Raw genomic sequence first — 71,790 nt, 5'->3', positions numbered from 1 at the left:
GTTTGTAAGTAGTTCTTGTTCTCATTTTTTCCCTCCCTTTTTCTGTTCATCCCTATTAAAGGAAAAAAAAAAGGGGGGGAGGGGGGAGGTGAGGGAAAGAAAAATGTTTACATTCGCCTTTAAATTCTGCACCTGCAGTGTTTGTGTGGGTGCCAGCCCATCCTCCACACCACATTCATAGGATCTCTACAGCACGAAGTGCCCGAACCCAACCTAAAGGGATGCTCTGCCCCACGACTCCATCGCCCAGCAAGGTGCTCCCGTCAGGACATGATGCTCACACAGGATCTCCGTCTTGGTTCTCCTACTGCTTTTGAGCACTCCAAAAGTTTGTCTCTGTGGCAAAGGCACAAAGGCAGGGCTCCGACAGAAAAGAGGGTGTAGTGGGTAGCAGCCAAATTACCAGAAACTGTCTTTTCAGGGAAAAGAATGAAAGGAATAAAGGAATAAAATAAAGGAATAAAATGGGCTCCTACACTATATAAGCAAGGCTGCTGACCACCTCTTAATTATCCCTTTCAGTGAATTCTGGGGTTAATTACACATTTAACAAGAGCAATGCAAGACTCCAAATATTTTTCACCCTCATGAAATTCTTGCATCAAAGTGTTGCTCCTGAAGAATTAGGTGGCAACTTAAAGAATTTTACTGCTGATGGAAACAGTCCCTTCTCATCAAAATGCATTAGCCATGCAGCAATAAAGGTCTTTGGGCAGCTGGCCTTTGGTGTTTTTAACAGGCTGGCAGTCAGCTTTGAGCTCAAGTTGGTATTTGTAAAGTTCTGGAAACAAGAGGAGGCACTGCTGTTTATCATTGTGGGTCTCTGGTCTCCCCACTAGCTGCCTTTCTTCTGTGTCCCTTGCCACTGCTGCTAAGGTACAGAGCAAGCTAGCCTCCTCACTCAGAAGTATGTCCCTGCTTGCTGGCTTCAAAAGTGAGAAAGAAAAAATGTGATTTATTTACAGTACTGACTGAAAGCCAGAGGCTCAACCCCTGCTACAACCTGTTGGATTTTTATCTTGAAATTCAGGTGTGGCTGGTCCCCTCTGGAGCAGAAGGACAACAGGAGACACAGAGAAAAAAACAGATCCTCAAAAAGCAGCAGCACTGCTCCACGCTGCTGGCATTTTTGGGGAGAGTGCATGCCCTGTCCCCTGTCTTTAATAATTCATCACCAGGTACGTCTGAGCCAACTGACAGGCAATAGGCACAGCTTCAGAGGGCAAACCCAGGCGGTATTCTGTTACCTCTGCAAGCCCCAGCCCTGGGACTGAACACTATTTTTTACCTACATATTTACCTGCAGTGGCCAGGATTCACATGTACAAGATTTCCTATAGCACTTCATTGTCTCTTGTGTTTTGGGGGTATGGCAAAAAGGCATGCGGCAGGAAGCATCTGGCAAGAGCATGTTAGAGCTCACAAAACCCTGCCTGGTACCAGTGCCCAAAGGAAACTGTTTTTCTCTGGCATTTGTGGAATCAGACAAGTCTACCCTTGGCATCTGCCCCTTCTGCAGTGTTTCAGCTGTGAAATGGAGGATTTCCTGCAGCACGAGAAGAAAAGTGCTCCGCTTTTCATCTCCTGTGACTGGGGAGATGGTATTTATTATGCACGGGGTCATTCTTTATTTGGGGTGAGGGATGAGGGTCTGAATTTTTAATTTCTTCATCTATTTTTGATCCCTTATGGACTAAAAGGGGTCTGCCTTGATCATTTTCCCATTACCTCCAGTGAGCCTGCAGTCTCCCAGGAGATGCCCTACCTCCCACTGGGGCTTACTGCACCCCTAAGGGGGCAAAGGCCATAAATCTTCATCATGCTTGTAATGGGTACACTCAAAAAAGCCACCTTTTTCCTGAAAAAATCGATTTCGCTTCCACAAGGACATATTATTCACAAACATCTTTTGCAGTATTGGGTGGGAATATGGATATAACCAAGTCCATTCCAGGTTTTCCTTTGACTGGACAGGAGTACAAGCTTCAGCATTGTCACACATTCCTATATTGGGATTCGGAAGGAAAACCAAGGGGTAAATACCCGACATGTGGCAAGGATTATAGGTGCAAGAGACTGGGTGCTGACAGCAGTTTCTAGTGGATGCCATGACAAAGTTGAATCATGTAATATGTGCTTCCACAGCACCTGGTGAAGCAGAAGTGTTAAGGACCTTGTAAGATCAAGCCCTAAAGGAGTATCACTATTCACGGACCCCAGATCACTTATTCAGCTGGGCTGTGAGCACCAGCACGATGCTCTCTATATATCACGACCAAGCCTCTGCACTCCCTGATGAAAACTTCTGGCCTTAATGCTGTGGATTATGCTAGTGTGGCTGCTAACACGATGGGACCAGCCAGGACTGCATGTATGTGTTGGGGATGAGGGCTGCAGGAAAGATTTAAAAAGAAGAAATGCACTTTGTAACTTGAAAAGCTGTTGTTACGTTGACATGGTCCCACTGCTAGTGGTGCTCTGCAGTCTGAATATATTCCTCCACAAACAGATTTTAGGGCAGAAGGAGATGCCTGAGTGAAATGTACGGCATAATAACGCTCCACACAAAGGAAAAGGGTGAACTGGAAGGGAAGGGGAGAAGGGAACCTGACACATTCAAGTTGTGTCACGAACAAGCTTGGGAATGACTGAAACAAAAGCAGGAACATTGCTCACCTGCCTGCAGTCTGAAGGATGCCGTGCTGTACACATGTCCAAGACCAGCTGCTGGCTTGCCAGCTTTGGTGCAAATCCTCTGATGCCTTTAAAGGCCAAAAAATTGTGATTTTTATACGTTTGCCAAAAACGAATATCTGATATGAAATTATTGTTGTGCACTTGACGTTTTAAATGTATTATCCGATTAAAAAGCAGTAACATCTGCTCTCCTGCACTAAACTTCCTGTAAGTAAAGATGCACAAGCCCTGGAGATTCAGCATTACGTGAAATAGATTCATTTAATATAATTGAACATAATTGTGCATGTAATGTTTTAACGTAATATTATTCAGCAGATGTGCAAATAATAGCTAGGTTACTTGCCATCAGCCATATGCTGGTGACACGATGGCGGAAGCACCATAATACTCATCAAGACAAGTTCATTAGTCTGAGCGACTGGACCAGGGCATTGGAACTGAGATGTGGTGGTGCCCTGGGGACACTAACGTGTGCTTTGAGGAAACACCAACACCAGATACCAGGTAGTAAAATTTCTTGCCCTCTGTTGGTAAGAGAGCCTGAGCATTAGTTTTAAATATGCAGCTAATATTTTCACTGAAGTAGATGTTTAAGATGAGGAACCCAAGATGAGTTTATTACGTAAAATAGGAGCAATAAAGTCAATGCTTTTTTGTCTGATGACTGATAACCTACTTAGACACAAAATTCAGCTTTCATTTTTCAAAATTTTGGTCCAAAGCATAATTCAGACATGCTTCTATTTTAAAGAAACTTCCTGTATTTAGGACTCTGAAAAATAAATAAATAAATAAATAAAATAAAATAAAATAAAATAAAATAAAATAAAATAAAATAAAATACAGCATTCCTGTTTAGTTTTAGGGAGAGGAGAAGAGAAGGGAGGGGAGGGGAGGGGAAGGGAGAGGAGGGGAGGGGAGGGGAGGGGAGGGGAGGGGAGGGGAAGGGGAAGGGGAAGGGGAAGGGGAAGGGAAGGGGAAGGGGAAGGGGAAGGGGAAGGGGAAGGGGAAGGGGAAGGGGAAGGGGAAGGGGAAGGGGAAGGGGAAGGGGAAGGGGAAGGGGAAGGGGAAGGGGAAGGGGAAGGGGAAGGGGAAGGGGAAGGGGAAGGGGAAGGGGAAGGGGAAGGGGAAGGGGAAGGGGAAGGGGAAGGGGAAGGGGAAGGGGAAGGGGAAGGGGAAGGGGAAGGAAAGGGATACTCCCAACATTTGACCTAGCTTATTCTGATCCTCTTTGGCCAAACATAAAGAAATTAAGTATTCCTGTATATTCAGAAACAAATAAAATTAGGCCCATGGTCTTTCAGTAGAAATTGGGTGCTGCTGCATTTTTAAGTGTCTAAATAGCTTTAAAGCTGGCCTCCTAACAGTCTAGTGTTTAAACTCTGATCTTGCAATTCTGAGCTCACTAAGATATTTATTCTCGTAGATTATGCTTCTCTAAGGACTGGGCTTCCTCCTTTTGTCCTGTTTAAAGAGGAGACACCCCGGACTTAACAGCAAGTGACATAAAAATGTGAAATCAAGCTGTGTATTTGTATGGTGGACTGTCTAAAATACTTTATACAATAAAGGAAAATATTGACTGCTGTTAGGGAGGGACTACACATGGTGTGTGTTTGAGCTGATATGCCAAGAGCAGCAGTACCCACCATCAGATTTCCATGGCTGCTAAGCCTATCATTTGTGAGAGTGTGGAAAGGTTTAAAAGTGATACTTGAAAATGGCCAGGTGGGTAACAGAGTAATAAGGGGCTGGGGGGGGGGGGGGGGGGAGGTCAGGGGAGGATCGGCACAGGCACAACACAACAAAACTAGCAAAATTTTTCCTTACAGACACTTAATGAAGTTGTGCTGACTAGTTGCTCTTGCTCAGGAATTTCTAAAGGTCTGGAGAGTGAGCTGAGAGGTAAGGATTGCTGGGTGTTCACAACAGGAATAGAATATCCTCTACAATGAAATGCCATCCTCAGCACGATCACGATATTAATTATTATAACAAGTACTTGTAAGCCGAAGTCACTCTCACTATGGCTGAAAAAAAAAAAAAAAAACTAATCCCAGGAAATGTCAGTTCATTTAGAGCTGCTGCCCAAACCCAGACATCTGCAGAAGAGCACTTCTTCAGCAACTCGATTCTCTTCATCCAGTTAAAGATCATTGCTTTGCCACTTCTGAGGGCTTATGAAGGTCTTGCTTTTTTAAGTTGTGATGTGTTCAGAGAGGTCCATCAAGCCAATATCAATGAGTGTGATATGGGAACGTGACAGCTGCACTACGAAATGCCTTTGCTCCCCTTCTTTCATCTGATTATTCTGCTAAGAATGATTTAAGCCTGAATTTGAAATAATGCAAGCTTTTGGAGCAGGGATTGATTTGAACTTGGTGTTAACAGTGGGTTCAAATGCTTACTAGGATGCAGCAAAGGATTTGTGTGTGTGCATCAAATACTTCAGCACCGAGTGCTGTAGTCAGTGGATTTGCATATGTTTTTCAAATGAAATAATACAGCTTGAGACCAGAAGGATTCATTACGTTTATCTAGTTTAATCTCACGATTATCATCAGCCATGAAATACTGCCCAGACATTTTTAGCATCAAGGAGTCAGTTTAAACTGTAGATGGATATCAATTCTATCTCCTAAATCTTCTCTCATTATTTTAATAGTGGGAAAGAAAAGATGAGCCCAGTGATCTTTTAGTGCTAAATTTAAAACAGTTCTATCATTCAATTTCCTTTTCCATAGCAGATATTATCTGAGACATGTCTGAACACTCAATCTGGATCTGTATGTTCCTCGTTGTGGGGGTATTCATGGACAGGGTATCTGCCCCAGGGATTCTGTAAAATCAGATACCTGTCTCTCAAATGGGCTCACATTTGCAAAAACTGGAATTACAGAGGGACCCTGCAGACCAGCACACGGTGTGAGCCCTCACTGCCACTGTTCTGCTTCCTGGGCAGGAAGAGAAGACTTTATCACACCTATCTCTGGTCTGAACCCAGGATCAGTGCTGGAGAACAAGACACTGGTCATTTCGTTGAATTTGCCCTGTCATAGACCCTGGGCAGGTTGTCATGCCTGGAGAACATGGGATTATCTCGTTCTTGGAAAAGTCCTGCAACAACATGCTGCAACAATCTTCCCTGCCAGAACTTTACCCACTGCTAGACTTGTCTTCTTTCTGAGCCTACTGGTGGTTGCATGTTTACAGATGCCAAATTTTTTCCATTGTATTCAACAGGTCACAGCTTTTCCAGGCAGCCAATATGTGAGACTTCCAGTCCTTTGCTTTTGTAAAAATGACCCAATTTATCTTAATGTCGTAAGTCCAATAATGCATATAGAACCTGTTTTATACACAGGGGTCTATCTCCTTTAGCTCTTTAAATACTGTTCACAGCACCAGAGTAGATGCTTCTTTGACCCTAAGGTCTTCTGTTCCCTCGCACAGACTGGATTGAGCCATCTTTGCAAGTCTCCTATATATCCTCTGAGTTTCTACCCTGACTACCCATTTGAGCAGGCAAATGAGTAATTCTCATTTAATTTCCAAGCATTTGATTTTCACTTACCCATAAGATGGTAATTGTTGGCAGTACAGGTCTTGTTAAGCACATAAACCTTAATGCATCACATCCTATATCATTTTTTTTTACATTAGCATAAAAGTTGAAATTAAAAAGCACTCGTGATTAGGAATTGATTGTATGTAATCTTGTTCTCACTGCATATTTATGTATAATCACGGAGGGATGGGCATACAGATAAATGCACTAGGCTGCTTGCTGATGAGAAAGTGTTAAACATGCCTCTTTCCCCATGAAATATCTCTGTTGTTAGTTCAGAGCGACTGTTCTGTTTTATCCTGAAAAGCACCTATGCTGGGGGACTGGTAAAGTTATGAGACTTTCTGTGCATCCATTGTAGTACCTGGGGATTCTTGTGTTTGGAAGGCACAATATAAATGTAAGATATTATTATTATTACTTCTGCTAATAATAATAATTCAACCCCAGAATAATGTTTATGGTCAAGTTATTATAATCCCCTAAACAAATGGGTTTATGCAGCAGTAGAACTGCTGACACAAGCCTCCTGTAACAAGACAATGCCAGGAAGCATTACTATAATTCAAGCAAGGGCCAGTCAAAATGATGCAGCCATTGTGTTGATGTGTTGTATATGGTTGTGAGTATTGGTGCCAGAAGTGTCATAAACCACTCCCTGGAAATAATAACCTTGACAGATAATGGAAGTGAATCAGCATTTTCTCCTTAATCAAAATGTTTTGAAAGCCTGACCATACAGTCCCAATATTCAGTAAGTAATATCTTCAGCTCCCTCCCCCTCAAAAGAAAAGTTTTGGTGATGTAATGTCCTCTATTTAATAAAGTTGGCAAGCTTTATTTTCTTGCACTTTCTGAAGTTTCTCATGCAATATCTCTTAGCTGAGAGAAAATTATGCAGGGAGTAGCAGTTTCCTCTTACCAGCCCTGACTGCTGCATGACTGCAGTGCTGGAAAGCTGGTCTGGAGCTGAAGTCCCAAGGTGCAAGTGCAGCTGGGACTCGAAGCAGGCTCCCCACCTTAGCTCATTTCATTTCGGGGGGCTCGTGGGAGCAGGGGGTGGTTCAATGTACATGCGAGTTACACATGCCCGCTGGCTGACAGAAGAAAGGACTTGATTTGGCAATGCTATGAAAGCTTTTAAGCTCTCTCAAAAAAGTGCAACGCATCCAAACAACAGATAATAGATATCCTCAGTTAAAGTTCAATGATTAGAAAGTGGAGCGTGTTATTATCTGGCAATTAAACACAGTGGCTGGAAGTTTTGGAAATAGATGTCTTGAGTGAAAATCCATCCCATTTCTCCCTAGATCAAAACTTGGCCTTGCCTGCATAGACAAAGCTATATGCATTACACTTCCTGGCCTCCTCACAGTCTTAATTTAGTTGTTTTTCTTCGGTATTTTTTTTGGCTTACAAAAAATCATGTTTCATAAGTAAGGCCATTCTGGAAAATAATTATAACCCAGTTTTCATTCCATCATCTCAATAAGCTTTAGGTTTTTGCTTTAGATTTTTGCTTTGTCTGGAAATGTTCATTTGTCTCTTCGTTTTCAAAACCAAGAATGCCTCACAGGGTTAAAGGTACACATCCATACATTTACCAAAATTTTGGAAACAAACAGAAATAAGTTCTTCTTCTATTAAGTTCTTTAGCAATGTGAACTTTCCTGACAATTTATGCAGAAGTCTTTCATTAAAAAGACAAATTATTTTTACTTTTAGCATATATTTCTTCCCTTTTTTTCACAACAACCCTACCAAGTATATTTTTATATAGTATATCCTAAGCCTCCCTAGTGTTGTGAAGTTATACTGGTTTCTGTACACAGGCAAAAAAATAATAATAAAATAAAAAATAATGCTTTAATTAGAGCTGGGGAACACACAATTAATTTAGCCTCTAGCATGTATTAGCATTTGCCACAACAGCTAGTTTTCAAAATGCAATGTCTAGCTGAGAGGCAGTAGCAGCTTTCCGTAGACAGAACAACTCTGGACTTTCAGACTCAGAAGTCATTCTTGGTTTTAGTACAAGGGCACTGTACAGGTCAATTAATAAGATAGAAATTTCCTATTATCATATCTCCACCATTACGAAGTGAAAGAAAAGGAATAGTTATTTGAGCCAGCAACATTCAGAATATTCCAGGTCTGTCACATAGAGCATGCGTTTTAAAGAGCTGTGGCATGAGTCACTGGTACAGAGAAGACAGTTGTACCAATGAAGGCTGCAAGATTATTGCTTCTTGGCTGGGATGTCCTGTCTAAAAAGATGCATGATATGAGGCTTTCCCTGCAGAATTTATGAGAAGGTCTTTCATCAGAAATTTGAAGTTTGTAGTTAGAAAAGTTTACATAGTAGGTGGCTGACAAGGAATACTTCATCAATACACACAAAGGAGAGTTCTAGATTTAAATATTATCAGGCCACTTCATAATAAATACAATCCCCAAAAATAACGCTTAAAAACTGAGATGGTGGGAAAAGCCAAAACTGAATTGTGTGTATTTTTATTCTCATTGGTAGTCTGCATGTGAGCAAGAGGCAGCTGTGCTGCAACTTCATGTACCAGTTACAGAAAGAGTAGGACTAGCACCCACTGGGACACAGGACGTGGGAAAGATTTGCAAGTGAGTTTTGTAGAGCCTTACAAACCTAGGGTGTGCGTATACGTGCAGATGCACGTGTAGGACTAACTCATTGCACTGACTTCAAGACAAGTTAAAATGAGATTAAAGACTTAAGACTGAGAAAATGGTGTGATCACAGGTTTTCGCATCTTTGCTTTTATTCAGAGCTTTTATTGCCAGATAATGTAGCAAAGTAAAGAGGCTCATTTGTTAGAACAATAAGAGATGTAGTTGTTTTTTTCTTTTAAATCTTACACACAAACCACCACCAATAAAACTTACCTGCCCTTACTTTCCAAACAGAATATGGATTGGTTATTTGTGCCTACACTTCAAATTTCTCCTCCCACAATCTTTTTTTAATGGAAGTGAAGGTAGAAAAACTGCCAAATAAGCTGTGTTGTCCTCCCCTTAGTTTGCTGTAAGTGCAAAGCCATTATAGTTTTCCTGTTATCTCAGCAATATGTTGCCTTTCTGTTCCTTGTAAAAGCTGTGAATTTGACTTACACTGTGGGAGAGAAGGAAGTAAAAGGGGTGCTTTTTACAGTGTATATTTTCTGTATAGGAAGGCCAAACTGCTGTGATAACATATGAACTAGTCAAGTGCTCCCTTGGTCTATGCCCATTGCAAAGTGAAAATCTAAGCTGCAGTTCTCTCCCGATTCCCTGCGGAAGGTGATAGCCTTCTGGAAGTTCTGGCTTCAGATAGCAGGAGGGTTCATGAAGCTCAGATTAGATACATTTGCCTTGCTGTTCAAATTGACATGACCTGCTCCAATTTCAGCTTGAGATTTTGCTATGGGGACGCTAATTATTTTCAGAATATTGTCTAACAGCACCTAATATTGAGATGGAGGCTGTCTGAAGTTTGTTCATCCTTTAACTGCTATGGCATTTTTGTCTACAGTCCTGAAAAATAGTGAGTGAGGTCAGCATGGACTACTGAAAGAAAGAGAGGGAGAATTCAGGTTGTTTGTGTAACGATTCATTTTCTAAAATGAGTGTAAGTGTTGCTTCAGTGGTCATCTTGATAGCCCAATGGCAAATTGTCCCAGTCAGCCTGCATAGTAGGTGTCTGGAAACCTCTGTATAAAGGTTTCCAACCACCAACAGATTATATTCTGCCCTGCCAGGGGGTTGGATTTACTGGTCTAACCTTTTTGCTCACGAACTTGCCTGACCCTGTGCTAAGGACTATATGGTTAATGTTCTCTGACATCATGTGTTTTCATTAAATCCCAAACCAGTCTCCCTAAAGTCCCTTCTATATATATGGTGCAAGAACAACTTGCAGGATACATCATCTCGGAGGAGGAGAGAGGGGGCAAAGGGGGCTGGAGGGGAATGCAGATAACTGTGGTCTATTAAGCCGATATGTATCACAGTCATGACAGCAAATCTGCTTTTGCACTTTCTGTACGTTTTGGGGATGCTTATTCTTTGGTTGCAACAGGACAGACACAGGTCAGTAGTTTTTAGGAAGTCCTGCCTTTATAAATGATCATCCCTATAGCAATCTCCTGTGCTTAAATAGAACAACTCGTAGCCAGTGGGAGATTTATAACACACTCTAGGCCAAACAGTGACCCATGAAGGATGCTCTTTCTTGCTTTAATTTGGCATCCAACCAAGCTGGGTCTGCACTGTTACAGAGAAATCTGCAACCCAGTCTTTGCGTGTGTGCTTGAATGTGTGTGAGCACATGCTGAGCTAATTGCTAGGGCTAAGCATTGCTTGAGACTGAAATATCTGTGTCTGTGATGATACATGAGTGTCTGAAACATGTCAGATCCCTAATCAAATGTCTTTTGCCTTGGGGGCTGCTGGTAACTGCTCTACAGCATTACTCATTCTGGCAGGTAGCTTTGCAGAAGCTCACAGATGCAGAAGACTGAAAAATTAGGAGATGAAGAAACACCTCTTTTATCTTAAGATATAGTACCAGGACCCCCACGGTTCTAACGTACTTTGGACTAGCTTTCAGCAAATACCCCTACAAGAAAGCTAGACCCTCGGCTGTTGAAAGTCAGGTAATTTTGACTTATTCACAAATGCAGATATGGTGGTTTAAATCAAGAGATCAACAGGCCCTTGCCAGTATAAGGATTGCCTTTCCACCAGGGCATGATGCTGTGCTTGTTATGATGAAAGGCAATACTTCTTTATGCAGAAAGAGGTCTCTTTATGTTCTGAAAAGTAAAATATGCCTTAACACTGCAAGCAGTGTTTATGGGAAAAAAAATAAATATAAAAATAAATAAATAACCAAAGTAAAAACACAGGTTTTATATATTTGCCCTTGAAGAATTTTTTTTTTTAGCCTGTGTTATACACCATGCTTTTATGCTGCAGCTTAATATACATATGAGAAATTTCAGGGCTGTTGAGCATGCAGATTTTCCTAGGGGATGAGCACAAGGTTATTTAGCACAGGTGTTTCTGTAATTGTACAACACTCCCTATTCATATGCCCACAAGCTCCTATTCCCTAGTGAACAATACTGTTGTCTAGCATTAGAGCACCAGGTTCTAATAAAAAACACAAATAATATTGCTTTACAGTGACCCCTTCTGTGAGTCATCCTTCACTTCATGAATGCATGCATCTCAGAGAGTAGGTGCTTTTGTGGTAACTATTATTCATTTAAGCAAGTACATATGCAGAGTTTTCCTTCAGATGTGGTTTGAGACAATAACATACTGCACAAACTAGGCTAGATGTATGGTGTGACACATGACAAAAGACAGAGAAAACCACTGAATCCTATGTTGCAGATTATTACTGAAATGGCCTGGTTGCTCCCCATATCTGGCCACAACAACCTATATCGGGCATATCTCCACTCACATGAATAAACTCATGTTCAAGATGCTAGAGGAAGCTGGAGATCACAGCTGTTTAATTACCTTCATTGTTGCCACATTGATTCCATTTTAGAGAAGCTGTGTGCCCCAGTGCTTGCAGTATATACATCTACACTGTTTGCAAATCTGACACTTGAATGTGTAAATGAGCATGCAGGGGGTAGCTTGTCTGATTTCCCCCACCGAAACTCTTGTATACCTCTCTGTATTTTCACTTGTACACCTGCTAAATCTGTTAACTACTATAGCCCAGAGTCTGCAGCAAAAGAAACACAAAAATTACTGGTTTATGTTAGTATGGCTTTTATTTTATTTTACAAAATCGCATGTTTGTAGTGATCATTGTTTTAAAGGCTGTGATAAGACAATACAAATTATTCTGTTTTTCTTTTTTTTTCCTCTTTAACTTAAGCCAAGCACATGCAAATTCATGAGGCATCAGCAGGAGCTGGCTGTGCTCAGCATTTCTGATAATCAGCCCAAGAAGCTAGAGCTACAGTAACTGAGCTGGTCAGTGCTCTGGTACTCGCTGCTGCTTGGTACATATTTTTATAGAATAGTATCATCTATTACTCATGTCAAATTAAAAAAATAAATAAATAAATTAAAATAAAACAAAACAAAAAACCAAGAGAGATGTGTTCATTTCTCTTCAGTTCTTTTATATCATTCCTATGTTGCTTGGATTCAGTTGCCTGGGTAAACACCAGGTACTGTAATGAAAAGATTAGTTCTCCCTTGTTCCGCTGCAGAGCGTCCCTCCTGATTTTGGATCCCAGCAGCCCTACTTAATTACTAATTAGTGTTCCTTTCCATTTCTTCCCATGTCAGTTGTGTCTGATGCTGAGGATTGCTTAGCAAGTTGACTTAGCACCTTTGCTAATTGCCCAATAGTGCTGTGCTTTGGTTTATTTGTTATTTTTCCAGGGCTTTTAAAACACACTAACTTCAGTAACCCTTTCAGATGCACTGCTTCTATTATTGATAGTGTTCTTGGCAGCAAGAGAAAGAAGTGTGCATCCTTCATTTTGTGGTATATTTTTTACTGTGCACTGAAGGAGGGGTGATACTGACTGAGGTTACAAGATTTAAAGGCAGAGTTGAAAGGGCAAAGTTATACAAAGGGGCAGGGGTTGGCAGTGGAGGGTAGAAAACAGTTGGGAGTGTGATTTGGGAAAACAGAATCAAAGATTACCTACCTCTAAGAAAATTTGCTGTTTGGCTCCCTAGTGATACTGGGAATTTCCTAATCTAACTGCAGCTCTCCTAAGGCAGTAGAATTTTAAAAACATACTGTCTAGGTCACGGTTCCCCAAGGCCCTCCCAATGTATGCCTGAGATCTTGCATGTAGAGGGATAGGCCTGGTTTAAAACAATCTGGCTTGCTAGTCATGACATCTACCTGAATGCGTTCCTCTCGTTACCACCATCTAACTGCAACCACCAAAGGGGGGTGAGCTGGGGGAAGAATGGAGGGGGAGTGGAGGAGAGGGGGAGTTGTAACTGCTAGTAAATATTGGAAAGAATAAAAATGTAAGAGCAAATTTAAAGATCTAGATCTGAAATAGTATAGAAAGGTATGGGAAAGCATGATAAGACAATATAAATTGTTCATGTTGCTAGCCTGCTGTTGCTGTTGTTATGTTACCTCTTATACATATGCCCTTCATGATGATCATTGATGCTTTTCTGGGATCCATGAACTCGCAGTTGTTGCCACAACTTGGAGCCCTCACTTGTATTCTGCACTATTTCTTTTCAGTTAGCAAAAGGAGCTCTGAGGAGAAGGAATTCTGAAGCTAAGAACAGAGGTAAGTGAGGAGAAATTATAGAAGAAAACTTGACACATTTTTGCATAAGAAAAAATAATCCTGTTTCTCAGTTCTCTGCACACAAAGCAGTTGCTGCTTTGCCATTTCACTTCTCACTTCCCAGCCCACTGCTGGCCTGTGGGTCCCTTCTCTTTGAAATAAGATGCCAAAGGGGCAGAGAGCAGCAGAGCTGCTGCCCTTCTTGGGAGAGAGCTAGCAGCCCAGTGCTGCTGAGCCACATGCCACAGCATCCCCCAAGCTGGCGTCCCTCCCTCTGAGCTACAACCTTACCTGCACAGGCTTTGTACTGTGCCGGCTTGCTCTCCTTATGTTTTCTGATGGTTGGTTTTTGGAGCTTTCCTCCAGACAAAACCCTGCTGTAAGAAAAAGTGAGAGCACTTCATTGCAGTCAGCGATGCTCTCAGTCAGAAAAGTGGCAGCCTCCATAGGGTACAGAGCATTGCATCTTCCCCAAGATGATGCTAGCAGCTTTTGAAGAGGGATTACGAAAGACCACACTAGTGAGCAGGGCTGAACTGGGGAGGAAGGAAAAAAAATGTGCTCATAATGGACTGAAATTTAGTGAGCAGTTTGCAAGGAGAGGAAAGGTAGAAAAAAAAAAAAAGGGAAGTTGAAAATTGTCACAGGAACACAAAGGACAGAAATCTATGTTCAGAAACAAAATGATAGTCTGGAAAATGGAAAAAGTTTTAACAGAAGGTTTTGTAATGTCAGGGGATGTTACGTTTGAAAGCAATTTTTCTGAACCGATCAGAACTCTTTGAATTTGCAGAGCTGTCACCTTCGGAAGAGCTCAATTCACTGCAATTAAATGTCCTGAAGAATAGAGTCATACTTAAAGTCAATTGAATTTCTGAAGAGCAATGCTGAAATGAGGAGCCCAGCGTCTGTCAGCAAGTACAGAATGAAATGAATGGGACCTGAAGATGTTGTATGACAAGACAGTGAATTTGTGAAAGTAACTAAAACAGAAAGCCTCTGCTGAAAAGGCCTGTGTAAGACGATGCTCTGCCTTCTAATCAGAGAAAAAGTCTTTCATATGATTATTTGAATCAAAGACCTGTTCTGTTAAGCATGCCTTTATCAACATGCCCGCCAGAAATACCGGCCTGCAGCATGTGAGCTCTGGGCAAGCACAAAAAGGGAAGGCAGGGCGGCACTTCAGGGCAGCCTGCCCTCAGGCCCAGCCGGTGTGGGCAGGCCCAGCACACCCGCTGCTGGCGTCCTTCCTTGGCTTAGGTGTAGGACCTCAAAGTCCTACCAAGTTGGACATAGAAAAAATAAAAAATAAATGAATTCACCACATGCTGAGCGGTGCCAAGCACACAGAGCGGGCCGTTCCCCTGTGCCTGTGAATGCCTGCAGGCTGGCTGGGGAGCTGGCAGCGGTGTGCCGGGGCGGGCTGCACCCCGCCGATGGCTCCTTTCTGGGGACGTGGGGAGCCAGGACTGGGACCTGTTAGGCCAAGCAGTGGGTGGGCAGCAGACATCCCAACCAGCCTTTGAGCTGGGAGAGGATCACCACACCACATCCCGAGCTGGGCAGCCTTGTGGGGCCGCCATGTCCCCAGCCGGGCAGCAGGCAGGCAGACAGGCTGCGACACCGGCCCTGTGGTCTCTGCCTGTGCATTTCCTAATCTAGTCCTCCCACATGTGTTTCCACCACAGGACTTTTGCTTCGGAGCGTAGAGGCTTCAGCTCTGCCCATCTGCCAGTGTATCGGCTCGGTGCAGCAAGCATGAACTTTACATTTGTGCTTTTGGGAATGTGACCGAGAGTTAGCAGCAAGCGCTGCTCTGAGGGGACTTGCTGGCTGGGCTGTGAAAATGTGTGTTTATGTGAGCTGAGATGCACAGTGCAAGAAAAATCAGAGGTGCCCTTTTGAAATGGCAGCCCCCCAGAGGTGCGTGATATTCCTACTCATAATTATCGGGGTGGTGGTGTAGGAGGGGTGTCATTTTTCCAAGCCCACAGTAAATTTCATACGTATTTTTTTTCACAATTATTCTGCCACATGCAAAGTCAGTTTCTCCATTTACCCAAACACCAGCCATCCATTTCTAGTTACTTGGGTGATAAGCACAATGGTGTCATCTGACAATGTAGAACAACATTTTTACCTTCCAAAACTAATGGGTTTGACCAAGGTCTGTTTGAACAATGTTTTATGGATTCAGTTGGCTCTGAGTTACTTTTCCAGCAGGCTGTATCAGTCAGGCTGACCAGAACGTCTTCTGCAGTCCTGTCCTGGACTTGTGGCTCAGGAGTGAGACACTGAAGTGGTAGTGCAGATTTCTCAAGTCTGTTTAAAGCCGTCTCTCAGGTTTGGCATACGTAACTTCAAATAGGCAGTTCAAAGAATGCCAGTGTGAATGAAAGGTGGGAGAGTGGATTCCTAATGCTTAGCATGCTCCAGAAACACAACCTGTCCATCTCAGTATTTTGGCAGGTTCTGTTACATTTGACAAACTTTAGACTTGAAGGAGTGATCCAGAGGGACATCAGCCTGAAGTCAAGCAGTGCAACAACACTGTTTTTGTTTGTTTGTTTTTGTGGGTTTGTTGCAAGTTTTTTGTTTTGTTTTGTTTTGTTTTTTCACAGTCTTGAAGGGCCACTGTGATTCAACAAAACTAGTACCTGTTAAAATGAGCTCTGTCTCCACTGATGTCTTCCCACATCAGCTACCAACACCTGCTTCGGTAAGACAACACCTGCCTAAATGCCTGTCTCATCACTTGGATCGTTAGCCTCCTTTCTGATGTTATTAGCATTGTTACAGCTCTGACTTCTAAAGGTGATCAACTGAGACTTGTTCACCTTTCAACAGGCATAAAAACACTTTCAGTAGAATCTCTGGATGCAAGGCATTAGGTAAATCATGTAATTGTTTCATTTTAGTGGTTAAAGAAATGTGCCTACTTATGCTGGAAAGCTTTTAAAATTCTTTGGTTTTGAGTAGAACAGAAACTGGAGCAGAGTACAATCTGGGAAGAACACTTAATGGGACACTTCTACCCCATCTCCCCCTTACATTTGTGTCTACACACCAACTGGTCTCAGACCACCTGAAAAGTTAGATTTATGTTCACACAATCTGCTGTGTAATGGCAAGATTTGCTGTACATATACGCTTACTCCATTTACTCCAGTTTATTGATGAAAATAAAAATTTGTCCTTGAGACACAGACAGGAACTCTGTTATATGATGCAAAAGAAGCAATCTTACAGTCCTGACCACAGATATGTAAATATCTCAGCCTGCTGGAAATAATTTGCTTTTTGCTCTTTACATCTTCTTTGCTTTTTGATCTTCCTTTTTTTCTTTTTTGTCTGACTAAGATTAAATCATGGAAAGTAACACAAAGAATCAACTCCATCTAATTCATCCTTCCATATATACAAGATTGTCTTACACCATATGATGTTTTCCCAGAATAAGCATGATAAAACATTCACCTCTTTAGTACCCAGCTGTTTTTCCTTTGAAGTGCCGTTGTGGACATCTGCAAGGCAAGAACAGCAGTAATCAGGACAGTGACAGTCAGTCTCTCCCCATAGCTGGGTTTACTTTTCACACGGCCATTGTCATGAGACCACACCTCTCTTTCTAGAGTATAGCCCTACAATTTCTCTGGCTTCAGTCACTATTGCTTCTTGATAATCCTTTGCCTATTTTTTCTCTTAGAAGTTCACCTCATTTCATATAGTGATATTTTATATCAAATTCCTATTACACTTTACCATAACTTATATATTTACATCCTTCCATTTTTAAAAAAAATTATATCCACTTTTCTTTCTCTCTCTCTCTTTCTCTCTTTTTCTTTCTTTCTTTCTTTCTTTCTTTCTTTCTTTCTTTCCTTCTTTCTTTCTTTCTTTCTTTCTTTCTTTCTTTCTTTCTTTCTTTCTTTCTTTCTTTCTTTCTTTTTCTTTCTTTCTCTCATGTCAGAGATTTAGTTTCCTTAATTATTTCTAATTTGTGGACATGAGGGCAATTCCAGGACATCCCAATCCAAGCCCTACAGTAGGGCACTATATTAGTCCAAATCTAAATTGCTATCCATGTCATTTAGGGAACATGCTGTCCTAAAACATTGCAGCAATGTTTCTGAGCAACCTGACCTAACTTGGAAGCTAGTCGTGAGTGAGAGGCTGGACTAGAGATCTCCCCAGGTCCCATCCAAACTAAGTATCTGTCATATTACAGTATGGGCAGTCAGAGAAAACAACTAACTGAAGAGAATGTGTCTAAAGCATAAAAACAGCTTTGAACAACACAAATAATATATTTATACACAGCTTTCAGAGTCCCTTGGGAGGTGGGGGGATTGCATGTAAGCTATGAGGTTGTGTAGATCAAGCACAGATCATTTACTAAACAAATAATGTTTAAAGCATGTCATCATCATGCTTGTTTGGTTTTTTGTTGTTTTTTTTGTTTGTTTGTTTGTTTTCCCGCAGTTTTGAAGCAATGCTGTGACTGTGAGATAGATGAAATACAATGTTGGAAACTCTTGAAACCAATTATGGTAGATGATTGTAACACTGCATCCTCAGATATGCCTAATTTGTTCTTATTGCTGTAACTAATGAGGTAGATAAGAAAGCAATGTCTGTATGTGCATGTGAACATGTGTTTTTATTTAGTAGCAATAGCAGAAATAATGATATTATGTAGTAAAATAAAAATACCTAATAAAAAAAATGATGTCATGAAGAACACAAAACTATGAAACACCTCCTTCCTAGGTAGCAGGAAGAGTCCAGGAAAAGGTAAGTGCAAAACTCTAAGCAACAAGAGGATTCATGTAGGAATAAAATATCTGGTAAATGCTGGTGGTCCCCTCTGTCCCACCAGCTGCAGCAGCCCAGCACCAGCCTATTTTTTGTTTTATTTTTAAACATAGTCCGGGATAACCCTAAGTGGTTGCAGAAATTTAATGCGGTCCAAATCCTCCAGCTACATATTTTCTCTCCCTTCCTTACACTGTATTTCCCATTGATGCCCTTGCAAAGTGAGCTGGTTTAGTGAGATGACCCACTGGAAAATCTTTCATGTTGTAAACATAAAAGCTGGTAATTTTAGGTGGATTTACTTTCCATCATGTCAGATCTGTGTCAGTTGAACATATATCAATGTGTTTTCTAGACCCAGAACAACAGGAGTGACAGCAGTGCATGGAGACCTAGACCTGCCCTTTCGAGAAGATGCAGTTTCTCCATCACAATGTGAGACAGGGCTCTTGGTGGAAAATGGGTTAGCACACAGCTGGGAATTAGACCATAAGTACTTCATGATGATACCATGAGTGTTTGGTTTCCATCCCATGACGGATATTTGCCAGACTTTTTTTTTAAAGCAGATTTCCTCCTTTTCTGTCATTCAGCCATTCCAGTTATTTCTGTACTGCTGTCGTACTAATCGAGGCTTGCCTCCACTAAGGTGTTGGGATACTCATATTATTTAGATGTTCCCTAAACACCTTCTGGAACTGGCACAAGCACTGAACCCATGCCAAGTAACTCTGTTCCACTGGTCTTTCCCCAGAAAGTTTCTTACGTCTTGTTTTTCCACACCTGTCTTGTCTGTGTCTATCGATCAGCTGGATTCGTCCTTAACTACCACTCCCGAAGAGATTCTGTTCTCCTCTCCTTTTTAGAGCAACGTCTTCAGAGGCAGACAGTATCTACAAAGGACAGAATTGCATCCTTGATTGCATGTGGCATGTCTTAACACCTCTACTTTCCTGCCAATTGGCAGATGAGGCAGGTAAAACCACTGATACAGAGTAAGAGGCTGGTATCTTCACTCATCTGCACCAACCTCTTGTTTTACCTTTTGTGAAAGGAGAACACAGGGAATTTACTTCCATTCTCACATGCTCCCACTGCTTTCCCTCTGTCCTTTCTGCCCACACTTGCAAGACCACAATGCACCATACAGATGTCAGCTGAGAAGACAGATTTGTCAGTCAGCATAACACATCAGGTTTTATGGGCTGTACTCCATTTCACATTGGTAGAAAACATGGAAAAACTAGGTTATTTATACTTCTTTATTCTCCACCAAGAGACTCACTTGCTGGGCTTGCTGGGATGAATAAACTGGCTTTTAGTAGCTCTTTTCACTATGAACCTTCTGGTCTACTGCAAGCTTCGTCTTCTTTGTATGCACAGGTTCAGGTCCTGAGTGCGAATGGTCACTTACGTGCCTCATAAAAACTTGCCTAGAATTTTTCATCTCAAGTTTTATCTGGGATACATTAAGGAAAGCTTTGCATGAGTAAGGCTCATTTTTACAAGTCCTCCATGCTTTATTAAAGTGCTTCTTTGTTGAAATAACAGAGCACTGTGGAAGGAAAAAGAAAAAAAAATTACAGCCTTGATTTAACCATAAAGACCATAGATAACAGGCATTGCCTAAAACTACCCATGCACATCTGATGGCTTACACAGATAATTACAGGGTACTCTGGCAGAGCAAGTACTCATTCTTTACCTCTGAATTCCTCAGCTAGGAATTATCTAGAACAGAAATGAGTTACCAGTGTACCTTAGGTGAGCAGATGCTTGGCTGTTCTTTGACAAGGAGCTCCTGACAGTTTTAAGTATAGGGCTGGCTGAGTTCTTTAATAACCTCTGAAATGTGCATGATCCCATCTGAATTTCAGGTATATAGCATAACATAAAGTACAGAAATGACTGAACTGTGAGCAAAAAGGTTTTTTGTTTTGTTTTGGGAACTTCTTTCATTACCACCTTTGTAATAAGCCTGAAAATCCAGCTAGAGGCACCCTAGTTAGCTGATGGGAGAAGAGACATCAAGTGCTCGAGTACTTTAGTACTCGAGTTTTTACTAATTTTGAATGAGTTCCTCTCTGCAGCTATCCCCAGGAAGCTCAGAAATAGCATTATGTTTGCCATGAAGGATGTAACAACACCATGTTGCCATTGAAAAAGGTGACTCCAGGTATTCTCTTATTCACTAATATGCACAGAAGATGAATAAAATCTGTTAAAGCAGTGACTCATTTCTGAGAATAGAAAGAAAGCATAAACATGACAAAAGAGTTATTTCATAGAGCACATCTGTATGTTTTCTCTTTAGGTACGGTCTTTGGTGGTAGAAGGAAAAGTTATTGCTTGCTTTTACTAACATAAAGTCTTCAGTGAAAATGGAAAATAAATCTTTTTCTGCCCACGGGCAGGAAGAGTTACCCTATCTGTGGAAGTTTCTTGCAGAGTATTTGCTGATGGGGTGAAATTTTTCTACAACAAAGAAAACATCAAAGCATCATCTAAAATATACATGAAATTGTATGAGAAGAGATACAAAGCATTAACGCATTTGAATTCCATGCAAGGACATAAGGTGCTCTCTTTGCATCTGTGCCGTTTGTGTCATTGCCCACAGAAAAAAAAGGTTAGACTGTCAGTTCGGGAAATGGGGGGACCTGAAGGTCTCGTCTCCATATGTAGGTTCTGCACTTTTGCTGGCTGATCCAACACAGCTCATTTAATATTTCTGTCTCTCAGCTCCTGGCTCTGAAGTGAGGTGACACTTCACAGGCAACACTCTTGGCAGAGTTGGTATAAAGGCACTTACAATTTAGAGATCCTCAAATATTCTGCTGATTAGACTACTCAAATGACAAAAAAATTAGTGCAGGGCAGAAGGTCTCCTTTCAAAAAAATCCTAAGCCTATTCAGGACCTAATCAGATATCAGTAGCACTTTCTTTTAAGCTGCCAGAATGGTATGCTGCTGCCTAAGGATGCGACGTACCGCTGCATGGGCCCGACTTCATTTGGGTGTCCCAGACAGGGTCAGAGGTCTGTTCTGACTGCCGAGTGACCGGAGGTGTGCACCTACACACAGCAATGCTCCTTGTGCTCCTCACTATTCCCAAGGTGGGAGCCGAGCATAACAGCCAGAATATGATTGGGTTATTTCAATTATTGGAAACCTGGTGGCAAAAAAAAAAATCTCAAAAAGAGCCAAACGCATCGGCAAATAAATTTATCCTTATTATTCAGATAAATGGGCATTAAAATGACTTGTTCTGTATACACTATATATAAACATAAGTGCATGCACAAAGACATTTACATAAGTATGTTACGAATGAAAAATACACAGTAAATTATAGGTGAACTCTGACAAAGAATAGCTAATGCATCATAATGAAAGAACATTTCTTGTAATCTAGACGTTTTGTTGTATTTAACATTACTCTTCTTTATGGCAACTGCACACACAAAATCTAAGAGAGGACAGAAATGCTAAATCAGGTTCAGTCTACAGAACTGGCCAACTTTGCAAAAGACAGTGTTGCAAGGGGAAGGGAAGGGAAGGGAAGGGAAGGGAAGGGAAGGGAAGGGAAGGGAAGGGAAGGGAAGGGAAGGGAAGGGAAGGGAAGGGAAGGGAAGGGAAGGGAAGGGAAGGGAAGGGAAGGGAAGGGAAGGGAAGGGAAGGGAAGGGAAGGGAAGGGAAGGGAAGGGAAGGGAAGGGAGGGAAGGGAAGGGAAGGGAAGGGAAGGGAAGGGAAGGGAAGGGAAGGGAAGGGAAGGGAAGGGAAGGGAAGGGAAGGGAAGGGAAGGGACAAAAGAAAGAGCTTTTTTTTATATAGTTACAGTTATTATGATGCAGCTACGTTATAGTGCATATTTTGAAATAAATAGGATCTTTTTCTTTAGCAAGGCATATAGAGTATCAAGTGATATGCTTGCTTCCTGGACACGTTTGGAACTATTTACTTGTGCTTTTTATGTATGTTCATTTTGGATGTGTCATTTTGGCCTCGGGTTATGGTCAGGACATGGTGGTCTGAAGAAGGAAAGTGGTTTGCAGTCCACAGCTGCAGTAGCCTAGAGGGCTACCGGAGAATCATGGACCTTTCAGTGCTGTAAAGATGGTTTGCTGTCAGCTGTGCTCTGAAATTCAATCAGCCTCTCCCTTGCTAGACTTCTAGGGCCCTTTGGAGATAATTTCGAATTAGATTTTAAGGTAAGTAAGGGCCCACATAGTATAATTTCCTGACTAACACAGATCACAGCTCTTCACCTGGTAATTTCTGTACCAGACTCATAACCCTTGTTTGTGCTGCAGTATCTCTCTGGGAGAGGCAATCTTGATTTCAAAATGTCAAAAGATACGCAATTATTTGCTGAGCACTACCAGGAGTATGATATGAATTGTGAAATGAACCCTGTTTGTTTTTTTTTAAGTGGGGAACTTGGCATATCTTAGCATCAGCTGAACATATTGTAACGGCCTATTTCTGCATCTGAAAAGTCCAAGGGAAACAACTGGATTGATCAAGCTAGCGCACGAGAATTGGAAAAAACAGACTGTGCACAAGATGCTGTTTTTCACTGCCAGTTCCAAGGTCCTAGAAATGGCTGCGTGTGTAAACACGGCTGCTTGCCGTAGATCACTCCTGTGTAATGAGGCAAGCAGCACATGGTGCTGTACAAATTTAAAACGTGCCAAGATGAAGGCACCAGCACCGGCACACAAACACAAAGCTAGTCATGCAGAAGATTACCAAACAATACTAACTGGAAACTTAAATACGAACCCTTTTTATTTAAAATAATAATAATTCCTGGTTTTTGTTTAGTTCGTTGTTGCCATTTGTTACTTTATGAACACAAATTTATCTTAACTGCGGTGAATGCTGATGACAGAGGAAAATCCAAAGGGATTATATATGGACTCTCCATACATGGACCACTCTAAAACCATACCACATGCAGAACAAGGCAACTCCCATCACAGGTAAAATTAGCGAAATTGTTAATAATAGTGCAGTCAAAACAGGCAATTTTTTGACAAACTCCAGATGAAGCATCCACATCAGGGGACTTTCATGTTCTTCAAACAATCCAGGAGGGTGCTAAACAAGCAACCGACATGGCTGTAATTTTTATTTTTTTTTTCCCCTGAGGGACAGGCAGCTTGCATCACAGAATTTGAGCCTGTCTTATCAGATGGAGAAATGAAATGAAGAAAACTTCACTACCACGCTTCCTCCTTCCAAACGCTCATGCTGATGTTCTCTCCTTCCAAATTCACTTGTCCTTCTAAAACCTCCCTTTGCCTATTTCTGCCATTCTATTATTTCAAACTGGAACTGTTTTAGTCCAAACTTCCCATTCCCCTGCCTCTAGCCAAGGAAAAGCCTCTCTTGAACATGCTTGTCCTGCAGCTAGAGCCCATCAGACTTCACTTGCTGTGTTTCATACCTTTGCCCCATTCAGGTGGGAAGAGCCCACAGCGAAGAACCAAAGAGCCCTGGGCCACCAATGCCTAAGGCTGCTCATTCCCTAAGACTGAAATGTCGTAAAACTCTCCACATTTTCTCAAGTGTTCAAGGAGGAATGAACTGTTTGGTAGTGGTGGACTTTCTATCACCAGAATTTAAATCGAGTCCTAAAGTTTTTTTCCCTCCAGGTATGCTCTGTTCAGTGGAAAAATAATTCATGGGTCTGAGCACATAATCCCTGAGGGAATTCCTGAATGCCTTTATGGCATTTTATTTGACTACAGATTTTTAAAGAGCTGGGTTTGTGACAAAGTCAATGATTTCAGATAGCTATGGTGACTTAAAGGAAACTAAACATTCAAAGCAGAGTGTTTCCACAGAAACCCTGCTTAATAAGGTACATCACTTGAAGGATCTTCATTTTCACTATCAAAATCTTGCAGAAATATTTGTTGCATAGGTTCAAAAGGTGTTTCAAAGGTTAAGTTTCAAGTTTGGCTCTGTTTTTTTACGGGGTAGGTGAATAATGTCCATAAATTCTCCAACTGATTTGCAGGCTAGAATCATGTACGTGTGCATATACAAAAGGCTGCAAGATTGCTGCAGGTTTCATGACTTAGCTTTTCTATCGTTTTATAATTTCTAAGCTCTGTACAAATATTTTCTAAACATTAAACAATTACTCCATATCCTGAAAGGGTTGTATGTTGTTTGTTCTGGGGGGTTATTTTGTGTTTTTTGTTTGTTTGTTTGTTTTTTCCACGTTGAATTTTTAACACACTCTCTCTCACACACACACACTTATTCCTCTTAAAATCAGTAGCATAAGTGACTGGACATTTCAGAGCTATTTCATGACTGAGCATTGTGCATTAGCAAGATGGAGAAAAGCATTTTATTAACAAAAGCAGGATTTTTATTACTCCCTAGGCATCGGCTTAAGATGTTTGTACTTCCTTGGTGCAGATTTTGTGAAGGCGATATAGCTTTCAACAGTGACCCCTTCTGGTAAGCACGGGTAGCTTGTTCATGCTGAGCACGCTGTACTGAAACTGTCATTTCTGATATGAAGTATGTTGCTTATAAAAATTATTACTTTTCAGTCGTGACCTGAGGAGTGTAAGTGGAAAAGGGATTCTGCCATAAAGGCCCAGCTTCCTTCCTGACCTTGCTTTATTAAGACATCTCCGAGAACTCGAGCTTTTAAACACTGAATGTCATTTAACGAAGATCAATGCCCCTTAGCAGAGCTGCATTACTTAGAGAATATGAATCGATGTGCCGTCCTGTGCTAAGTATAGAAAAGACTAGAAGTAGGGGTCTTTGGCAATAAGATCTGCCAAACAACTCATTTTCTTTCTGAAGCTGAAATACTGAAATCTCCCATTCCCACAAATTCATTCCTCCCATCCTCAGTTTCGCTTCTTTCTTTCTGAGTTGAGAACCCTGATGTCATTTAAAAGTTTAATGGGTCCTTTCAAGACATTTGATTGTAGTGATCTGTGTTGTAGAGCTTTCATTCTCTACTCTGCTCTGAGCTGTTCTTCATTAATTCAACATGTAAGGACTGGTGTTTTTTTAGCAGAGAGGTTATAATCCCAGCATTGCAATGAAGTTCCAAATAAACATAATATACAACATAGCCAGAAATTAAAGTCCTGCGTAGATTCATTGTTGCCATAGCTTTCATTTTTGCAGACTGCTAACTTGTCTTCTAGGCATGCCACCATTTCATTTCACTTGATAAGCCTTTAAAATTTGTGCCTTATCAGATGAAAAATACATTGTTTCTTCTGCAGTGGCATGAGACATTCTGTCACATTTCTTTGAAAAGTGACAACATTTCTTCATTAGCACAGCTTTGCTTCCTCGGTGCTGTTCTAGCATTTCGTTCCACTTTTTGCTTGTTTGGGTGTTTTGCTGGTAGGGGTGGAGGGCCTGATCTAATTAGATGTGGTTCCACTGGGAACACTTTATAGTTTGTAATATTGTGGTGCCTCTTTTCCTTTTACACACTGGAATACACTTGTAAAAACATGACACTTAGCAGGAGCTGGGGTGTATTTAGTCCACTCCCTTGCTCTGATGCTGAAGCAACACCACCACAGTCACTGCCCCAGATTACACAGCCTCCTTGGGTGGTTCGTTCCAGGGCTTGGATAACATCAGAAATTACTCCTGATGTCCAAGCACATTGTCCCTTACCACTGCTTAATGCTGTCCCTGTCCTGCCCTTCATGGATGCAGAGGAGGTATTTCCACCGCGAGGCCTACACTCAAGGGGCTTTGGCTCACTCACCTCAGCTCACTGTGGTCTTCCTGCAGTCACTCCCACCATGTCCCAAACTCAATTTCTGGGGTAAGGCTGTGTGAGACTCCCTTCTGTGCCTTAGCAAACTTTGTGAAGTGACTATTACAGCCGCACGGATGGGAGATGAGAGAGCCTGGCAGCCTCGTGCGCCATGGACACAGCAGGCACCCCTCCGGTGGGATGTCTGGAGCCATGGGCTTCTTTCAGGTCATGTGGGTTTGTCATTACAGAAAGAGCTGTGATGATCCTCCCCACATGAAGGATTAATGTTTGTTACTGTCCTTGAACTCTGATCCTTTCATATTTCTGTCTCTGCCTCTTCCGAGTTGCTACAGCAAGCCGGGGAGACACTGGAAATTTTCCTTTTTGTCTCCCATTGTGGATGCCAGACCCTGTCTCTGGGGTCTAGACGGTTTTTCTCCTGTGACAGCTGCAATCAAAGGCTTCAAGCACAGCCAGGTGTTATCAGTTGGATGTGAAAGGTATCACAGCTTTGCTGGGGGTCAGGATGTTTATGGAAGTAGTGAGCACGTGACAGGTGGAGGGCTTTTAACTGAGGCCATGGAGGAGGAATAAAATGGGAAACATCACATACAACCCTGAGCAGAAGTGGCTACCATGGCTCAGACTGAGATGGGGCAGGAGGGCTGGGAAAGCTGCAACTCTGAAAGAACAGCCTGAAATGGAGCTCTTTGAGACAAGTGATGGGACAGGATGGGAAAGGAAGAACTCTAGGTACTCCTCTCCCAAACATACCAGACAAACTCTGTAAACTGACTGGACCCCATTAAGAACAACTGAAGTCAGTGGGGAAAAAAATCCTCTTTTTTTTTTGGAGTTTTACTGGTGTTGAGATGGTTGCTCATAAACTACATGCAGTTATAAAGAGGGTGTTGATAGGGGTATGTTCCCCCTTTCTCAGTTACAGTAGGATTTGCTTTTCTCTGGGCTCCTTGAGGACTTAGTCCATCTACTGGAAAATAGGAAGGGTAGGATCTCCTGACACTACCTTTAAGAACATCCAGTTGCTGCCAAAGGCTGTTACGTAGCTTACTTGTGCATGATAGACCTTCATGGTCACTTTGCCCTCCACTGAAGTTTATTCCACAACAAAAGGCACATGGGATAGGCAATGTGTGAAATACTGGGGAATCCTCCTGAAGTATATTCATCTGAATGTTATTATGTCATGTACCTCTGCTACAACTTTCCCAAATTGTAGAGCTTGCTGAATTTTGAAATGTATCCTAGTGCTCTTTGGAGCATTAGGGAAAATACTTATAGTATCTCCCGAGCACCAAGAGTTTTGTTCTAACATGTGCTTTGTTTGCTTTGAGGTCCACTAGCTGCTCTGTTTAGGATCTCATTCTTTTTTCTCTGTTCTACTTCAAAAAGACAGTAAAATAAAATTAAAAAAAAAAAGTAAAAAGCAAAAAAATAAGTGTCAGAATAAGTTTGAAACAGTCAAAAAAACAGACTGGATGTTATTTTAATTGTAAAGTCTTTTATGGGTTTTATTGCTAAATATATGAAGATTCCTTATTCTGTTTGCTTGTCGTAGCAGTTGCATTAGACTTTGGAACATAAGAACTTTTAATGGAAAATCTCTAGAGAACAACCATGACCAGAACATTTTGTACTGCTGTATTCTCACAAGTGAAATGCAAAAAGGGGTGAACCCAACTGTGGGAATTTGGCCCCAGAGTTAGCTTTCAAAGTCTTTTTCTTCAGGGTCTTTGACAGAGAATAGTTTTTTATCAAAAACAAACAAACAAAAATCCTATGTAAAGTAATAGCATGTATCATTAACACCGTACAGATTTTTATCAATGTTACATTTCAGTGTCCCAATCCTGCAGTATGATATAGGTACCCAGATGTCTACAACAACATTTGTCAGCTTAAGGTGAACTATAAACCAGAAAAAAGTGTTTCTTAAGAGAACTGACCCTGAAACTTTCAATGTCGCGTGCCATGAATGCTCAGCCAAATCAGAGGTGAAACACAGATAACATGGTAAAATTGCATTTTACCAGCACTCTGTCTCTCTTCCTTGTGCAAAAAGAGCACTGAAATTGTTATGCAGTGAGCGGGTTTATAAGTGTTTCTGCTTAAAAGAACACCTCCAAGGGATGCTCAGGTTTCAAACACTACAAGTTATGATCTGTTCTCCTTTCTTTTGAGTTTTGCCTCTGACTGTTTTCAGATGCGTTATACTTCTGGCTCTTTGATTCTTTTTATGCATCAGCCCACAGTGGAACATGGTGAGCCTGTCAAGAATATGTCTAGCTGACTGACCAGTCACTATCAGGCAGCAATTTCACCAATGAATCTGTTTAATCAAGTTATCTGAGGCGAAGAAGATACTTGGGGAGCCTTGCAGGAAAGGCAGAGAGATTTGTTATAGCTTCTCATGCTATTCTTAAGTTCGTAAGAGCAGAGTAACTCAGGTCAAGGAGGGAAATCAGTGAACAAGAAGTAAGTCACTGAAGTGCTTTGCTGTATCAGGTTTGAAGTGTGTACTCAGATGCAATGGGAATTGTGCATCATCTCAGTCAGGGCAGCATGGAAATCTTTCTGAAGTTTATCACATTCTTATCTGATACCCTGAACAAGGGTCGTCTGCTGATTTAAAGCTTAAGGCCTTGGTCTGCAAGCTGCTATCTTCCCTACACATCCCCATACACATCCTTTATAGACATTTAAAGGGTTTGTTGTCTTTATTTTTGCCTTTTTTTTTTTTTAATCTGGTACTCATTTCTTCACCTTCCCTGAATATTACAGTCATCAGTGCTGTTGCAAGATGGCATCTTTCTTTCTTACACCCCTCAAGCAGACAGCCTTTAGAGTCTCTCCAGCCAGAAGAGCTCTGTCTCCCCACACCTGCCCAAAATCAGTGCTCCATGGTGCACAAACGTGCAGGTCCCTGAGGCACTGCCCCTGAACCCTGGCACAGCTCCACCAACCTCGCCAGCTCCACTCCCATTGCTTTCTGCAACTCAGTAGGGGTTGCAGTACGCGCTGATAGAGTAATAGCCATTCCCTGAAGATGACTTTGGATTTTATTTGATGCATAGGTAAGACTGAGCCCACCAGCCTGTCTGTATAGAAACAAAAAATTTTGGAAAGGACTATGCCAGAACTTGTGAAGGGAAACCACACTGCTCTTTGACATACACTGGATGTCACATGGAGTCCTTCAGGGAAGAAATCTGTTCTTCCCAATAAGTCTGAAAGGCAGCTATCAAGCCCAGCATTTCAGAAGACACGGCTTTCTTGTACAATTCTGGCCATGCAACTTCATAGCTCCTCTCCCTTGCACCTCTGCAATTTGCACTAACTCCTTCTGAGCTCAGTGATGGAGAAGCATATGCAAAAAGACCAAAGAAGCTCAGCATGTTTAGACCAGCAGAAAAGAGCTTCAAGCAAAGACGTGATTCTCTGTAAATACATTAGGGTGAGCACCAGGGAAGGATAAGGACTATTTAAGCTAATGGATGATGTTGTGAGCTATTACGGCAGTCTGTTTGCAGACTTCTGGAAAAACATCCCTATAGATCTTCATATTCCCTTCACTTCTGGAAAGATTACTCTGTCAGCATGGGGTTAGAAATCATCCCCCCTCCTTTTTTTCTTCCTCAAATGAAAGATTTCAGTCTTGTATGCAATTCTGCAGCAGGTGGTCAATGTGGAAAATGGAACAACTGAGGAATTAAGAGAATGATTAAGCCAAGTATCCTGCTATTAAGTCATTCTGCGAATCGTACGTCCTGTATGATAAAATAAAACACAGCAAGGATCTTTTTAACCCATGAAATTTCATAACACATCCCAGTCCCACCGCTGCAGGACCTCTGGGATGGTCAGCCCCACCAAAACGTTTGTATGGATGAGAGCCACCAGCCATGCAGCCTGGAGGCAAGTGATCTCCAGAATAACTCCCAAGCAGGAGGTGGCAGCTGTTTGCTGTGGCTCCCATTGCCCCACTGCATCTCAGGACTGAGCTGGGCATGAAGGGACTCCGAACAGAGCTGGGTGACGGCCTCAGCAGCCCCAGGTGTCTGCCTTTCCCCGGTGGCAAAGGGTTGGGGCTGCTCTGCTGTCTTTCTGCCACCACGGTTCCCCTTTTCCAAGTGATATTCCAGGATGGGCACTGCATTTCTCCCCAAAATCTTACAAGCTATAAAAAAGTCCATGTTACTCGTTAAACTGTATGTCATCACTATAGCACCACTCAATCAAAGATCTCCATGTACTTTTTTAAGTAATAATTCACTTTCAGCATTTTAGGGCTGACAGTGCTTCTTTCATAGCCGAGCTGAGCAGCTACCCTTACAGACACAGTGCTGTGCATGGTACCTACAGTTCTGGTTGACTTCTGGTGCCACCGAGTGGTCCTTCAGTCAAGAAAGCAGCTTGGCCGGGATTATACTGAAGCACAGCCATGAGCAGACAGCTTCCAGCTCCTTGCATGGCTGGTACTTTTGTGCCACATTCACTGCTTTACATGGTGATGGTAAGGGTGGCTCCTGGGTTTGCCTAGCTAATGATACTGTGCAAAGTTGACAACATTGGAACACAGGTATGGATTTACCCACAGGTGCATAATATGTGTCTTAGAGAAGAGAAATGAAACCCTCCTAATAAGCAAGAGCAGTTAAGTGCAGAAAAAATAAACCATGTAACTGCTAACAAGGTCATTGCAGCAGTCCTTAAATTAAATCTGTCTCCATCAACACCTAACTAATGGTTGGTCATCTTCTTTTTGTATTGTGCCTCTGCAAACACACCCTGTTCTTGCATGTTTGCTGATTCCTGCTACAGGTGATGTAATAATACCTAATTTACATATTGATTAATAATTACCTTGAAGTTTATTCGCACCTTGAGGAGAGACAGTGGAACGCCACACAGATAATGTGGGGTCCATTAAGCCCACATCATAATAATATTGGAATTAAAAACTGGGGTGTTCAGTTTTGCTGGGTCAATATCACAACCTGGACTTTGGAAAACTGCCATTTTCACAGCAGTTAGGGTACAAAGCCACTGCTTTGTGGTAAAAAAGCCACTGTTAGGGTACAGCCACTGCTCAACTGTCCCTATTTACTTCAGATTTGAAAAACAGTTGGGCTTATTCTGGTTGTCAGAAATTACTCTGTTTGTTCTCATGCCTCACTACATTAGCTTCAGTGCATTTTGAGAATCCTCCATCTTCCCCTGCTGCTCTCAGCATTTGTCACCCCAGTGTGCCTTCATGGCTGGCTCCAGGAAAACTGCCCTTCCTGTCCCTGTCCCTGTCCCTGTCCCTGTCCCTGTCCCTGTCCCTGTCCCTGTCCCTGTCCTTCTCCCTCTCCCTCTCCCTGCCTCTCAACCCTGTCTCCAGACACAGGTTTCTGTACCAGAGCCCCCCACCTTGATCCCTAGGGGACTCACTTGCAGGTCGGAGCAGTGTAATTCAGCAAAGATGGTGAATGCATTTTCTTTCCCAGAGGAATGCATTATCGCTGAGCACCCAGCTATTACAATGTCTTTAGTAATGCCTCTCTGAATAGTAAACAACAACTAGAGGTGGAAAAATAACACGTAGTAATATAAATGAATAAAGTCCTCCCTTTTTTGCCTAGTTTCCTGTAGTAATTATTAAACTTTTCTAAATTAATTTACTGAGGTCTTCATATCCTCTACCATGCATTAAGCTTCATTATTACAAAATATTATAGATCTTTTATAATCTCTGACTGCTTGTTTTCAGTTTAACAAGAATAATAAAGGGACCAATTGCTGGGAATGAGACAGGCATACACAATGTTCTTAAGCTTACTAATTTTCTTTGTGCATCGAGCGTTATCCAGACTTCCTCGTCGGCTGACAAATGTCTCCAATGATATTTTTTCCTGTCCTTTCTCAGGGGACGACGACGCATATTCTCCGTTTCTGAAGAACCTCGCAAGCGGAGCATTCATTTACCCTCCTGGCTTTTGTAAGCTCCTTCCAGGTGTTTGACAGGCTGATGGGGGGCCAGTGGTGGCTGCTCCCCTGGGAATCAGAGCAGGGAAGGGCTGGTGACCACGGCCAGGGCATCCCAGGTGGCACCGCAGCAATGAGCAAGGGCTGCAGGGCAGATTTTGGTATCAAGCTGAAGTGCAAATCAGCAGACTTGCAGACATTTTCAGCTCCTCTGTAACTTGAGGTCTCGGTCTTGGTGGCTTTGGGGTGAAATAGGGGCGCTCGTCACCTTCACACAAAGATTCAGGCTGCAGAGGTTTGCCTGCCTGACAGACGTGAGAAAAAAAGCAGCCTTAAAGGTTGGTACATGTTCCCTGACAAGAACGCCTTTTAAGAGGGGCACGTAATGGGTCCTCTAGGATGTGTAACGAGGTAGGTTTAGGGCACCAAACAGCCCCCACTTAAACAATCAGTGCACAAGCACAACAGGAAAACAGCGGCAAGTATCTGACACAGCAGACAGGATCTACGAAAGGGCAGGGTCGATTATAGCCCGCAAATTTTTCTTTCTTCTCTGTGAAATGGTCAGTATAATAGAAAAATTGCACCTTGCTCCCTCAGTACGCTATCGAAACTGTGAGTTGTGTCAAAAGGATAGGTGCAAGGCCAAATTGCTGCTTTCATTAAAATCCTCCCATTGTATAGCCTTTTTTTAAACAACTAAAACCCATTCACCACTACACCTTCACTCCTATGTTCATTTTGACATGTATAATTTAATTTTTTAAGATTATTCACCATGGATAAGTTGTGAGACAGGCAGAGGACAGACTCCCTGCAGAAATCACTGGGCTTTGCTGCAGTAATTTTTCTCAGTTCTCTGATATTTTAGATTTCAAAAGCAAGGTCACAAACTTTAATTTTTTCTCAGCTTCTGTTTCTAGCGATTACAGTTTCATTACCCCCTCTTACTTTGTCTTGCACAATTTGATGGATGTTTTAAATACAGGAAGGCCATGTATGAGTAAAGAAACCAACAGGAAAAAATGCCCAAGTATGGAAAAAGTAGATCATGATCTTAAAGAAAAAAACAAATGTTTAAGCCGCAGCTTGATTCTTCATAGTTCCTCCAAAATCCTTCCTTTTCTGAGCTAACTGTATTTTTAATAGTTTGTGATAATCTTACATATCCACTTGATATCTGGCTGGGGGTGCTTTTATTTGTTTGTTTGTTGATAAACTCAAGTCAATGCAAATAAGAAAGAAGTCTGATGGTTAAAAGGCTTTCAGAAAAGAAATGTGTGGGAAATGAAATTGATGGAAGTTAAGAGGATATTTTGTGCCTGATAGGATGAAAAATATAGAAATTAATATTGGGACATTGTTTTTTCTTTGTATTTCATGACTGGGTTGCTCAGTTTATGGCTAGGCACATACCCTATTCAAGAAAAAGGTCAAACAGGTCAGTGAGCAAACAACTGAAGGAGCTTCTAACTAACAGCCTGTATGTGCAAGCAGTTAAGGAATAACGATTACAAATAAGGGAGAACAAGCTTTGAATTCACTTGAACTGCTGCTAGATGGGAATAAAAGAAGAAATGCTCAAACACTGATCACTTAAAGAAGAGATCGACTGGCTGGCATGGATGTGCAATAAACTGAGCGGGGTCACCAGTCTGTCCAAAGCCCATCCGCACTCTCTTAAGTCCTCTGTTTGGCCACACATATTATAACTGCGTGCTCCATCCTGAGGCCTGCAGCTGGCTGTATCACCAGGACTGCACGTTTCATTGCTGATGGTGAATATTTTGTAGGTTAGGAAACACTGTGACGATAGTGTCCTTGTAGCTTTTCCTTGAATGCATGACTTTTTTCTTCTCTGAATAAACAAGGTATTATTGTAAGAGACAAAACCTCAGCTTTTTAAAGGCTATGATTTAGCTCTATTTTATTTCTATCTGCTGCACTGTGCAATTACTAAGGGATTTGTCCTGCAGAACTTTTTCTCCCCTTTGAGTAAGGGGAGGAAAAGAGTTATTACAACAGCTGCGAAGGCCTTTAGAAAGGAGATTTTTGGTGTAACTTGAGCACTGAACTACTGTTGTCTTTGAAAAAACTCACCCTTAATGACATGCTTTGGCATCTGTTTTAATTTTGGTTGCTGACATACTGGTGAAGATTTCGCTTCCTTTCATTATTGTTTTCTCTAGGGAGCTTCCAGAGAATATATAAAACACACATATCTTCCTCTTACAATACCTGCGAGATGGATAATGCTAGCATCTCCTGTATCCTTTCTATACCTCTAGTCAGCTCTATTAAGAATATCTTTGTTTAGTCTTTGGGAAAACAAAATATATTTTTTTTACTGCCATCCTGAGGAAGTGGTTATTTCTCTGCACCGCACTGTGATACTGCCTTCAGTCACATCACACTAGAAAGCACCCATGTGTTTTTTCGCTATTATATTAAGATGCAAGGAGATTAAAGTTATATATTTCATTTAAGGTGATGTTTAGTTTCGGATGTTCCCAATCCAGGGTGTTTATGCCCAATTAGATACTCAGGAGGGCTTATTGTTTCAAGTGCTTTCAACTGGCATCAGAAGAGTAATGTTCTTTTTTTTTTTAGAACTACCTAAAATTAAAGCAAGCCTAAGTCACCGAGAGTCATCTGAACAGTGAATCACAGACTCCATGACTACAAGTTTCTAGACATACAAGTATCAAGCACTCCTTCAGAGCTCTCTGAAAGGTAAGGATGTGTGTTTCATCACTATATGCAAATCTGCGTCAAAAATACATCTGTGGGATAGGAATAGCACTGAGTGTCACCCATATTCACTGCCACGCCTTTGGTTTAAATATACAGAAATAAAGAAGCCATGCCGGATCTTGACTAAACTACGCACGCAGCTAATGCAACTGCAAAACAACAATGTGGTCTCTGTTGTCCTTGTGTTCACTTAAAATAGGATTTTCAGACAACATCTAAGGGTGACTGAGCTGCACTAATCCCCAAGACCTTTTTAAAAGTACAACATTTCATCTGCATTTGCGTTTTTGCCCTTTTGTTCTCTGTTTTGGGGACTGCTGGTCTGAACTTGGATGACGTATATATGGCATGCTTTTGGACATGTGTACGGCTTTTGTGTCCTTTTCCAGATGTCTGTCTTAATCGTTTCTGTCACACTAAGGTCCAAACATATGAGAGCTATGCCATACTTGTAGCCCCCCCCCCCCCCCCCCTTGCAATCCTTGTGCTTTGGCAAGACTCCTTTTTACCACAAACACAACCAGGATTAGGCCACAAGGTGGGCGAGAAGAAAGCCATGACTCCAGAGCAATGTTTCAAGAACACTGACAATAACACCCACTGCATCCTGCAGAGACTGGCAAGAGCATGAGGTCAAAACAGCTTTCCTTACACCAGTACAGATGGGCATGCTGCATTACTCCTGTCTTAGAGAAAGATTAAGTTTGTTGTGGCCAAAGCAGAGATTTGTGACATCTAGAGACTGAGAGTGCACTGATTAGGGTACAATTAACATTAGCTTGCCTTGAATCCGATGCAGATGAAAAAGTGTATCCAATGTAAGTATTTTGTGCCATCCTGACAGCACAGCCATACACAGCACATAAGCATTTTACATAGGTGTCTGAGCAATGTGACCAGCCGAGGAGGAAACGTGTATACATATAGTTGAATGTAGGAAGCACCTGGCTAGGAAGAAGTTGCCAGACCAGGTAAATATAAAAGACTGCAGTAGGCTGGATGTCCTGCTACATACAGAAGAAGGACGACGGTCAAAGCCAGACCTAAGATGAGCAGCAAGAGGCTCAGGTGAGATCCCTCATTCAGGAGGGGGCCAATGAGCACACAGGCATCAGGCAGGACACGGAAAGACAGAGAAGGAAGAAGACAGGCACACATCTGTTCAGGCTCTCCTCATTGAAGAGCTCCTGGGCCTGGTCACCTCGATTTCTGGCCACCAAGGGCCCAGACCACACGGCATTGAGCTCGAGGTACTGCTTACACATAGGTGACTCAGGGTAGCAGTGCGAGGACAAACAGTTTTACATATGTAGTAAAGATGATTAATACCATGTAAGAACTAACCATTAGCACAAAATGAGTTGTTAATGGATGAATTTAATAAAGGCTTTTGAGTTTAAAATTAGCCTGCTTAATCAGTCTGCTAAAAACTCCCATCACAATGATCACTAATTCCCTGATATATATAAAACATATTTAGTTGTGAGATTACCCTCTTTTTAGCTTTAATGGTCACAAATTAAAAATGTGAACTATTATCTTTTATGGGTGTCATGGTCCTTGGTTATAAACTTTAACTCATCCTTGCTCTGAGGGTACTGTGTCTGAACCCTACTGGGTTGTGTGCCTCTTTCTCAGTGAAAATAGTTAAACACAGTCTACTTACATAGCATATGAATAACCAGAAAATGTCAAGCTGACTGAAGCATCTGTAACTATGGCAGATAGCCGAGCAGGTAACTTTTCAGTCTAATCTGACTGCATGTTTACAGAATGTGTCCTTCTCTGGTATGAGATGGCCCAGCTCCACAGCAGTCCTTCGGGCCCAGGTGAGGTACTGGTCCCACCCATGAAAGCTAACACTGTAATTTGACCAGATCTTGGATTCTGTCTAGGAAAATGTACTTATTTGTTGAAAAGTGTAACAACTAATATTCTACCTGTCTGTTATTTTTAAGGTGCCACTGCTTATGTACCTAGTATGGAATCTCCTGCTGCTGTCAACAAATGCCCTACCACATGAATAATCACCTATAATTCTGCAAAAGCATACATTTTAGCAGCCCTGGAGTACCACTGGAAATATGTATATCTTGCTGTCCTGAGCTTTACAAAGATAAAACTAGGATTTCACCTCTTGTTCCCATTCCACTGCTATTTGTCTGAAGATTTTTTTCTCTTAGCTTCTGTTCATAAATTTCATATCAAAATAGTAGTGACTGAATTACAGCAGCCTTGGGTTCAATCAGCAGTGCTGTCCCTCTGCCTAACGCATTTGTTTTGCATATCTTTTTTTCAGCGTCACATCTTCTTCAGTTTGGTGTCAGGACATAACCTTGCTACTCTGTGTCAGATGCCGCTGTTATTACATTTCTGTAGCTGATGCTGTAACCGAAAGCCTTCTCTGTCTGAATGCTGTGCTTACAACTTCTTTGTCTGGACCACTGCTCAAGCATACCTATAACACTGCATATGACTGATGTTGTCATTTTCATTTAAAAATATATAAAAATTTTAATGATACTCCAATAGGTACTAGGAGGTTGGTAGTATCATAAAATATTTAATAATGTGCTCAAAGTTCAATTAGAAGTACCCACATGACTTTGCAGACTGAAATAGAACAATGATATAAAAGATCTCCAAATCAGGTTTCTATGAAGCAGATATTAGAAGCAGTTATGCAATACCCAGCAAAAGAGCGTTCATTTGAGTTTAGAAGCTGCTCCTCTGCTCTGACTAAAGGGTCTCATCTGTCCCACTTCAGGCTCCACTGATTCTGCCAATACTTTTCTGTTCCTAAAACACGTATTGGCATGTGCATTGTCATTAGAAATGCACTTAGCTTCTCTGAGCATGCATTAAACATAATTCTGTGAGACTTGCCAGGTGTTTGTGGAATAAATCTCATCACCTTGTGAGACTCTTGGCATTTTGTGTGGTCCTTGGTACCCCTGGGAGTTAGGGGCTGACCAGGATCCTCCCTTCTGCCTTGTTAAAACTTCCTCTAACCATACGGCATTTGGATCCTGTGGAATTAATGTGCCTTTCCTGCTCTCATTGCATGCCAGAGCACTGTGCTTTACCCTGCAAGGAGCCCACGGACAGCAGGTCCCAGAGCAGCCTGCTCTGCTGCCCGCTGCATATGCTGGGGCTCGTGGGCTTTGCTAGGATGCCATATCTTCAGTTTATAGATGAAATACACCACTCCTCCATATAAGAAATGCTTCACTTCTTACACAGCTGCTTTAAAATCACCCTAAAAACAAGCCAGCTTGAAGTAACAAAGAAGATAGCATCATAACGCCTAACATAGCATCACTACAAATGCTTTTAATAAAGTAAGCAAATGGAGTTGGGGCAGGAGGTAGCTGGAGTGAATCCTGAACGTGTTTACATCATGGTCATGCTCAGGTTCCTTGCTTCGGGCTGCATTCATCAGAAAAAGCTTTCGAATGGAGCTGCTTGCTCTGGGCAGCCAGCTCTGCTAGTTCCTCGGGGCACAGAAGTGTCCTGTGACAGGAACACACGGCCTCCGCTCTCCTTATGTGACTTCTCGACTCCTTGACGCAAAGTAGAACTTCTTCCTCCCACCTGGGTGGCTAAGGGTGATGCTTTTGCAGAGTGAAGTACCTTCATCTGTTGAGCATAGTATTTAGCATAATTTGCACACTGACAAAATGCTCAACAGAAATATTTGAATGGGAAAATGCAAGTGGCTCATTACCGGCTCTTGACTGAGATTAGACATGGCCATAATTAATCACTGCAGGATGACATTAAGTTTCATGTGACTGACCTCCTTCACAATCTCTGAGAAAGCCTAGCAATTACAAAATGTAGGTAACAATATGGTGCTGCTTCCTGTTTTACTCGTGTTCTGCACCTTTAGCTTTGTTTATAATTTTTATTGTTTCTTCCATCAACAAAATAATGTAATTGACTTTTACACGTCCTGCTTTTACAGGACAGTTTTCTCAGATAAACATATCAAGTCATATTCAGTATCTCATAATATGGCTGTAGTACTTATGGATCAAGGGTCTTCAGAGTCAGGGTGGTCAAGGACACTAGTTACAGGGTATACCACCCCTCACTGTGTGACCTCTAATAGAGCAACCTTCACATCAATAGCACAGAAAAATTAGTTACCTCTGAAGGTGGTAAGCAGCTAATCCATCAGCTGGTGAGTTCAATTCCATCCCCAAAGATGCTGCCAGCTGTAACTGTAGCTGTAACACTCTGGAAAACTGGTCTAGTGGGTCCTACCTGGCTTTATTTGACAACTTTCTAAATGCCATTGTGTTGCAGTGATTCCTGGATTTTTGAATGAACCAATTTAAACTCTGTTTGTCTGTTCCCTGTCAGGTATTCTGGAGAGAGCTGATACAGTGAAGTTTTCTGGTCTTTATTTTGAACTTACATTCTCAAATATGCTCTGGAAATGAAACCTTTCTCTTTGGAAGAGGTTGAGTAATAGGCTTGCTTCAAAACTGATTGAAATGGCATTTCACAATGAAAGCACACAACTTGGTCACTGTCAACACACATCTTTAGGTTGATGACAATGCCCAGTGGTGGTAGATGCTGGTGCTTTGACTCCTAGCCACGGCAAAATTATGCTAGCCCTGCAAAAACCCACAGCAGCAGAGTAGTAGATGACAGCAGACGGACCACACCTGGCCTTTTGCTGAGCACTCTGAATGTCGGCAGAGCTGTACCTGCTCCACCCAGGGTGGAAACCTCTTCACATCAGATCATGGTGTGCCTTGATTGGGGTGGATGCCACCTGCCTCCTGCAAAATAAAGGGGATATCAGATGAAACCGCAGTGTTTCTCATAAATGACCTTCCTGCTATATTCATTGAAAGTGTGTAAGAGCTGTTAAAATGCAAGTGAACTTTACATAACAACACCAGTCTGTGCCAAGCATTTGATTCACACGTGAACCGCTGTGGCAGAGATGCCAGTTCTTTGCAGTATTTTTGTTGCGCTGCACTCAAACTCCCATGGTATCTGCACTGTAATTACACAGTTTCAAGCAACTGAGAGTGGCAATGTTACAGAACAAACCTTTGACCAAGCAAGTATCTTGGCTTCTGTGTATTCAAAAAAGGCACTGCAATTAAGAAGTGTCCACCTATTGTACAGGTCTTTGAGCAGGTAGGAAAGACGAGAGCTCCTGGAAGTGCTCTGGCACTTGCTAGCAAAGAGAATCTGAAATAATGCATTTTTTGTTTGTCCCTAGGTGAAAAGCATGCTGTAACCAACAGGTGAAAACAGACCATTCCCTGCTCCTTCAGCTGCACTGCAGCAGGACCAGTAGTGCCCTCAAGTGCCCTCAGCCTTGAATGAAGCCCTTGGGTGCCAGCTGCTAACCTCCATACAGCACCATCACCTGCTTGTCTCCCTGATACATCTCGTAGCAGCAGAGCTGCATTGAGCTCATTAGCAAGAGGCATGTTGTTTGCAGAGACTGTTAACTCCTGCTACAGATTCTGATCTCAAATATTTATTTTAATAAGAGAGAAGCTTGTTCCTTGCTACTCTTGTTAAATGTACCGATAGAACACAGTAAACATCTGAAAAGGTGTCTTTCTCAAGTATTTGGCTAGCATGAGACGTGCAGGTTTGGCCTTGCGCTTCCTGTAAAGGGCATTATTCTAACAGGGCAAAGCCCAGGGCAATTCTCTTGTCTTGTTTCAATAGCCATGATGACTGATGGATTGCATACATCCACTGCTTGTGAACAGCTACATAGCTTCCAAGGTCTCTAAAAACCTATTTATTTTTAAAGGCAGAATTTCTGATCTTACATGCTGACTGAGTTTGAATAACAGATGGAAATGAGCTTTTTAATCTTTGCACCCAATACCAGTTCGCTGCCTCTGCCATTAATAAATCTTGACAAAAATGAACTGGTGCTGGTAAAATAAGTGCTGACTGTTCCTCATCCAACACTTCTTCCAGTACCTTTACTAAATCATCATTGTGACAATAACAGTGACTCCATATATGCTTATTACTTCTCTGGAATTATTTTCTTCATCAGCACCTGAACTTTAATTTCTCATGATCTAATATCTCATATTTCTAGTGGTTATTTCTGGCCAGCATACCAGCAGCTTTGACTTGCATATTGGAAAGAAAACAATTACTAACCCTACCAGGGAAAGTGTACAGGCTCTATAGTTTGCTTGAAAATTTCAGAGACATATTGGACAACCTTCTGTGATGTTAAATGACAGAGAAATCATAAATTCTTGTCACAAAGTGGCAAAGAGAAGTGGCTTTTCAGCTAGGGACAAACAAACAAAAAACAACAACAACAACAACAAACAAAAAACATTATTTCAGAATGTATCTCTTTGCTAGCAAGTGCCAGAGCACTTCCAGCAGCTCACATCTTTCCTACTCTTAGGTCTGTATTTTTAAGCTACCCTTTTAATGCTCCTTGGTTGCACTGCTGGTTTCAGATATTATCCATGCTACCTAGTCAGACAAAGCTCTCTCCTGAGGTTCTACAGCTCTGCCAAAACAGAAAGTGTGAAGAGAGACCTGATTTTTCAGTTGTGTTTCTTCTTGCTTGTGAACAGGAAACAGACTGTTAAATGTTCTCCCTTGCCTCTACCTTTCCAAACCCCAAGCATTTCTTATATTGGATGCGTTACTTCATGCCTATAACCAGTCTCTAGAAATTCAGAGCTTTCTCAGAAGCTACTGATTCTTGCAATGAGGTGAAGACATGAGACAACTGTTGGAACATTTCTATTGTACCCTTTGAGATGAATTAAACACACGTCTGTGCTTAAATACGAAGAAGTTTAATGAACAATGCATTGTACAGAGTCCTACGAGGAATCTGCAGAGATATGTCATGCTCTGGCCCCTTACACACGCTTGCCCCATCATCAATCCCATGAACGTTGGCATGGGGCACCTCAGACCCCTGCTGGGTTCATCCCCAGCCTCACTGCCCAGGGATGGTCCCTGAGCAATCACATTGCACCATTGCTACAACACAAAGCCCCAGCCCTGTCTTACCTCCTCAGCAAGGGAAACCCCAGTCCCTGACATTGAGTCCTTCTGTCTCTGGCGTCCCTGCTCCCCCAGTTATCCCCTTCTGCAGCCAGGCTTTCTTGCCCTCCATGCCTTGCTCACAAATTACCATTGCTGAGCAGTTATAGTTTGAATTTCCCCTTCACATTATTAGGCTAGCCCACCCACATCAAACCACACAGCAAAGCAGCACTTAGTTTTAAAATGCCTGATAGGAACTTAAGTCCCAAGTGGAAAATGAATAGTGTGTTACCTGAAACATGGATAAGAAACTAAGAATAAGGCTATTCAGTAAGAAGACAGGAAAAATTGCAAGCAGAGCGTAGAATAGTTTGTGTTCTTTAGACCTTTTAAATGTTGATACAGGTAAACATGTTGGATGAGAAGTAACTTAGACTGTTAACGTCAACAGGCAGGAGGTAACTGTAGCGGCAGGAGGAGTGGATGTTCAAAACTAAGCTTCTGAATTCTCAAGCACAGGACGGGTACTTGTTAGCTACAACCCCTATGGGCTTGTTGTAAAATGTAGTAAGACCTGCACTAATCAGAGAAGATGTGTACTGAATCCTCCAGTGAATAAAAAGACACATGCCGTACATCAGGCGGAACCCTCAATTAAGAGACAGAGCACGTTGTGTTTCTGCAGACATAATATTTAGTTGGAGAAATGCAGATCTGTAAAATTGGAAAAGTTCCTGGAAACGGGGGAAGATCCTCAGAAATGCACCTACAGAAACCTAGAAATGCTTAGAGTCTTGGCCAATAACACCCAAGATCAGCAACTGCAAGCAAATGGAAGGCACAAAGTCAACACCTCCTTCGCAGCTCCCCAGGACCAACTCCAGTCTGCCCAGCAGGATGGGAAGTCAAGACTGAAAGTGACTTTGGGAAGTGAGTGTGAGAAGGTGTGTATGAAACAATAAAGGAGGACAATGGCGCCAACACCACCAGTTCTTAAAACCCCATTATCCAAATATGTTTTCTCTGTAATGCTGATGACAGTAAGATGTGAAAATAAGGGACAAATAAAATATCTAATAAAAATGCATTACTAGGTTATGTAGAGAGAAGCTTCTGTGAGACTGAAGCCTGCCATAAACCAATACAAGTATAGCTGAACACTAAAACAAATATTTGATGAATTACAACACAGTTTTTCTGTATAATTCAGAAAGACCTGCTCTCTAATATTTGAACATACCAAACAAGATAATCAAGCCCGAAAGATAGAAAAACAGAGAAAATAAATATTGAAGTCAAGACAGAATGCCACAGATGCGAAGCATGATTCTGTTAGCAAACTTTGTATGCAGCACAGGATCAAATGAAGGAGGTGCAGAGAGCTACCAAATCTTTTTGCCAGTGAAAATAATCATATACGTTACAAGGCAGTGTTGAGTTGTGCCCACACTGTCGTTCTAAAATAAAGCTGTCATTGACTGCTGCAGTAAATAATGTCTTGCTCTGCCTCAAGGCTTACTTTTCCTCTCCTGGAAATCAAAAGAAAACTTTCACCACTGATTCCAGTGGAGGTAAAACCAAATGCAGTGAAAGCAAAAAAAAGGCAGCGCAAAATGAGAGGAGTATCTTCAACACAGGTTTATTCCTGCAGGTCTTACTGATACTGTAAGCAGTCCAAGATTTGCCTGGGTAACATGCCACTGTTTGCCTTAGCTGTAAGAAATTAGAAAGTATCTGTAATCATTTTAAGTATGATATCCTATTTGTACTATTAAACTGACATATACTGACCAGAATTTCTAACACGTAGCTCAGAAGGCTTGTTAAATGTGTTTGGTGTGGCAGCTAGTTAGCTGTAGGGTTGCTTGAAGAAATCTGTTCATCAACAGTCCTAAAAGCTATGCAGTCAGCAGCTACTTATTCATGTGGTTACATGTATGGCTTGCACTCACCTATGCTGAAAGACACAATCTCGCATGTGTCTCCTTCCAGCTGATGACAAAGTGCTGGGCTGCATCTGGATTTTAAGTACTTTCCCATACGGAAAGCATATGAGACTTGGCAACCACTGTGATCCTCAGACACCATCACTTCCCTCGGCTGCCTAGTCCAATTGTTTGCAGGACCGGCTCCTGAGTCACATACAGCTCTTTGAAGTTCAGTATCTGTTCTGAAGCTACAGGCAATGAAGGCAGCAAAGCATTATGAGGACAGTGTTGATGGATAATCAAGTGTCTCACCATGAGAGCAAGCATTCCTAAGGTGCCAGTTCACTACCTTGGTGTCTAGCTGAATAACTAGCTATGCCTCAATGAACAGCCACTGCCATTTTCTGCTTGCAAATTACTCCCGGGGCTTTTGGTTGGAGGTAGGTGCTATGTGTCTGGGAAGAGCTGGATATGTACCTTGAGTACGTCCTGTCTAAGTGGAGGGCAATGTATTTCTTTAGACTTGGAGCTACAGAAAAATAGCTAAAGTAATTTTCTTCGGCTCTACAGGAGGAGCAAAGAAGCTTACACACCTATGAGCTCATAAAAGTGCATTTAAAGCTCTCCATAAAATCCTGCTGAGATGCCTTTTGTCTCACACAGGTGGATAAGCCAGAGAGAGATGAGCAAGCTGCTCTAACAACATGTGAATTTGGGGTGCCACAATACTTTTTTTTCAGAGGGAAAAAAAAATCTAATTCTTCAATACCTGTAGGTGTCTTAATAACAGCAAACATTTTTTATGGTTATGAGATTAAAATGAGCTGGCAGGGAGACAAACCTACTTAAACAGCTTGGCTGCAGACTAGCTCAACATTCATAGCTCCATAAACCTGTGATCACGCTTCAGCTGGTGCTATTTCAGGCACCAAACATACTAGTGCCACTTGTATTCTTTCCGAGTATCTGAACTAATGGATTAAATGTACAAAACACAATCAGAGCACCAAAAAGATATGATCTAGTTTGTAGCAATAGCCTCCTAACCCTTTTGGAATGTGCCTATGCGACCTTAAAGGAGGCTTCCTCAGTAACACATGGGCCAGTGGGCTTTAGGGGCAGCACAGGTGCAGGGACAGCTGGAGCACCCTGCCACCCACAGCAGAACTCTGGAGCGGTGACACAAGCTTGTGTGACCCACCAGTCCAGTCACCCATCTGACTGGGGGACAGCTTTTGTGAAGGATATTTAACTTCTGGGGATTATAGAACGGCACTCAAAAATCTGTAAGTGTATACTAATGTTTTGCAAGACTTCAGTAGTGGTTTATATATTGCTGACATTGATACACGTTAATAATCAGATGTCTGATGGTCACTGGTTCTACCTGACTACACAAAACTGCATATGCAGAGAACTCATCAGGAAGATTTATGAGGAATATAACTTCTGAGGAAACTTGCATGTCCCCACAAAGGCCTTCAGTTTACATAAAGTCCTACAGAAACTGCTTTTGCTTATGGAGCAATGTCCTCTGAAGACACTACAGTAGACCAAGAGCATCAGAATGACCCTGCTGCTTTCTCTTGATACAAATCCTGGCATTGGAATCATCCCACCTTTTACCTGGAAAAGCGTGCACCAAAACTATGAGCACTGACCTTAGATAAAACATGAGAGAACTTTTTACCCACCTTTGGAAGACCAGCTTCTGATGACTCCACAGCAAGTCTCTCCACAGCAAGATTCCAGAGTCAAATTTGAAATTGAATGTTGCCATCCCATTTAAGAGTGTACATTAATGTATCTTGAAAGAACATGGTAATTTTAAAAGTTATGTATTTTCCTCAAGACTAGTCAGCACTCCCTGTATGCAGAATGGTACAGAAACACTTCCAACATCAACAGGGCAGATGCCTTTAAAATCAGTGAGCATTTTTCACGAGGAAATGAGACAGGAAATAATGGAGTGGAAAATATATTTTTAAAAAACTCTGTACTTTAATTTTCTGTTACAAGTGGAAGAAATCCTTGAAGTACAGGAATATCATAAATCTCAAAAGTTTGTATGTCAGGGCTTATAAAAATGCTGTCTATCCAAGAAAATAGCTGGGTAAGGTGCAGCAAAATATATGTGATGTTTTAGATTCAAAACTTGAACAAACTCAAATATTTTCAGTTTTAGTATGAAAATCTTTAGACTCTGAAAAATAAGCAAAAGAATTTTAAACTGCCTTCATTAGCTTCCCGATATACTTTTTCACATGAATAAAATTACTATTGCATGAACAGTACAGCTTGTTTGACATTCAGAAGTGTCCATCAAACATCAGACTTCCAGACTAAGTCTGTTCAACCATTCCTTATTGTGAAGGAAATGCAATTTGTCATCAGAAAGTCTTTCTCAGCATTGGCAGTCCTGGTCTATTTTGCTATCCAAAGTTCAAGAAAACCATTCATGACAGCTGTAAGGTCTGTGAGAGAACTTTGCAGTTTTCTTCTCTTTAGTAGATAAAAGCTAATGCATTCATACCAAAGATTTTAAAATATTCCCCAAACCTGCTTGTCCTAAAAGAGTAGTACTAAGCCATTTTCATGAGCCTTGGAGGAAAGGACAAGATTTGCTTTGATTAAAGCTCCCTTAAGATTGCCAGCAGCCATAGAAAACTACAGCCAAAAGCATGGCCATAGAAAAACTACAGCTTTTAAAAAAAGCATGTTGCCACAGATTTTCATTGGTACATGTCCATCTCCCCCAAGAAGAGAAGTAAAACTCAACAGAAGAAGTGAAACTGAGGAAGAAGTGGTTGCTGTAGTTTCTCCTGTCTTTGTCTTCATGATGTCTTGAAGCAAATTTCCTGTTAAAGTCAGGTTTTGGCATCCTTCGGACTTGACAATTTCCTGAAGTATACATCCTCCTTCTTAAAATGTGTTGGGTTATGACCAATTTTATCATTCTAAAGATTAATAAGAGATAATGATATATACTTGCTTTTGTACATCATTCCGTAAACTTAGGTTTGCTTGCATGGCTGTTCAAAAGAAAAATTGATTTTCAGAGAGATGAGCCTGATCTGGTATACAGCTAGGTTGCATCATCACACAGGTGTTAATACAAGCACAAAGAGGACAGTGGGAACATTTACCCTGGGCTGGAAAGAGAGATGAGACCAAACCAGACCAGCTGTTTTCAGCATCTGTGCAAATTTAAATTTTACTAAGTCAGCTCCATAACTGCACCCAAACAATGTCTTTCAGTCTAGGAAAGCCAAATACACCTAACATAGTAACTTGTATGATGGAAAGTAGATAATTTTTAAATGTTTAAAGTTTGATATGTACCCTTGGCATGTTACACATGATGTAGATACAACTACACCCAGCACATGCTCTACACATAATTCACCAAAGATCTGATCACAGTTCTAACTGGGGAACTGCCTTTCATATGAAACATAAAAAGGAAGAATCCTGTGCTACTTTTAGCAAAAGCTTTGTGCAATAGTCTACACTGAAATAAATTCAAGCACAAACTTATTTACTTACTCCCAGTCAGGAGTTCAGTCAGGGCCAGTGCTCTTCTCCTAGGGTGCCTTGTAATGTTTGCAAACACTGTATTTTCCCTGCCAAATGCAACAGATGACTGGACATCTGTAGATGACAGGGCATCACAGCTTGTTCAAACCAAGCTCTCACTGATACAAGGATCCCAGTTTTACACAGCCTGTCAGAGAGATACACAAATCACAGGATGTTATCTGTTGCTTAATGTAAGTGACACGTCTATCTCCACAATCCAGCTAAACAACATTGATTCATTATTGTATGCTTGCTTTAACATCATTTATTTTCTTATTGAGAGCACAACCTCATTCAGTGGCTGTAGACTAAAACAGCTGAGCTGCATATTATCTCAGTGCTGGATTCTCCTTTAGTTTTGTACCTTATTTCTAACTGATGCTATAGCAATATGGTGTGGACTCTACATTCCTACTAGTTTGACAAGTCAAATGATAAAACCACATAGGTGCTTATTGTGGCAGAAACTGTCTTGCTGTTTTGAAAACTACTCTAGAATCAATTAAAAAAACTCGAAGTCCACATGATCACTACTGCATCCCAAATAAAATTGTATCACTTTGTATTTGTAAAATTGTATCAATTGGAATTTTTAATTTTAATGATTTCTAATCTGTGCTAGGCATCTATAATAAAGACAGTCAATTTGGTTTTTCATCTCTTAGATTTGTGGCAGCTCAAGAGGATCTGCAATGTGACCCCAACTGCCAAGCAAGAGTTAATTTTCTTTACTGCGTAAATCCACAGTCTCTCTATCCTACCAGTACGAAGTTGAATTGCTCGTGCAAAACTTCAGTGCATCTTTCCAGGCACAGAACATCCAATTTTCGCAAGCTCAAAGTTGCATGGGCTCTAGCACTTGTGAGAGCTCGTGCCTAAGAACAAGTTAAAACTAGTAAGGAAAGTGACTCCATAAACCTAATCGTGCGTGAAGTGTACTTCACTGTTTTAAACACGGATGTGAAACTACAGCCTTAAACCACCAAAGATACTATGGAAAGTCCCAACTTCCCTTTGCTGGAAGAAATGAATAGTTGGGGCTTGGAGAGTGCAGGAGTTGTCTTTTTTTTTTTTTTTTTCTAAACTGAAATCTAGCTTTATATAGTTTATATGTGCATAAAGTATAATCTTGCCACAGATTTCTGCACAACCACCAGGTGTTCCTGCTCCTTTCAACCCCAGCCAACCACCCCGATTTGCTCTACTTTGTGTATCAGTTTTGCAGCAATGTGATCTGTCTGGAAAACATTGCTTTTATTACTGTGCAATTAGCTTTCTTCTAGACCAAGTTTTTTACAGCAGTGCAAACCTGCACTAGCCTGAATGCATGTATGGTTTCAGTGTAGCAGGATAGCTAGGTAATACCTTGTGTTCCTTCCATCCCCATATTTCCGTGGTCCTTCTCAACCAGGCAGAGCAACTGAATTCCATTGCTTTTATTCATCCCTTTCCTTTTTTGCCAATGTACTCCCTTATTTTAAAACAGGGCATCAGTCAAAATGATGATTCAGGATGCCCTACTAAAAACATAAAATTGAAATGTGTTTTTGCTTGAGCTCAGAACCTGAGCTCATTTTCATCTTCTGCATTCCACAGTCTAATTAATTTATTTGCAGATGCGCAGCATTAGGCTTTATAACCAGATGTCTGGGGAAAAAAATCCTGCTTACAATGCAGCCTGTCACTTCTCTGATGTGTCCACACAATGCACCTGCAGACTTATTATTAGTCTCTTCAGATTGTATGCAATGAGATTGTTACTCTCTTGTCTGTCTGAAGAAAATACTAAAAACTGAAGGGAAAAAAAAAAAAGGTCAATATTGCTAAAACAGACAGAAATTTCACACTGCTAGTAAGAGCATTCAGGCAATTACAGAGACTATTACTTCAAAAGAAAAGATTTGTACTTCATGCTAGTACTTCTTTGCATATAATACAGTGATTTGCTTTCACACGTAGAGTTCTTAAAGCAGTTCCTAATGGGAAATCGATGTGGTAATATCAAGTGCCTAATGCAAGGCTCCATGACATTTCAGTGACAAAATAAAGATAAACCCTGCTCCCCAACCCTGAAGCCCACTTTTCCTACATCATTACTTACCGAATATCAATGCACCTTTCATAACATAGAGTTTATGGCCTACAAAAGGTTTTATCTTCACTGTTGAAATGTATAGTAAGTATTTTCTAAGCTGCACGGGTTTCTAGCACTTGAATGGGCTGCCCTGGGAAATGGCAGTCTCCATCCCTGGAGGCATTTAAAAGACACGTGGACATGGCACTAAGGGATGTTACAGTGATGGGACTTGGTGGACTTCATGATCTTGAGACAGGGAACAAGGGAAAGCGGGTTGATTTTGCAGGTTTTAGCTAACACAGGGAGTATGTTGTATATCAACCATAAAGACAGGACTGAGGCGGGGAGTATGAGGACGGGATGACCCTAAAAGATAAGGGAAGAAAAGACTTCATACACACAGATAATAAAACCTGTAAAAGAAAAGAAGGGTCAGTTTAGAAGCAAGGAAGACTTCTGGCCTTCATCAAAAGACCACCAGAGTATGCTGGACAACCACCCAAGGACTCTAGCGCTCATGTGAACAGGGTTAGGAACATATGTTCATGATTCTTCAGGCACCTAATGAATATGCAAGAGACTTACAGGAAAGTGAGATGAATATGTATATATGCCATTAATATAAGCACCCTGGCAATAACCTTTGGCGTGTTACGTGGAGCAATCCCCCACACACCTGGTGCTGTAATGAAGAATACCTGCTTAATAACGTTACTTACTGTGTTTTCTCTGCGTCCATCCTGAAGGTCTTTTTGAACTTCAACGATTCTGTGATTGTGTGGTTTACATTTAAACAACAAGCAAGTGGTGAAATTCCATTGATTTTGATGCCTAGTTTTTGACTGCAGCAAGTATCAGCAATTTCTAAAAGATCTTAGTTCTGCTGTTTCTCTGTGCTCTTGTTCAATCATAAGAGGTTTTGTGTGGTGGTTTAGTTTGGAAACAATATAAGGTAAAGGTACTTGCTATTTATCTGTAAAACTAAATGAAGCCTGAAACAGTGCACTTTCACTGTCTTGCATACAGATTGTTTGGTCTCTAACCTGTCGTTATAAACTTCCTATTTTAAAAGCCCCTCCGTGAAGCACTGCAGCTAGCACAAACCTGCTTCCTCAGCTACATGCACCTGGGACTCCCTTCACAAGCAGTACCTTCTCCCTTGGTTTTTTTGTCAGACGTGGGTTGGTTTGTTTGTTCGATTGTTTATTTTGGAGCTGCTCACCGTGAGCTTGCGGCCCTCTCCGCGGCTGTGGGGCGCGCATTACGCAGCTCCGCCCACCGCCCTCCCGCCGCCATCTTGTCGCCGCGCCGCCGCCATTTCGCCGCGCCGCACAGGGGCGGCTCCAGGGCGGGGGGGGGGCGGTGGAGCGCATGCGTGGTGTGGCGGAGGCCGGTCGGCGGGCGCGCAGGTGAGGTGAGGCGGGAGGCGGCGGTGGACGCACGTCGCGGGCCGGGAGGGTTTTGGGCGAGTTGAGGAGCTGGGCGCCGGGTCTTGGGGGTGTGTGTCCTGTCCGAAGGCAAAACCAGCGCCTGGGCGGTGTGCAGGCTGCCCGCGGCGGGGGCTAACCTCGTTCTGTCGGGCCTGAGGGTGCGGTGACCGCCCTGAGGTGCGGCTGGGTGGGCTCTGTGGGGATATCTACGAGGAAAAAGTGGGATTTTGGGGCAGCGACAGCGGCGGGGCCCGGCGGGCTGAAACCGTGAGCAGCGCCTGGTGCTGGCCCACGTCTATCCTGGGCAGAGCGTGTTCATCAGCACACCTTCCTGGTGTATTTATTCTCCAAGCCCTTCAAGTGGGGAAGTGGCAGGGTTGTTGGCAGCTGCTAGGGCACACGTCCAGGAGGTTGTGCCTGAGGAGTGCGAGGCATTTTCCATCAATACACGCAGTTCAGTGCTCGAGGACTCATCTTGTGTCCCAGCCACCAGCGTGCCACCTGTAGGTAAAGGTCCCAGCCACCTGTAGTTGAAGGCAGTGTTTACCAGACATCAGCCTCCTTACAGTGGTTGGATGTTGTGCAGGCTCATACTTGTGTAGTGAGTAAAGGGCACCCAAGGTCTGACACAGTGACATTTGTCATGCATGCTACATTGCTGTGTGGATGGCATGTGTATGAATTTCCTTTGTGAATGTAGTCTGTAATGAAATATCAGGTGTAAAAGTCAGAGCTGTCTCGTAAAGTCTTACTTGGGAAACACAACAAAAAGTGGTCATAATGAATGCACTAATTATTATTTTTTTCTCTAAAACCTTTGTTTTTTAGGTAATGTAAGCATTTCAGTGATACACAAGAGAGGAAGCAGTCATGTCAGCTCTTTGTCCGCCACCATCTCCTGCAGTTGCTAAAACAGAGATCGCTTTGAATGGCGAGTCACCTTTATTAGCTGCCACTTTTGCTTACTGGGACAACATTCTTGGCCCCCGAGTGCGGCATATCTGGGCCCCAAAGACAGACCAGGTACTTCTCAGTGATGGTGAAATAACTTTTCTTGCTAACCACACCCTGAACGGAGAAATACTTCGGAATGCAGAAAGCGGTGCAATAGATGTGAAGTTCTTTGTCTTGGCAGAAAAAAGGGTTATAATTGTGTCTTTAATCTTTGATGGAAACTGGAATGGAGACAGAAGCACATACGGACTGTCAATTATACTTCCACAAAGCGAACTTGGCTTCTACCTACCTCTTCACAGAGTGTGCGTGGATAGGTTAACACACATTATAAGGAAAGGAAGAATATGGATGCATAAGGTAGGTTTGTTGTTCATTACTAAAAATAGTTGTCTTGAGCAAAACCAGGAATTAAGGTTTTGTGACACCTGTTATGTTAACACAAGAACTCAGAGGAGGCTGACCTCTCTACAAGGATAGGATTTTGAAGTTAGGAAGTTATCCATATGTCACCAAATTTGAGGCTGGGGTTTTTAGCCACATAATTTGCCCTGGGAATACTATTAAGTGTATACCAGGCTATTTAGTTAAATTAGCTGTCATGTAAAGTTTTTCGTCTTTCTGAATTTGATTTAAGTCATTGCTTGTAACTATGTTAATTACTGTATTTAAGTGAGGTAGAATTGTAAATTTACAGCCTCTATTTATTTATTTATTTATTTTGCTATTGAGGTTCAAAATGGGAACTGATGGAATTAATGTCGTCATCCTATATATTATAGTCACTCTTTATTTATCAAAAAAGGGTATCAGCAAACAGTTTCGCAGGTGTTAAATTGCATTAAACTGATGGGAGAACCAAGAAAACATAGCTACTTTAGTCCAAATACTGCTACTTTTGAATCTGAAAAACTGAAAAAATACTAAAATTTTTCAAGAGTTGCAACTCGTACTTCTGGGTAGTTACGGGTATTTCTTTATGAAAAGGAAATTATTATGTATTTTTGTTAAAAAAAAAAAATAGCATTCTAATAATAAAAACAAAAAAAATCTCTGTTGTCTTAATGGAGTACAACCTGTCATAGAGCAATACATTGCATGTCAGCTGTAATATGTGTGGTGATGCATGGTTTTCCGGTAATGTTTTTCTTCCTCTTCTGTTTTGAGACCTCTAGTCAACGTATTTTAAACTTCCTTTTTAAGTGTTCTAATCTAATTAAGATTCCAAAAATAAGAAGCTGACATAAGTTTTGCATTGTCATTTCCTTTTTGTTACACTTTTTGTTAACAGTGTCCATTGTTTTCTGATATATTTCCTGATGATGGCTGGCAGTGTCTTCTTTCATGTTTGCTCTTGATAATCTAGGGGTTATTTTTTTGGAGTAAAGATAGGACATAAATCTTCATTTTCAATAGAGTAGAAAGAAATATTACATTCCTAATTCCTAAAAGAAATTGTTCACTGGATGTTAGTACTTTTGACACAAGTGAATGCTATCTCATGCTCTTGATTACATTGCTTCTCTGTCACTTAGTGTTTTCTCTACTGATGTCTTATGTGAATGGTCAAATAAGAATTGTCTGTTATTGTTAAATACTGTATGCCTTCACTCTTTTTTGACATTGACCCATATCAATCTGTTTCTGCAGTAAAAATGGCCCTCGAGTGGCTTTGAGAACAACAAAATGTTTTCTTCTAGTTCTCTCTGAAATTAGTCATGAAGTTCTTAAATCTTTTTCAGATTATCTTGAAGTAGCTAGGTGAACTAAATCAGCCACAACAACTCGAGATTCTAAAAGAGACATTTATTGTCTTTTATTTTTTTTATTTTTCTTCTTTGGAGGAAGATGAAAAGTGTTCCTGCGTATAACTGCACATCTACAGACTTACCTAGAAGACACTAAACTGCATTAAAAGTGTAAATTCAAATTTAGGCATGAGTTGTAGAATTACATTATTGAATGAAAACAGGCCCAAATACTATAGTTTGCTGTTTGAGGCCGTTCAGCAGCTATGGCTACAACAGCATACAAAAGGTTGAAATAGTATCTGAGAGGAGCTATGTATCTGCTCTGGTATATCTAATGGGTGTTGTGATTATCAGCTGTCACAACTTCTGTTCAGAGAGAAGGAACCTTCTGAACTCAAGGACTAGGAGAAACATGGAACAATGCTGAGACTGGCAAAGACAAGCAACTCCAATCAAGTCTTCTATGTGAGATTAGAAACCCCATATATTTAACTAAATCTTATGGTCTGGATGTTTGTCTAATAATTTGTAGCAGTTGTATTTCTAAAAAGAAGTGGCTTATGTCATTTGTTCAGCGTGGTCTTCATGAAGACTGACTTCTTTCAAAGCAAAAGATCTTCGTTATCGAGTATGTCTTACTGAAGTCAAAGCTCAAGGTGCCCCAAAGGAATAATCTGCCAAGTTCCAGTGTTATTTTTCACTGATGCTTCCTTAAGATGGTCGGATGAGTTTTACATCTGTTTTAGGGCAATTTACTGTAGTTTGCTACCTATTCATCTGCTCAAAAAACATTATGTGAACTCTTTTACCACTTGAGGTTGATCAACTTCAAGCAATTCAGCCACAACCATTAAGAAGGCAACAACTACTTAGTACATAGCAAAAGCTATCATTATTTGTCTGCATCTTTGATTTTTTTACATACTGTATTGATTGTTCCAGTGATTAAGGCTCAGCTTGTGATCAGTCTGTTTTGAGAACTTTGTATGCTCTTTTGTGCGGTGTTTTGTGTAGTTTGAGGTTTCATGTCTCCTGTACTTGTCTACAAAACAATGTTTTGAAGACTTGTCATTGTCTCAAGATGTGGGAAGAAAAATGGTGAACACCTACCCTCCCCAGACATAATTTTCCTCATTCAAGAGATCTCATTTTTTTTCTCTGGTTGCATCAGGAATCATCAGTCTGTACCTTACCCATTTGAAATAGAAATCCATAAAGTGGACTTCTGCACCATAGTCTGATCATATGGCATTTTCTTGGTCTGTAACGAAGAAAATGTTACTCTTTTGTCATTGCCATCACACACTCCTTTTCCTGCCACTCCTGCCCAAGCATGTGAGAGGTTTGGTGGGGTGTTGATTTGTTCTCAGGGAACATTGATCTGTTTAAAATGACATCGCTTCCTACCAATATCAGCTCTGTAAAAGAAAAAAGACTTGAACATCGAAATTTGAACCTGAGAAGCATGACTCAACAGGGAAGAAATTGTTCCATATGACTGTTGTGTGCATACATATATAAACAAGTGCCAGAGCGTTTATAATTAACTGCTTCTCTTGCTCAGGAGAGGCAAGAACATTTCCAGAAGATTGTCTTGGAAGGCACGGAGAGAATGGAGGATCAGGTAAGACTGTCTGGTTGATGCGTATGGCCCACCACCACAAAACCGTTTGGCTGGATCTGATGACTGTAGAAGTTGGTGCTGCTTCTTATCTTTGGGATCCAGGAAGATACTTTGGACTGGCTGGTGACCTGACATGCGCAGGAGACAAACTTTCTGAAGATAGGATGATGGAAGCTGTGAACAAATTGAAGGAAAATATATTTCATCACTTTGTGGGAGAAGTGGAAATCTATGAAGAATATTACCTTTCAGAAAAGGGAATTCATTTACTTGAACTTGAAGCTCTGTAAAGGTAGTAGCTTCCTAGATTTATGCTCTCCTCCTGTCAAGGGTAGTCTTTTACTAGGCTGTTTTACAGAGACATACAGAGTCTGTCGTGTTGAAATGTGGTGGTAGACTTAACACGTAAGATTGTGAAAAGACTTCGATTTCTGAAACTGTAAATACAAAATTGTGGCTTTGGTTTTCTTGTGAAAAGATGAAATCAGATAAATCAGATAAATAATTTCACATGCTAATAAATAATAGCCTGGTTTTGGTTTCCTGTCATCAAAATGTCAGATCTTGGATCTATAAATGTTTAACAGTAATTGTATGTAATACAATATGATCAGATTATCTCATTCCAAATACGTCTTGTGTGGGCAGATCAAAATGATTGGGAAAATTAGCATAGGACCCTGAAAATGTATTTTAGACATGATGTTGAAAAGTGAAATGCATGTTTCCAGTTCATAATGAATGATAAGCAAAACCAAAGAAGTCTGTGTATCAGTTGACACCCACAACCGCACTTTGAAACAATAGGAAGTTAAAGATGTTTTGCATGTAATTTGATTTTAAAGATGTTTTTGCATGTTAGAGATTGGACCAGGTGATCTTACAGGTCTTTTCCAACCTAAGTGATTCTATAATTCAATAATATTGCAAGTTTATGTTACTAGTAATTTCTTATACCGCACTTCAGGCATTTTATTTACTGCACAGGGCCAAAGCATCATTCCAATGCTGACAGGAGAAGTCATTCCTGTAATGGAGCTCCTTTCATCTATGAAATCACACAGTGTTCCAGAAGAAATAGATGTAAGTTCCTATGTTCTTTGCATTCTGAATAAGAGAAAGACACCGCCAATCTAATTTGCTACTCTCTTTGGCAGAAAAAAAAAAAAAAAAAAAACAGCCCACAGTTGTCATAAATTCGTGTATCCTTCTGCTGCTTCGCATCAAGTTCTCCTAAATGCTGTAGGGAATGGTATAACAGTTTTAGTTTGGTAAATGCTAACAGTACTAGCAGTGTTTTTTATGGTTAGGACTTAGCAAAATGGACTGCCTGGGGTGACATGTTTCCTAAGAGCCATGTGGAAAGGCTATTTGATGAAAAACAAATGAGGAGGTAGATGGCCTTAATGTTGATATCTGTTCCAGTGGTTTAGTGTTCTCATGAAAAAAGTAGGAATGATTTCACATGGACTAGGTTAAAGTATTCTGGACAAGACTTTAAGAAAAAACACTGGGAGGAATCTTGTTGTCATTGTCGGTGGGAAAAAATAATAATTGAGTGGCTTTCTTATTTTCAAAATGCTTTGGGTAAGTCAGAAGGTCTTTTTAAGGTTGTCCTTTTCTGGCAGTCTTACAATGTACCTTAAATAGATCCCAAACAGTTCCCACCTATCAAAAAACAATATCATTTAATTCTAAGGTGTTCTAGATCATTTTCTAACATTTGTTTATGTTTATTTGCATTTCAGATAAGTGACACAGTGCTAAATGATGATGACATTGGGGATAGTTGCCATGAAGGATTTCTTCTCAAGTACGAATTTCTGTTTTGACTTATGCTGTAGTAAAACTGATTAAACTTGTGTGTGTGTGTATATATCTGTATGTGCATGTGAACATGTATTTTATTAGTTTTCTTCATAGGAGGGGGTATATTGATATGCGTTTGACTTCTACAGCATTTCTTAGACAAAAATCTCAAGAAGTTATTTTCTTCTTAAAAGAATGGTTCTGGGCTAGTAGCTGCAGCTGTTCGACTGTGTTGTCAGTCATTTGCTTGAAAATAGAATTCCTATCAAATACAATTTTTGCTTGACCCTTTGTCTATGAAGTTCTAAGTCAAATTCTTACATCTATGAATTACCCAAAACACTGAGTCATGTCTAATGCATTAATTACGAATAAAAGTATTAATGCCATGGCATGTGGAGCGCCTATTATTAAAATATCCATTTTTATCTTTTTTCCCCCATTTTTGATGCATAACTGGAAGTAGTTGCACTTCAGAGCAACTTGGTCTCTTCATATAGAAAAGTATATTTCGTAAGTTTTAACTGGTGTTGTGTTTCAGAACATCTCCTATATAACACACTTAGTGCCAAAGAGTTTGTAGTCTACTTAAACAGCATCACATTCTCTTTTCAGCGCTGCACAAATTCATGTGTTAAATTAACTAATTCTTCACAATAATGTTTTATTCGGTTTTCTGGAGAATTTAGGATTTCTTCGGGTTTTCAGTCTTATAAGACAATCTTTCAGAAAAAATGAGGTGAATGTTATGGAATGAGTTATTGTAAATAACTAGAGCTATTGATTCTACAATGGTGAGCTATTCTCATAATAGATGTAGATTTTTGGGGCGTGTAATAGACTGGGGATAACAAAGGGTGTCAGTTCTCTCTTTGCGCTACTACTTCTTCATGGAAATTTTGTCCAGATAAGGAAAGAATAACCTCTCTATTTGTGTGAAGGGTTGAAATGTGTGCTTTTTAGAGGGAAGCAAAGCTTGTTAACTCATCTAGGCTCAGATTTCGAGTCTTGAATGTAGTGTTGGAATGGATTTCTATGTCGTATAAGAATTGGATTAAGGAAAATGAACTGCCATTTTAACAATACCAACTTGTAAAATAAAATCAAAGTTTTAGTAACTTCTAAATGAAACAACACTTCTGTTTTTGCCCCAAAGGAAGAATTCAAGTGGCCTTAAATCCAACTTAAAAATAAAATTGGTAAGATAAATAGTAACGAGTCCAGTATAAAGCCCATCTCCAGGACTTCAGAGTCTGAGTCTAGCTGTTACAGTCCTTACCAGTTAGAAGTGTTTATTAGAACTGGTTAATCACCTTACAAGGTATCCTTCAGTAAGATAAGATAATTATACTTCCATATATCGATAGGTATTGGAGAAAACTATCTAATAGTATCTCGACTTTTTGAAACTGTAGTCCAGTTATGGGTTTGAGAAGGTGGGGTGTAAGGGGAGGGTGGGGAAAGGAACCTGAGTTTGCTAAGGATAGGTTAAGAGTTCCCATGGTTAGTCCTGGCATACTTACTGCACCCTCCAAATATAAGATAAACTAAATCATGTCTTTGCTGATGGCAGCTCATGAGACAAGATCACCCAACTCCCAGCTTGCCTGGCTGTATTCCAAGGGACTCGAGTTTATGAAGCACTCTTACCCTTGTAGTTGCCAAATTAGCACAGTTTACCTGCCAGGTCTCCCAAAACTAGGTTCTGATCCACAGTTGTGTCAAAAAAAAAAATGAGGACAGGTCATATTTCAAGATGCTTTCAGATCCTTTGTTATTAATATTTCTTCCATTGCTTTAGATTAATTGTTTTATATTGATTCTGTAATACAGTTAGATGATAATTTTTATTCGCTCTGTAAGTGGTGTTTTGAGGTTCTGTCTGGCAGTCTTTTTATTCACCAAACTGAAAATACAGATATTGCTGGACTTTAGATTTCAGCAGTACCTATGTACGTTTGTGAGGGCTATGCTATAGACCTATAGTATAACTTTCAGCCCTTAATTCCTATTGTAAAGATGATAATGGTTTTATTTGAAAAGTCTGATTAAATTTATTAACCTATGTTTGGTTTTATTTGCAGTGCAATTAGTTCACATCTGCAGACCTGTGGTTGTTCTGTAGTTGTAGGAAGCAGTGCAGAAAAAGTTAATAAGGTAATACAGTTCTTAATAAATGAAACTTAAATGCTGATTATAAGTAGTGTTAGTGTGTTATTTGAAAAAAAGTTTTTTAAATGAACATACTTTAGGTTGAAGGAGAGGATATTGTCTTGGTTTTCTTCTGTTGATTGCTCTAGCAGTTGATAATTCTGCCAGAAAATTGCCTTATCAGTTGTATTCTGAAAACTATAAGAAAACCAGTGAATTTAATGTAATTGATACTGTTATAAATAAGTTCTAATTGACTCTGAGCTTCTAAAGTAAGTTTTGCTAGCTAAAATGTACTATCTGAACAGATTACAGCTGACTGTAACTGTAACCAGTTCCAGAAGAACCAGAGAGGCAAAATACAGATATAAACACCTAAAATTGAGTACTGTAACAAACCAAAAAAAAACAACTCAGCGTGTCAGCAAGCTTGGTGGAGCACGTGCAGAATTTATTAGTAGGGATGATACTTAGGAGCCTTCAGGTCTAGATAAAAAAAGCATCATTAGCTGTTCTCTTAATGGAGAAAAAGCAGAATGTATATATGTTCCAATGGTCCATGTGGAGGAAAAAAGGTCACTTTTGGAATCAGTCATTTCAGAACAGGAACGTAATTACATTTTTGTGGTAGACATAGTTTTTGCCATGCTGTTTTTGCCCATTATCAAATACTGAATTTGAACTGATACAAAATTGTAACCTGCTCTGCTTTTTCTCTACTTTTTTTGTGTAAATGGAGAGTTTCTTAATGCTTATTTTAAGATGAGTATGTGAAGGAAAAATCAAATGAAGAAATGTTCCTTATTCAGAATTCTCCAAGTACTTTTTGTACATGTTTTTTTGATTATACCAAACTGATTGCTTCAGATAAATTGAAAGCAATTTTTGGAAGAGATACACTTGTATTTATTTGCCATTGAAATATATCTTAAAGTGTATTTCTTTATAGTATTCTGCGATGTATTGGCATTTTGTTCAGAAAGATTTGCCTTTGACTTGCATTTAATTAGGCTGTTACTCCATCCCTTCTAATAAAAGTGCTGGTTAGTTTTCAGTTAGGATATTCGGAGACAAATCATTGAAGAAAGTGTTATTTTCTTAGAGAGAAAATGTATTTCACTAAATCAATTGCCTCTCTATGTTCACAGTTGAGTCCTTTAATAAACCGCATTGATTCAGAATATCCCTGCAACTGGGAATGAAAAGAAGGATTTTATAAAAATGTGCAGTCCTACAGCTTTTTAGGCATTAGGCACCACTGCACTTAATGAGTATACCAGTACTGCTGTGAGGGTAAGGTTCTTTGTAGTTACGTAGCATGATAAGTTTTCAATTTACACTGGGGCCTCTGGGCAAAGCAGTAACAATAGTTCCCCATTCTAAGACCATGACAAAGCTTCTACTGCAGTGCATGTGGTGAAGCAGTCTATTTAGGTAACTTCATTTTTTGATAGGAAATCTTTCTGCATGTTGGGCTTTTCTGTCTGACTTTTCTTTTAATAGTGTTGTAATAGTCATTGTGTTCTAGTCTGTTTAGTAAGACTGAAACCTTCCTTTGAAAAAAATAATTCTTGCAGTTGATGCTTTTTTGATATATATATGTTTGATTGCTTCAGTGTCAAATAAAATAAACAGTGAGTCTTTATAATATATATTCATTATATAATATATACAATTATATAATGTATATTTTATAGTATGCAGGGTTCTCTGCTGCAGTGAAACATACCTTCTTTTAAAAAGATTCAGAAAATGTAAGGCATCTTCAGTAAACCTATGTTCTGAAATACGCTCTTCATGACGCTTTACAATAATCTAGAGAAAGAATGCATTGTTTTGTGTGGTTTTGGCAGTAGTGTTTAAGCATCTCTGATCAAATAAGTGATAAATGCTGGTGCTCAATTAAAATAACTATGAGAAACAAAGGAACCTGAGAAAAGAAAAATCTCAGTCCTCAGCTGGTCAGCTAACCATAGTTAATACACATAATTTTAGTGATGTAAAATTTGCACATTACTAAGTTACGTGCAAACATATTATTAAGCATAATAACTAATAAAAAGGCTTAGGTGTCTAAATGGTTATGAGTGTGTGTAACAATGTATTGATAAGCTGAGTAGTTAAAGAAGCAGTCTAGAAGAATGTGAGTCTCAAGATCTGTTCTGGACAAATTTATTTAAAATTGCACAGGCTCTTATCAGTAGTGTGGCCGTTGTGTTATGGTGCTATGTTTTGAAGTAATTCATTTCTTTATAGTATACCTTAGCTTTCCTTAAAGTAAAAAATTAAAAAAAAAAAAAAACACCTACTGCAGGCAAAAACATTAGTCAGAACATGTATGTTTGACTACGAGACAGGATTATATGTTTGTATTTGGAGATGATTGTCTGCAGGGGTTGGAGCATAGAAGCTTAAAATAATAAAGTACCTTTGTTGATTTTAATGGAGAGTTTGAGCAAATTAATGAGGAAATAAGCATGGATGCTTATTTAGAAAATTAAATGTGGCTCATTGGAGACAATAGCTGACATTTCAATATGGAACAAGAGGCTTAAAAGGCTAGGAAATTAATCACAGTAACTTACATTTATGTAATACGAAGAGGCATCAAAAGGCAAAAGTTTTTTGTTCTACATAGTTGGCTAAAAATGTTGCCAAAAAATTTAGGCTTTCCTCTTCATTTGACAAGAAGTTGGACTTGCATGGCTTACATCTTAATTATTTAAGCATGTCACTATTCTCTGATGTTACTCAAGTTTTCTTTTTTCTAATAAGCAGGATGAAGTCAGAAATAGTATTTGAAGATCACTTAGTTCCTTACATTTTCTTGTTTTTTTTGAACCTGTTCTTTTTAATGCAGATTGTGAGAACATTGTGTCTGTTTCTTACACCGTCAGAGCGGAAGTGTTCCAGACTCTGTAGAAATGAGTCTTCGTTCAAATATGAGTCAGGGCTTTTTGTTCAAGGCTTACTCAAAGTAAGTTCACTTAGTAAAATTCTATTCTGTGTGTAAGAACATTCTTCAGTATACGTGGATGTGTGCACATATGATAAGCACATACATAATCGCATTCATGTTTGAAGAAATATGTCTTCACTTGAGTTCTTCTTGGTGCTAGAGCTGGCTTATGACTCTTGCATGTTAAAATTCTAAACCAGTCTTTTCTCTACCCAGATTTCTCTACCCAAATTTCTTGTGTTGAGTATTGATCAGAATTATTCCTATACTTAATACAATAATAATACTTTGCCTTCTTGGGGCTAGAATTCAGGAAGGCATTCAGTTTCTGTGTTACATCAATAAAAAAGAACAGTCCATCAGTCTATGGTTTCCAAGTTTATTAAAAGGGCTGTAGCAATTGGTGAAGGTAAATAGAAAAGTAATACTTCTTGCTCTAATGAGCAGTCTAAACTTGACAGGTAAATATCGTATTGTAATGTTAATGGGTTCAAGAACCGGATGATGCAATGGAGTACACAGGATACCTCAGTACCTCTTTTCACGATTACATTAACGGAATTGTGTGGTATTGAAGACATTTGGCTGGTTACAGCCATGATTTCTTTCAAACAAAATACGTCTACACAAATGGGATTTGAAATGTAGGCATGATGTTTTCCTATTGCTTTGTTCCAATTTTGTTTTGTTTTGTTTTTAAGTAACTAGAAGAGTTTTGTTTTGTTTTGACTAAAACAGGATGCAACAGGAAGCTTTGTGTTGCCCTTCCGTCAAGTAATGTATGCTCCATATCCCACAACACACATAGATGTAGATGTCAATACAGTAAAGCAGATGCCCCCGTGTCATGAGCACATCTACAACCAACGACGGTATATGAGGTCCGAGCTGACAGCATTTTGGAGAGCTAATTCAGATGAAGAAATGTCTCAAGATCCTATTATCCACACAGATGAGAGTTTCACACCTGATTTGTATGTGCTTCCCTCCCAAGCCTCTTAAAGTTACTTGATTTGAGATGAAAGAATAAGGTGTAAAGCATGCTTTGTAATACAAAAAAGTACTGGAGGGTTTTTTTGTTGTTGTTTTGTTTGTTTTCTTGTTAGAAGCTTCTTCAGCTCTGTTGGTTGTGTTCTGCAGAATTTAGGAGTTCTGTGAGTGGTTTTGTTGCATTAAGTGTTACTGAAATCCAGTGATACTGACAGTGTTATGGTAATTTTGTTGCCTGTTTTAAATAGCATATTCCAGAGCCAAGTGTACTTGGCAAGTCCCAGTGGCTTTTCTGGGTTTAATGCATTTCTCCTGAAAGTTCTGCTTAAAAGTTCTTCATTACCTTTAAGTAACAGGATTATAATTCACTCAAATTTTGAATGCACTTTCAATTTCTGCCAGATTGTAACAAGCAATAGTATTATGTGCACAACTGCTGGACGTTGCTATCTCTTCATGTCATTACCTCACATATTTGTTTGCTTTTTATTTTTTTCTTTAGAAATGTCTTTCAAGATATCCTGCATCGAGATACACTAGTAAAAGCCTTTCTGGATCAGGTAATAATTCCTTTTTCAGAAAGAACAAGAACTAGAGAACAGTATTTTGAGCTCTTAGTAACAGGTAATTTAACATGAATAGATGCTTTGTTGGTGTGGTACCTCTTTTTTTCATACACGTGCTGTGATTCTTTTCTGCATAGCTAGAGAAGGCATCAAGAACTGACCATTTAAAATGTCTGTCTGGTAACACAAATGATTTAAAAATGCTTAAGTGTCATTTGTAATAATATAGTACTGAAACTACTTCTTATATATGGAAAACAGTTCCTTTTTTTTAGTTTGATGTTTAAGAGTGTCTACAATTACAGTATTGAATAAGCTACCTGAGATCCATTTCAGATCATTTTTAGAAGGAAAATAGTACTTTATCCAAATAAAATTGTAAAAAAAAAAGAATGGTAAAAGTTTAATACATTACATCTGAGCAGCAAGAAAACTAAAAATGAATCTTGAGTATGCTTACAAATCTGCTGCTAATATGCTTGCTTTGCTATAATTAGGAACATGTTACATGTGTATGCACGTTTCTTTATATTCCACATTCTTAAAATGATTCTTGAATTTCCGTGTCTTAGCTGATTTTCTCATATAATTTTTAACAGATCTTTCATCTGAAACCTGGCTTGTCTCTGAGGAGTACATTCCTTGCACAATTTCTGCTAGTCCTTCACAGAAAAGCCTTAACTTTAATAAAATACATAGAGGATGACACGTAAGTGAACAGATAATATAAAGCAGGCTTTGAGAAACTTAACTTTGTTCTTTTTTACAAACCCTCTTTTTGTTTTCTTTCAGGCAAAAAGGAAAAAAACCTTTTAAGTCTCTTCGTAGCTTAAAGATTGATCTTGACTTAACAGCAGAGGGCGATCTTAACATAATAATGGCTTTGGCTGAGAAGATTAAACCGGGTCTACATTCCTTCATCTTTGGGAGGCCGTTCTACACTAGCTTACAGGAACGTGATATGCTAATGACGTTTTAAAGCTCTTCACCGTTAATGTGTAATATCGCAGCCTTGCATGGCACTAAAAGAAATCTGTCAGTGTGAACACCACACTTGTGACACTCATTGACCTGATTTAGAATGGATCAGCAGGAATCAAGTAACACTACAATCTGTCTGAAGCAGGAGGGGGTCATGTCAGAGGGAATATCAGCATAGCGAGGAAAGCATGATTTTAATGAATTCATCTCTTCTGTGTGCTTTTTTTAACAGTAAAAGTAAACATTACTGAAAGTTCCTTTGCCATATGGGCTTACTAGGTAAATTTGAACATGTTGTGGTGTATGACAAAGGGAGGCACTTTTATCTTCTTTCCCCTCAGATTTCCTTCAAGTGTGTGTCTGTTTTTCCCCATTCTGCTGTGTCAGTAAAGAAAACAATGAGTATGTCCTCTCTAATCAAGAGAGGTCAGGGGATAGGAGCTTTTCCAGAGTTTCAAAGAGTTTTTAAATGTGTTTGTTCTTATGTACGTGGTACAATTCTGAAATATGCTTTCCTTTATCTCCCTTTTAAACACTACTGGCTCCGTTTGCAGCGTTTAAAGGTGTGGGGATTTTTTGTTTGTTTGTGGGTTTGTTTTTCTTTGTTGTTTTTAAATATACTACACAGTGTTCCTGTGGGTGAACTGTTGGCTATTCGCAGCATAAATAGCAGCACTCTGCCCATGGGAACTGGGTCATTATTTAAGCTGCTTCATGCATGTAAATGCCAACCAGGATATTCTGCCACAGATTGTTGGCCATCCTGCGGTTAAGTATTCAGTGATCCAGCATAATTGAGCTCTTTCAAAACACAAAGCAGGAAACCTGTGTCATTCAGCAGAGTTGTCTGTCTTTCTGTCTAAATTGCTTCTGCTTTGTCTATTGTCAATTAAAATAAGGTTCAGATTAAAGTATTAGACCTTTCCAAAGAACACCATGCTGATAGCCAAACTAAAAGATAAAAATAATTCTTTTTACATTGCCATTAATATATTTAGTAATCCTTAATTCAGAGAGCAGCACAGCTGTGAACTAATATGATTATCATTTTACTAAGTGAATTTAAGTCAATAATAGTGCCAGTCTTTTTAGTTCATAGTTAGCACACGTTCAACTTTGCTTTACTTGAAAAGAAAAAATAGGGAGGTCCAAAAACTCATCTCTTTGTATGCCTCAACCTTTCTTTATCTTTTTGGACGGAGGCAGGAATATATTTGTTTCATGTTTTAGTGTAACCTCATAACTCTATATTCCTCGTAAAGGAGATACCCTTGTGATTTGAGAAGCTGCTGTTGCTTATTGCTTAAACTGTACATAGCAGTCCTTCATGAACAGGTTCCTGTTTTCAAAATAGCTTTTTAGCATCTTATTCATGCATAAGAGTTAACAACTCAGACCCAAAACTTCCTGAAATGTCCAATACTCAGTTCTTAAAAGGAATGTCTTCTTTTTTTTCACGTGTCCAGAATTCCTTTATATTTCCTGAAAAAATAAAAAATCTACAATTGAATATTTAAATCTTCTGAAACAAGTGGAACTCAGCCCCTGCTGCATACCATTTTTTGTGAATAAAAATCAGCTGCATTACCTGGATGATTATATTGTGTAGCCATTACACAATGTAATGTAGTCCTTAGGCTATATTCTGTAGCCTATTTTTTTTTGCTTTACATGTATGTTGGATTCCTGCAATGTGAGGTCAGCACATCATCCAAAGAACTTGTCAGGCTTACAATGACAGAAGTTACTTGTGCTGAAATTATTTCTGTTTTACTGACATTATCCTTTTCTTTTGCATTTTCAGTCAATTTATCCATTAGAAAAGAGCCTGATTGCTAAGTTTTACTCTCATGTCTAAGATTGTGGGAAAAAAATGTAATAAACACTTCTAATGTAGAAGTTGTGTTTGAGGTCTAAACAGCTTTAAATGTGCAGCTGAAATCACTTCATAGGCATTGCGAACTTAACACTGACACTACTAACAATAAAGCTCTGTTTGTTTACAGAATGTGCTGTCACTTTGAAATGACTAAAAGCTGGAAACTTAATTGCTACCTTTGTTACACAACTGTCACAAGTGCAGAATGTATAGTGAAGTAAGTTATTAAATGCATCTGCATGTTGTGTTGTAAGTCTTGCTCAGGAAAAAAGTATTCTAAGAAAATTCATGCAATTTTTTTTATTTTAATTTCTGCTGATTTTTTTCATAGAATTTCTGTATGTTACAGGATCGTGATCCTTTATTCTTTGAAATAAAGAAGAAATGTTCTTCCTTCTTGTTATATTAAAAATGTGTATATTTGGGGATGGTGGGTCTTAGAATGTCACTGGTGGACAATCATGTTACTAACTCTGTGTCTGATTGTATTCATTTCAAAATCACAATAAGTTTCCCAACTTTCTTCTTTTATTTCTGTGAAGGACTCATTCATTTCCAGGCATGACTTGCTAGGTCTCTGATGTACTTAAGTAAGAATCTAGCCTCTACTTCTGAGAATTTAGAAGTGTTTTTAGAAGTTCACTACTAGCCATCAGCAAATACCTTTCTTCAGGATTCTGGTTCCTTACAGCCTAAGGAATATACTAACTTTGTTTCTTTCAGTTGGATTTGGAAAGGAATAGTGTTACAGAGCATTTTTAGCAGTATATTTTCTCCGATCCTGATTCCTGGTGTTTGCAAATTTATAAAGTTAGCACAGGAAGACATCATCTGATGCTTATCTGGAATGTATGTTTCTCAGAACTGCAGAGGACTTCTCCAATCTGTATAAATACATCACAAAGAAAAATGAAAGTGGTCCAAAATATGAGGGCTGTCTCATACAAACATGTTGCTTACTCCTAATGTGTAATTGGAGTTGGTTCATCGGAATGTACTTTGCCCTTCCCTCAACAATAAAGAAAATGAAAACAAAGGTAGTATGTAGAGTGGCTTTTTGCACCTGGTAGAGCATTGCTGTGTAGTTTACCTTTGTCCTGGCATACTGTTAAGCTGTAACTGTTACGCCTCCTACTTGGGCAAAACACCAAGGAAAGTCCCTGGCAGTCTGTCCTTTTCCAGGCTGTCCATGTGATATTTGTTTTAAAGGAAGTAATTCTGTCAAAGCCAGGCTCTTCATATGAATGTCTAGAGTTTTCAAACGCAGAAGACCTCAGTTAAACTTCAGAAGTAATGATGAAAAAGATGAAAATGGGACACAATCCTAATAATGACTATCAAGTAAGTCTGACTTCAGTTCTAACTAAAACAATTGAGCAACCATGCAAGGAACTTCAAATCTTCAATTACCATGCAGGGCTGCTTTTCAAAGTAAAAGGAAGATAAGTGGAAGGAGAAACTTCTTTGTAAGGAAAACCAACACGGAATGACAACTGACAATTTTTCCCGTCTTTTAGATGTTCCCATATTTTTGTCATGGAGATGGAGGGAGGTTCCTGACAGCTGCAAAACTGCCAGTTTTTCTGTGAAATTGCAGGTTGGTCAGTTTTGCACGGGTGGCTGGGAAAGTCATGGCCAGTGTCCTCTTGGAGCAGCTGTCCGGCCACATGGGGGAGAGGAATGTGATGGGAAAATGTCAGCGTGGCTTGACCAAGAGTGAGTCACAGCCCATCTCGTTGCCTTCTGTGATAAAGTGACTGGACTCACAGGCAAGTGGAAAACGGGATGTCACTTATGTTGACTTCAGCAAGGTTTCAACACTTCTGCAGTGTCCTCACGTGCAAGCTAGGTGATAGGGCCTGCAGTGGGTGTCCCAGTGGTTGGGTAAATGCCCCCAATTAGGCAGTCAGGCCCTGGGGTGGTGGCTACTGGGAGGCATCTGCCTGGAGGTTGGTGCCCCATGGGGTCCTGCAGGGTCTCCACACGGTATATCCTTTTCACCACCCCTATTCTTGACCTGGGGAGAAGGCCGCGGGCCTTGTGCAGGGAGCGAGCAGGGCCAGAGAGGCTGGAGAGAAGGGAAAGCTTTTTCCCCATGTGGGGAGTAGGGCGCAGGGAGGTGGTCTCATCTCCCTGCTTGGAGGGTCTCCAGCCCCCGTGGGATAAAGGCCTGACCCCATGGATGAGACCGCTCTGGACACATGGGCCGGACTTTGAGGCCTCCTGAGGCCCCTACTGGTCCCAATTGTCCTGTGGTGCTGCGGCCCAACAGACAGGCTGCAGTCACTGCTGCTTAGACTCAGAGAATGACTGAGGTGGGCAGTAGCCACTGGAGGCTGATGGGTTTGACCCTCTGTTCAAACCAGAACAACTTCCATCAAAGCTGTTTGTGGCATCACCTCCTCAGTTTTGAGTATCTCCTGTGGTGCAGGTGAAAGCAGGGGCTGAATAAACTCCATCAGAAGCACGGTATCCACAGGGTCTAACACATGTTACAGTTAACAGCAGCATACCCCTTAATTGAAGCACGGGGGCTGATCAGGACTTCGTGCAGAAACAGCTACCTGCAGCAAAAGACCAAAGATTTTGAAGAGAGAGGAACGCAGACATACAAGCAAGGGTAATCAGATGAAGTCATGAAAGAGGTTTTTGGCTGAGCAAGTTTCAAAGTAAAAGCGTGATGCTGTGAAGCTGTGGTACCTCAAAGGCAAACGTCTGAAGCTTCATCCCTAACACGCATCTAATAACAAGCCCAAATGTTTGAGAAAGGTAACAGCCAAAAGCTCATTTGTGAAACATGAAGTTCAATGCCAGTTTCTCTTCCATTTAGAAAATTGTCTCATCATAGTAAGAGAGAGCGTCTTGTCCAACTTGTGTTAAATATGACTGAGGGTTGCCAGGCTTTTGATTTTCAGTAGAAGCAGAAACACAGGAAATTACAGGTCAGGGAATACTGTAATTTAGGACTGCAGACTGTGCATACAGTATTTCTGCCAAAATGTTCAGTAGTATAGCTGAGTGATGAGCTGTGTTTTCAGCTTTCCACACTCATCCACAGGGATGTGTAGGAGAGATCGCCCTCCCTGAGATGTCTGTCTGTTTTCTGGCTACCTATTTACCAGAGGTTAATCCTGCATCACGCTGAGCTCTGCTGGCATTCCCTGGCCTGTCTCTGTGACAGCAGTATTTGGAAATAATTTTGGATAACCTAGATTCTGGAGGAGAGACTTTCCGGCATTTTGGGGTATATTTCTGTTTGATTGATTTTGTTTTGTTTTTATGGTTTCTGTTTGTTTGTTTTTGTTGCTTTGTTTTTTGTTTTTGATCCAAGGGCAGCTGTACAGACAAGCCGCATGGAGTATGCAGGGCCTGGGCAATAAGTAATGACTAATTAACTCCATACAGTTTTTTGGCAGAGAACTGGGCATTGGCAGGCTGAGGAAAATTTTGGGTTCAGTCTGCTGTTAGCACTGTTACTGCCAAAGTTTGACACTTCCCCTGCAGGTCGGAGACTTGAGACATAACTGATGCAAACTGATGAAGATGTTTGTTAATTAATGATCACATGAGAAGGAAATTGGTGGAGCGGCAGAGCTGTCAATGATCTGGGCAATAAGATACACCAGCTTGCAAGTGAGTTACAACGCAGAGCATTGGGCTGGACTACGAAGCTGCCAGTCACAGATTTGAATCCCAGTGAGGTAGGTAAGAACATACTCACACTTGAATTACACCTCTGTAGGTGTGGAGGTGCACATCTGTTTCCCCTCTCACCCAGCTCTGAGGAAACACAGACCTGACAGCAGGCTGCCCAAGGAGGGTCTGAGGTGTCCCCATGGCAGCTCCACACCACGCTTCCTGCGGATGCGTGTCCTCTGCTGGAGGATCTCCATCCTCTTTTCTCTGCCTGGCTTTACACCATATGCACTTTTCTTTTTTCTTATTTTGAAATGACTTCTTTTTGCCATCCTCACATCTTCCTTCCACCGCCGAGCTCCTCCCAGCAGGAGCCCCAGTTGCTTTTCCCCACTGGTCCCAGTTTTGCTATGTCTGTACCCAAATTTGGTATTTCTGATGCTGGCAATATTGGCCTAATCAATGGGAGTCCCTTGGCATGAGTGGCTTCACAGCCCAGCTTCCCCCAGTGTTGTTCCGCTCAGCCTGGCTGGATTCTGTTTTACCTTACTCACTTCCCAGACACAACAATCTTACTTCAACCTCAATTTCCCTGCCCGTCTCCTCCAGTTTCTCACCACACATGCTGAAGGTCTGGGAGAAACTCAGAGGTCCCGCTCTTGTGGCAGGTCCCCAGCACAGCCCTTCCATCATCCCTTGGTTCCCCCTTGTTCAGAGAAGGGCAGCTGTATTTCTGAGCATTTTTACAGTAGTTGCAGCCCACATGACAGGAGCATCTGGCTGGGCTGTATTTACAGCTATCTGTACCTCGGGCAAATTTTTCATGGGAGTATAAAACACATACAAATAAAATGCAAGCTATAAAAATGACAAGAAGATAATAAAGCATTCCAGTCGCCTCTCTGATAGTCCATTTAAGGGACAAAATGCCCATCCAAAAAAGTAGTGAATAGATGCCACAATGTTTCAGAAAGGCTGTTTTCAAACCAATCGCCCAGTTTGCATTCCCACATGCTCATATTTCAATAGATTCTTTTGTCCATTTGTGGGGCAACCTACTGCTCTGTCACATGTGGAAAGAAATGTTTGGCTGGTGTTATGAATGTGATGACACCAAGATCTCTTTAATTAGTCTCAGAGAAATGCCAGCGTATAAAAGTGCTTACTGTGGAAAAAGGGAGACAAAGCTACAGGACTAGTTTTACACATTAGTGTCAAAGTATAACAGTATTATTGTTATTGTTGTTGTTTTTATTGGGTTTTGTTACTCTAGAGTGTGTGCACATAGAGAGCTGTGCAGTGCTCCAAGCAGATGGTTGTGTTGGTGGAATCTCCATTAAGCGTTCCTTCACTTTGTGTGCCTTTGTTCTGCTTTCTCCACTGGTTAGTTTATTTGAGGTTGCAAATTCACAGACTGGATACCAAAGTGTCTTTCATTTCGCTCAGAACTTTCATTTTTCAGTCCCGTTGTTTTTGTTAATTTATGGTGCTTAGTAATGACGCACACTACAAAACCAATGGATCAGGACAGAGGCCAAAAATTCTGTGTGTTGGGT

General features: G+C 40.7%; 1 protein-coding gene and 2 long non-coding RNA genes across 11 annotated transcripts; 2 read left to right on the top strand and 1 right to left on the bottom strand.

Moving 5' to 3' along the window:
• The first annotated feature begins 30,394 nt into the window (after positions 1 to 30,394).
• Positions 30,395 to 39,401, top strand: LOC106043721 (uncharacterized). 2 transcript variants are annotated; one of them, XR_007158858.2, is made up of 4 exons: positions 30,395 to 31,214; positions 32,088 to 32,159; positions 34,757 to 34,879; positions 39,269 to 39,401. It is a non-coding gene; the product is annotated as an uncharacterized lncRNA (long non-coding RNA). The 2 variants fall into 2 exon arrangements; XR_001211842.3 differs by lacking the exon at positions 39,269 to 39,401 and adding an exon at positions 37,200 to 37,350.
• An 81-nt stretch (positions 39,402 to 39,482) lies between these two features.
• On the bottom strand, positions 39,483 to 50,846 carry LOC106043720 (uncharacterized). 3 transcript variants are annotated; one of them, XR_007158855.2, is made up of 4 exons: positions 50,727 to 50,827; positions 49,098 to 49,219; positions 47,395 to 47,572; positions 44,020 to 46,880 (listed from the first exon to the last, which is right to left on the bottom strand). It is a non-coding gene; the product is annotated as an uncharacterized lncRNA (long non-coding RNA). The 3 variants fall into 3 exon arrangements; XR_010827633.1 differs by lacking the exons at positions 44,020 to 46,880; positions 49,098 to 49,219 and adding an exon at positions 39,483 to 39,696 and having other exon boundaries at positions 50,727 to 50,846; XR_007158857.2 differs by lacking the exon at positions 49,098 to 49,219 and having other exon boundaries at positions 50,727 to 50,846.
• C9orf72 (C9orf72-SMCR8 complex subunit) lies at positions 50,801 to 66,991 on the top strand. Of its 6 annotated transcripts, none has more exons than XM_048050089.2 (11): positions 50,801 to 50,913; positions 51,763 to 52,248; positions 55,204 to 55,263; positions 56,251 to 56,346; positions 57,012 to 57,076; positions 59,157 to 59,229; positions 62,084 to 62,200; positions 62,921 to 63,156; positions 63,675 to 63,732; positions 64,338 to 64,447; positions 64,531 to 66,991. In XM_048050089.2, the coding sequence occupies exons 2-11, from the start codon at positions 51,805 to 51,807 to the stop codon at positions 64,715 to 64,717; spliced, it is 1,446 nt and encodes a 481-aa protein (XP_047906046.1). In that variant the 5' UTR covers positions 50,801 to 50,913; positions 51,763 to 51,804; the 3' UTR covers positions 64,718 to 66,991. The 6 variants fall into 6 exon arrangements, with proteins under 6 accessions (XP_047906046.1, XP_066844271.1, XP_066844272.1 ...); XM_048050090.2 differs by having other exon boundaries at positions 50,855 to 50,918; XM_013193381.3 differs by lacking the exon at positions 50,801 to 50,913 and adding an exon at positions 50,917 to 51,002.
• Positions 66,992 to 71,790: the final 4,799 nt, after the last annotated feature.

The sequence above is a fragment of the Anser cygnoides genome, chromosome Z, assembly GCF_040182565.1.
Source record: "Anser cygnoides isolate HZ-2024a breed goose chromosome Z, Taihu_goose_T2T_genome, whole genome shotgun sequence".
Taxonomy (NCBI): domain Eukaryota; kingdom Metazoa; phylum Chordata; class Aves; order Anseriformes; family Anatidae; genus Anser; species Anser cygnoides.
This window is presented reverse-complemented; position numbering and strand designations above follow the sequence as displayed.

Excerpts from the sequence above, each read along its gene's own strand:
- C9orf72 (XM_048050089.2), top strand. The coding sequence starts at position 51,805 with ATGTCAGCTCTTTGTCCGCCACCATCTCCTGCAGTTGCTAAAACAGAG. Across the intron at positions 62,201-62,920 it reads TTGTTCAAGGCTTACTCAAA|GATGCAACAGGAAGCTTTGT; the intron begins GTAAGTTCACTT and ends TGACTAAAACAG. Across the intron at positions 63,157-63,674 it reads GAGAGTTTCACACCTGATTT|AAATGTCTTTCAAGATATCC; the intron begins GTATGTGCTTCC and ends TTTTTTCTTTAG.